This window comes from Halictus rubicundus, chromosome 18 (assembly GCF_050948215.1).
Source record: "Halictus rubicundus isolate RS-2024b chromosome 18, iyHalRubi1_principal, whole genome shotgun sequence".
In the NCBI taxonomy this organism is placed as follows: domain Eukaryota; kingdom Metazoa; phylum Arthropoda; class Insecta; order Hymenoptera; family Halictidae; genus Halictus; species Halictus rubicundus.
Window position 1 is genome coordinate 507,455 of NC_135166.1, and position 72,089 is coordinate 579,543.

Sequence of the window (72,089 nt, forward strand, 5' to 3'; positions counted from 1 at the left end):
TGAACACACATACCAGCAAGTGTTTTCTTTTTTCGTTTGGTTCGTAAAATAATGTTACTTTTTCTGTAACAATCATTTCAAACAAATAACATTTACACGGACATTTCACAGTTAAAAGCTCCGTTATATGTTTCTCTCGTCGGACCATTTTTAATACACGTTCTAAAACCAGTGGTAAAAAGATCTCAAGAACAAATATTTTCTTCGATGAAACGTACGTGCGAGTTTCGGCTCGCGGAATTGTTTTCGAAACGAGAGATAGCTATTTATTTCGATGCTTGACAAAAAGTGATTCCACCATAATACCCTGTCGGAGCAAAAACGACTCACTATAAAACATTACCGGGTCGTGCATTCCCCCAAGCTCAACAACAAAAAGATTAAACCTTAACACATTCAATTCCGTTTTACCTTGTGATTAGACTGCAGAAGTAACATCGCTCAAAAACAGAGAAAGTTCCTGGGTAAACTACGTAATATCTGTTTCGAAAGTAAAGTCGTGGGTCACGGCGGAACCGTAATGACAACCGAGGGTTAGAGTAATCCACTGGCGGGAAAGCGGCGTTGCGGATTTATCGCGTTACATCCTAATTCGGTTTTGCGACTCGGTGGTTGGCCAGCGCGAGACCGAACACCGGAGTTATGAAATCGTTCAGCATCGCGGGCCGGATTTCAATTTGGAGTTTTCTCGGAGAAACAAACTGCGCTCGGGTTCCGGGGTGTAGGGTGCAGGGATTCGGGCGGGCAACCCGGTAAGAATTCATGGCTGACGTGCTCGGCCCGGTTGGCCAGGACGTTTTTCAATTTCGTGCGGAAATGTTCGTGCGTGGCGCCGATAAAACAACACGGGAACAAGGAGCGCGCCGGACGACGGGGGCAGGCGCGAGAGCTTGTTATCGGCATCAATTTCGAAATATCGGGAATCTTAGCGTGTTGCAGCTGTGTTCGCCGCTAGGAAAGGAGGTCGACGCCTTCTCCGGTGGAGACAAACGTTTACCTGCCGGCCAGCCGGCCGGTGGCTGCTCTATACCCCTTTCCCCCAGCGGATTTCGTGTGCGCACATGCCGTTATCGTCGACTTTATCGCCTCGGTGCAGAGTTTACCCTGCTAGGCCGACAGTCCAATGCTGCTAATTGTTGGCTACCCTGTGTGCTCCCAGAAATCAGCATGTTGGCGACAGCTTATTTTCAGAGGAATTTACGAGAGGGTCGTACATCTAATATTCGGTTTTATCAATTAACGTATGGGCGGACAGTGGAAGATGAACGAAGGATGAAAAAGAAGAACGAATGGCGTAACTTTGCGAAATGCCACGAACTCGCCGAGTTAATACAACAGTTGCTGGCGGACCCTGTCAGTATGTTTGCACGCCCACGCCCACGCCGCGCGCCGTTGTCTCCTTCGCGAAAGTTGTGACCGGACAATCCGTTACTCGGGCAGAAGACACAATGCAGCGTCGCGAACGAAAATCGTGGCGCGTCATCGGCGTAAAAACCGTCCTTGAAGAGAAAGTCGATTCCGTCCCGACTTGTAACGGCCCATTTCGACCGAGACGAACCGGGCGAACGATTCGCGGTTCTTTCGACAGGCGGGCTTTCATCGAACCATCGAGTCTCCGGGCCAGGCGTCGTTATCGGCGCGGCGGGTTCACGTGCGAGGCGTAGCTGATGAATGGTCCCTCGTCTGCAAAGGCACGGCCGTCACGCGACACGTTATTTATAACATCGAGGCTGGGAAGCTGGTACGTCAGTCGGGACGACTTTTTCCCCTTCCTCCTTCTTCGTTTTTCCTTTTTCGAATGAACGCTCGGCCGTTCGCACCGTCAACCGACGTCGTCGCCGTCTCGCGAGCCAGGCGACGACGACAGCTTCGATGAATTCTGGATTGCTAGGTAGTCTTCCGTCCACCACCCTGTGATTGAAATGGAAATTCAAACTGGCTGGTCTGTCTGCTAATAATCTAGAAGGAACGAACCACAAAATCACGACCAATCAAAAATAAATGAATCTTTGTCGTATCACCGAGTCAGAGATATCGGAATAATACTTTTTCTTTCCCCCAAATTTACAGCTTTGTTAAAATAAAATAATATGGATTCTCAATCTACTGTTATCGTACCCCGTCCATGTACCATATTCCATGTTCATTCTGACAGAGAACATTCGACAGTAGGTGAAACAATTTTGTGCGCGATCCGCACTCCATACATCTTCCCGCAGGAAGAATAATAGAAAAAGTTCCGAACTACCTCGGAGAATATTTGTAAACCGGCGGCAGTGACAGCTATCCCCGAGTGGTTTAAACAGCATCGAATTGTTCCTTCGCAATGATCCTTGGAACACGGAGCCACATTTCTCCTGACCTGTTTTCTTTTTAGTCGCCAGCCCATTTTCAAGACCGTTCGAAAAGCGCAGGGCATTAGGAGTCACCGTGACGGTAAAACACCGCATAAAATCCGCTCGAAAGCTCTGCTTTGAATACCGCACCTCGATCGACAGTGAAATCGTTCCACGAGGAAGCGGCGATCTTTCCAAGTAAGGAATTGTAACGAGGGAAACCGAATGAATTTAGTCAGCCGAACAAGTATCGCTATCGTGTCTGACCATGGCGTACCGTATCTCCTTACGAACGTCGCGCGCGCGTCCTCATTGAATTAATACTGAAAATCCGTGTTCTCGAGAACGAAACTACACTGGAGAAATCTTCCATTTTTTCACGCGAAAATCTACAGCACCACAAAGGAACGCTCAGACGACAATTGCAAGACACTCTGCAGATTAAATATTTGATCAAAGCGAGAGCGAATTTCTCTATTGAAGCTGATGATTGTTTGTTTCGCACCGAGTCGTTGGTTTTATGGGTCCGAACACGATCTAACAAGCCGTTGGTTCAACACAATCTTGTAAGAACACACTTGCCAGTGGCCATCAACAGTAGGGGCAACCCTATTTCGATCAGACCCAATTGAAATACTTCGGAGCACCCCTCGAGTGGAGCTTCATGTGCAGTTCCATCTTCCCCTATGGCGTGTATTGTGTCTGCCGAGGGAGTGGGCACATAATCAGCCGTCTAATGATGGGATAGGGAACTCGCTACGTAGAAGCCGGAGAGACTCGAAATGGACTGGGGGAAAAACCCTTGAGCTACCACGCTGGAATTAGGCAATATACGTGTGAAATAATAGAACGACCTACAACAGTCTTCGCGGTTTACGACTCTCTCCGCTTATTGATTCTGATCTCGTATTGAACTACGGATTTATGGCAACGAACACGGTGGAACTGCGTTAGTTGCAACCTCGTTTGTTGCACGGAATTCTCGTTTGTTGCGTACTCGAGGTTCTGGAACGGGTGGTGGAGGATTGTGGTGTAGGTAGAAACAAACGAGTCAACTGTCTAAAATTGACGACTCCGAATGGGAACAGCCCTCCAAGACTCGTAGCCTACGGATTTCAAATTCCCGAGACTTGTGTAACAATCGTCCTATAAGTTGGGACTTCCGCGCCAACGAGAAGGGGGTTCGGATTTCGAAACTTGCGGGAACCCGTGAATGAATCACACCGACGCAACGCGACGCGACGCGACGCGACGCAGCCTCATTATTCGCGCACTCGATACCGTGGCGAAGTGCGCGCGAACGTGTATTCATTGCGCGAAAAGCAGAAGTTATTACGGGCAGGTGTGACACGTGCACGAAATTTCCTGGCAAATATTTCACAAAGGCGAGGGTTATAAAGTAGATTTCATCAAACTTTCCGAGATAGTTGTTAAGCTCGAGGCACGGGGGTAATACGAGAGTCGCGCGGGCAGGCGAGCGAACGTCATTTGTTTCCCCGGTGTCGTCAAAATATTATACCTTCTTTACATATTTCGCATGCAGGTCCGTCCCCGTGGAGCGCATACGGGGCCGAGGTTCGACCCCCGGCCTCGTCTAATGGTATCTGATCGCACGTGACGCGCGATGAAAATTAAAATTACGACCGGATTTTTCAACCTGTCGCCCATAATGGCCCTTCCCTCTTTTTATTCGTCGTGTTATGGAACCGCTCTCGTCGGCATACATCGGGCCACGATAATTCTTTCTGGAGTGGGTAATTTCGGCTTCGCTTAACTCTGCCCTACTCAGCCTGATAATGGCTTAAAACTGTTAACAGAGAGAGAGCTGCTCGCGTTTTTATTTCGGACTGGGTAATCGCAATCGGTGCCGTTGCCTCTTTTCGTCCTTACGTCACAACCCCGTTGCAACGCTCACCGCGACTTGCTTTCTTGTTCTAGATTTTCATGGAAAATAGAAATGTTCAAAAAATCAGTGGGCAGTGAAACGTCGTCGGAAAGTTTCGAATTCGTATCAACGGCTATGATCGTTCTGCCGTGGCAATTTTAAGCTTTGTGAATTTACGGCGCAACGCATTTAAGGTGGTGCTGAATATAGACGATGCATTTTTCTGCGGACATTAATTTTTCCTGCTCACGCGTGTACTCTGGAGATTTCACGTCTGCTCGGTAAAGATATATTATAACCGCGTATCCCAATAGCGTTTAGAATAGGTATTGCAAGCTATAATAGTAAAGGCGAGAAGAAAAATTACTTCTTATCTGATAGAGATAAGGGAACACCTTAAAATATTTAATGGTTAGAGTATTATTCTGTAATAATACTAAAGCGATAATGTTCTTTTTATTGTTCTTTCTGTTGTTTCTCCCTGCGTAGCTTTTTACTGCTATATTATTCTGTTATTTTCACTGATCCGCGTTCGGCAGAGTCGGTCATTGTTTTAATGTTGAGTAACATTAATCTCGAGGCAGTATAGATATCAAATGCGAGTCGCTGAAATTACTAAATCAACATCTGTAACACGATCAACAATTAATTTCTAAATCCTTCATTCAAACCAAATATTGCACGGGTACTCTGAGGACCCTGCGGAATTATTGTCTGCCATGAAACCGGAATACCTCACCCCTCCCTCACGCTGATTTCGTCGCTATCACATTTTGTGATAATTCCAGTTGAGTGTATTAATTGTATTCCGAAACATTAGAACAGCAATATAGGCAGGCTGCGATAACAAGTAACAGAATGAAATGATACAGCATGCGTATTCGAAAATTACAAATGACTATGTTTCTGAAATGTTAGTGTCAACATTTCATGTTCCCGCAATATCCGCAACAGTTTAGCCAGAAATAACGTTCGTTTGTACACGGTTAAGGGTGTGAAATCAATAAACGTTTCAAATCGATGGTTACTTTTGAGTTGAATTGTTTTCATGTGATTCGATGAATATACGAATATTTTTTACAGTTGATTGCAAATAATATTCGACGTTATTCCATTGCCACGTTTCAGAATTAATTTCCAATTAGTAATCCAAATTCTGCAATTACCGGAATTTTGTAGTGAAACATTTGTGGCAAATGTTCGTAGAGATGGAAGTTTTTCGGAAGCGATTTTTCGAAGTTTCAGTTCAGCTCCACCTTCGGCCAGAAATAAATCCATAAACGGGTGTGCGGCGAATAAGTTCGAAGTGTCAGTTTTTTCTTCGTCCAATCGACCCAAATTCGAGAGCTCGATAGGCTCGCTACCTCGTTATATTGTTACCATTCAGCGCGCCTTCATTTCACCCGTGGAAAACGTTTCGCAGGAGCCTCGAGTCTTGTTCAATATGCCTTCCGCGTCGAGCACATTTTCTTGTCGCCCCTATTGACAGCACGGCTTCCCCACCTGACTCCCCGCCGACACATTTTAATATCCATCGATCTTATGGCGATACAGCTCTCGACGCGACGCGACGCGACGCGAGAAATCACGCAACGAGCACTGCGTACGCTCTGGTCGAATTACGAGGATCGCGTTAGAACTAAGTTACACCCCCTTCTGATACCTGCCGCCTCGTACTCGCGTGTTCGTTTTCACCTGGTTTATCCAACAACAAGCATAAATAGCGTGCTCGACGATCATCGCAACAAATTTACGCGAGCGAAAACAAAAGCGATTGCGGTTACCGTGACCCATTGAGAGCCGACCCTTGGATAAGACAGCTCTTTCGAGCTTCCTTGACATGCTAATTGCGGGGGTCTTGACAGACAGTTGGGAACAAAATGGCGGAAGATGGATAACCGAGCATTTTATGATATACAACTCCCGTGGAACGAAGGAGCGAGCGGTTAGGCTTTGGGAATTCAATCTGTGAACCGTGCTGTCGGGAACGTTGCCGTTAAAAATCTATCATCCTGTGGCTTCGTGCGAATAATTAAACGTACGGTATGTTAAATTAACATTATCATAACCGGTTAGCTAATACAGCAATTTATAATTGCTTCTATAATTTATAATTAATGTTTCCGAGGATTAATTTATAACGGGGCGAGCTAAATTATTGTATAACTCATTATTTGTCTGATTTCGCTTAATTGGATAGATTCGTTTATAATGCGAGTGTTGAGCAATGCGGACGGTGGTGTGGAGGGCGTTCTAAAAGAAAGCACATAAATCTTTGTTCAGGGGTGCAGTCACCGCAGAAGGGGCACGCTCAGTCTCTGGGAAACGTTCCATCTTGCGAAGCGTACCATAAGACTGGCGACCTCTTGGAGGTTTGATATTAAAGTGGATATTGTTACCTTTTTATTTGTTCTTTTATCTAGAGCCGCATTCTGATGGGAAATGGTACTACTGACGCGAGGAGAACGATAGCGGGACTTGTCTCTATCTGTTACCTTGGTACGTTTACGAAACGCGTCATAAATTCCGGCGAAATACAGTTCCGAATTCTACGAACTCCATTTTGTGGATCGAATAAATTTTCGAATTTTCGCAGCCTCGGACGCGCTCCGAATACCGAACGAAAGAAGAAAAATACGTCGAAAGAAATGCTAACGAGCTATCTGGTTGTTGCTTACGTCCGAACTAAAAATCGAAGTACACTTATGTGCAGGAACTCTCGATGTTAAACAGCATTACGCCGGCCATTACCGTAAGTGTAACTCGTAACTAACAACGAAACGCAAATGAGAACTTGTCAAGAAAGGTATTACGGTTTATAATGGTCGGTTTAAACGATGTACAAAGTTGTTTTCCGCGCATGACCGTCGCTCAAAGATCACGCGACGAGAAAAGCTACGAAAATCCGCCTTATATTCTTCAAGATCCCTGTCAGGCGTGTTGCTAAGTCGCGGAAAAAGGAAAAAAAATCGCGAACAAGCGCATGAAAGTTGCACCTGTCCCCGCCTAGCGGACGATAACGAGCAACACCGTAATTACGTAGATTTTGTTATTATTGCGGTATTATCATACACAAAACTGATTAGCATACCGCGTATAAGGAACAGCGAACACGGATATGAGAAAGAAACCACGACGCTTGATTGATTTTCCTGCTGTATATTCGTTAGTTACTTTATTTAAGAGGAACAAAGTAACAGTGTTAAATAAAACGAGCCGAACAACGAGGTCATCTGTTCGTTAACGTTCTATTATTTCCTAAGCTTCATTTTGCATAACCACGCAGTGTGCTCTCTTAGAAAACTAGGTTGAATTTTCATTGTGTATGTTAATCGAAAACGAAACGCACTTTTGGGGCAACCTAATATTTATAGACAGGCTGGCCTTCGAAAATTGTTGTAAAAACGTCGGACAATTGGAAACGCAGGTTCGAGTTTTAGTATAGAAACGAGGGCAGCACTATTATGGTTAGTGTACGCAAGCGTAGTCCCTAGAACAAAAAATGAATTTCCATTTAATTTCCGTTTTTCTAACACTGCATCAGTTATAATTGAATTTGCATACGAGTCAGCAATCTTTTGATTGCAATCTGACCTCCTGCTGATACGCACACACACAATTCTCAATTATTATACGAACATTTCTCTCGAAATATGATCTTCTACAATTTTTCATTCAGTTTCAAAGAAACGGTTTTGAATCGCTTTAAAAAAAAATGAACGTTAGGTAAGTCCACCGAAGAAAGCATCGCACGAATGCGAGCTTACTGTTGGGTTATCGGAGAAGTTTGAAACCTTCTCAACTTCCTCTACCAAAAACTGCAGAAATTCTACTGGCGAAATAACGGGCACTACCTACCAAATGGTGGAAAACCATCCGTGAGTATACAGCTTACGTTGCATTTTCGTTCACGGTTACATTATGTAAAAACCATGAAACATGGTGCTGCCTGATCGACCTTTAAAAAGGCTTCAAAACTATCCAAACTACAAAAATAATTCAGCAAGATTCCCATACTCACTGCCATAAGAATCGGGCAGAAAGTCCTCTAAAATTATTATCTTTCCTACGCTCCAAAATCCTCCATTACAAAACCCCCGTATAGCGTATCGTTCACCGAAGCTAGAGATAACCTGCTAACCGGTACGATAAGGTCTGGTTAACCATCCGACAGCAGTAAAACGATTCAGGTGGGCAAAGGCGGCTGGTTGGAAAGACACTCTGTTACACGGGTTCCTCTATAACCAGCTATCAACGAACAGAAAACCGCGACGACGCGTCGGGCTGATCTCGTGGTGCTACCCGTTTGATTTCTCGCGGCGTTGTCCGATCGGTTGGATCGGTTCAGAACGCGTCGGAGCGATCACGCGACTGAATCTCGATTCTCCCGTTGCAAAGGGTATATCGTAGATCCCATAGCTCGATTCGGTACTCCTTGCACGGGCTGCCACACTTTCTGCCCGTGACACACAGTGCCGTACGTCGCGGCGAACGCGGGCTACCCCGAGGACTATACACGAAGCCCCGGTCCGTCTGCGTGTTGGCGAGCCCTGTGCCGTAGGTGTGATCGTGGGTGCGCCTCGGTGTCGGTGTGTCGGGAGGACCTTACGTGTGCGCGGACCCTGTTCGTGGACCCTCTGCGCGTTTCCACCATCAGCAGGAGGTGGATCGGAAGCGCGCATGCTCCCACGGCCGAGAATCTCCCCAGTCAGGGTAAATCTGCCACCGAATCAAGACGTGGTGCGTGTCGCGGTCGTCCTATGTAACGATGTCGCGGGCACAGTCGCGAAATTTCCGTTGAAAAAAAAAACCCCCCGCCGGAAAGAGCCGCGGACGACACTCGGATGAGACTCGGATGGGAGAGAAGAGGAGCCGAGCGCCGATCCTCGGAACGTTCTCCCCCAGGCCTGGACCCCAGGGTGAACAGTGCGAACGGTTGCTCGGTGTGCGCGTAGAACAAGTTCCAGTGTGGTGGATCGCAGGGTTCGAGGTTCCAGCGAAGAGGGGATTGTTCCGAGACGCGCACGTGAGATCATGCCTGTAAAAACGACCGCCGCGGGCTGACGTCGGGCTGACCGAGGCTGGCTGCTTGATCCGTCTCCGCGGAAACGTTCCAACGATCTGTTGACACCGAGAACGCTGACTAAGTCTCGACAGAGAGGCGGACGAGAGACCCGAAGAGATCCCTCTTCCAGCCCGTGGATAGCGGACCTTGATCCCGTTTCGAAGTCGCTCGAATCCTCTCCAGATTTTCAGGACTGTATCTCCGCGCGGTTGCCTCCAAGTAGTCACGGTTTCTGCAAGGACGTTCGTGCTTCTAGTGGTCTCTGTGGGGATCCATAGATCGCGACGAGTGGCGCCGGGAAGCAAACGACCAGCGGCGGATCGAGACTCCTCCTCCTCCTCGGGGTACCGATCGAAGAGTTCAACGAATCCGGTTCAAACGATCCGACGGTCGCGACAATGTAAACTCGACTTGGACCCGCGATACAGGCAACAGATACGCGGCGACGTTTCCGACGCTCGCCGTTCGAGAAGCGGCTGGTACCCCCGGTACAGTTGCCGAACTCTGCGATAGATCCGCGAGTGTGTGCGTCTTCTCTGCGTGTGGATTACGGCTGGCGGCACACGACCGAGCTCCAATGAATGACCCGCTAGAGGTGATCAAAGGTTCGATTGATGCTCGGCCGAGCCTCGGGACTTCGGTGAACAGTGTTTTCCGGCCTGGCGCGATGGCAACGTGCTCGAGATAAGGATTCACCGAGCGTTGTGCTTGCTCTGGTACATGTCAGTGTGTGGACGGTGCGTCGTCATCCAGTGAAGAGGATGTGAATCGCTTCGGTACCAAAGTGAACGCGCCATCAAACAATTGCGGACATGGCTTTGAGGTGGCAGGCGAGGCTCTCCATTGCTGCCATACTCTTCATGTGCACCGAAGGTAATTATACGAGCGAGCGTTTTCACGATTTACCGCGTGCCAACGGGCAGGGGTACGTACGGGCTACCATGTGGAAAAGGTACGCTTGGAAAGCCTGATCGAAGCTTACCGAAATCTCCGCTGAGGAAGCTGGTAAAGGTTTCTTGAAGTCTTGTCATTTTGATTGGGCAACACCTTCCGATCAATTTTAGTACTCGCTAGTGCAAAGAAATTGTAAAACACTTGGCAATGACGAAACAAATTAATTTTCCTTGCGTGACGCAGAAACTCGGTTTCGTCGCATACGTATGACGCTGTCAGCGAACGTGTTAATCAATTGCTGTTTAATTTAAGGGTTTCGGGGGTACGTTGTACGGAATTTGTTCACACAACCTAATTATTCAACCAAGCTCGTGCCAACAGGAAGAAATTCATCAACGAAATAAGGCCACTGCGTAGTATGAGAACGGAATCAGAGCGATGAATGACGAGTGGGATTGTACGCGATTTTTTACAGGACTAAGAATACTTTCCTCGGAAAACTAGATTAGATTGTTTGCAACTTTGGATGTATAATCCCGATCTGATCGGTGAGAGAGGGAAAATATTATTCTCGACTTATTCAAATTATCAGAAGAGCAAAAAGCACTTTCGTTTAACTTCTGTTTCTTACAATGGACAATACGTATTTTGCATAAAGATCCGCAGTCTAGTTATAATAATTAGCGAGGCTCGACCGGTGTAGATGTCGGCGATTCACACGGACTGGCGACAGCAAACGAATTCACGAAAACAACGAAGCGTTCGAGGGAAAGTCCATGGCATTGGTCGCACGCGGAATGGCCGGCTCTGCGCTGGGTGAACGTCTCGAGTCTTGAACTCAAGGTGTACCGTCAAGCAGAGGGAATGACCGATTAGGTTGGCGGTCGCACCGAGTCTGGCCCCGAATCCTCGGTTGACGCGACAGACGGGCCCCGCTCGGAGTTATTCGATCGAAAACGTAGCAGCTATCGAGCGGCAAAATGGTACAGCTAATGGAATTACCGGCGTGCATGCGTGCGTGCGACGCGAATTTATCGTATGCATTATTCATAAGTCGGTCGCCTGTGGCCCCTACCTCGGGAATGATACACGGGTGTGCGGGCGGAGGCGATTGATGCAGAGAAAGAGAGAAAGAGAGAAAGAGAGCGAGAGAGCGGCAGGAGAGAGGAAATGGTTTTTCTTTCCGCCGTGAAAATCGACACGGTGCTAGTCCGCTACACGAAGGCCTGTTACCTGTTAACTGTTTTCAATGATATCAGGTTGCGTGTCCTATCGTTTTACCTCCGACTGTCCAAATTTCTCCGTGCCGTCTTCTTGTGGGCATTTCGAGACATTTCGTCCGTCGAAGCGGTTAGTACCGACGTCGTAAACTAATTACCGAGCTCTCGCGCGTTAGAACGCCGCGAAAATGAAACGCGCCCGCCCGTCTCCGACGCCGATGCTTGTCGTCGTCGTCGTCCTCGTCGTCGTCGTCGTCGTCGGGGGACGATGCTACGTACACCGCGACTTTACACCTCGTTTACGCCATTGTCGTTCTGGGCGAACAACTTTGGCAATTTCGTTCGACACTACACACGCCGGGGGCCGACTTTGTTCGCGGCCTCCAAGTTTGCTCCGGTAAATTAAACGCTTGTCTCGGGACCGCGCGGAACTTCCGCCGGATCCGAAGATCGCAGATACTTGTTCACCGACCGGGGAAAACTCGATCGTTTCGGCCAGCGTTAATCTATCGGCCGATACCGTTCGTTTCTCGCAGCGACGCGCCGGATATTTCAACTCGCGAATGAACGCGGGTTCACTGTGTCGGGTGTTTGCAATCTTCTGGTGCAGTTGGAAAGGGGATGACAATTTGTTCCAGCAAGAAGTTCTTCGTTTTCGTGAAACAGCGGCTTTCTAGAAGTCCGAGACGACGATGAAAAATATCGAAAAGTCTGAATCACCGATAAATCAAGATAACGCCAGTGACATCGTCAGTCATCGTCCCTGAATATTTAACGAGTAATCTTCGCGGAAACCCGAGCGCGTGAAGCGCCAGTATAACTATTGCAGGGTAATTAGAAATGATCGAACGATCCCAATGAATTTTAGCGTAATTGAGGCTCAGCCATGAACATTTCGCACGAGTTCCAAGGAGCCTCGATGAAGCGAGAAAACTGCGAAGTTATTTGTAACGCGTCGGCTTTTAATGTGTCCAAAATGGTGGGAATTAAGCCGCGCACATAGTCCAGGTATGGAACGACTCCTCGGAGAATACCAAGTTTTCTCGAACGTACTCGAGTTTGCCCGCTTCTCCCGTTCCGCTATGTCGGACGATTCCTACCGTTCCAGAGTACTATCGTCGCGTCGTCGCTCTGTCTTTTCAGCGCGGAACCGATTTTTCTAATCGGTCTCTAAAGGGGTGATTATCGCGGTGCGTTTATTCAAAGGATACGCGCTCGAACGTTGAAAGTAATGACCTCTGTTGCGGCTGCCACCGAAACTGCGACCCACTGACACAATTGCTATTTTTATCGGCGAAAATTACTCGGACCGATCGCGACGACTCTTCCGTTTGATTAATCCCGCCGTTTTATGGAGGACGGATCGTCAGAACCGGCGGCGATTAGGCCGTTCCCGCGGCGCCATTAAATTCAAAACCCGTCGGATACGGGTCAAACGGCCGACCCGACTTACAATTAATTACGAAATATTATTTCACCGGGGGCTCGCGTGTTAATTACGGCCGCTTGTCTCATTTACATTCGCAGGCGGCCGAGCTCGGCCCGCGAACCTGCCAGCGATACCCGACGGACGTCATCGGGGTCACTTCGTTGAATCGTAGACACCGCGATATTATGTTGCCACGACGACACGCCGGTTAAATTTATGCTAATGGCCGTTGTAAAATCCGCGCGTTTTATGCATGTCGTTGCATCCGCAAGCGCCACGCTAACCGATTCGAAACATTCCCGGTGGACACCTACGGGGATCGCGATAGTATCGAGCCAACTTTCGGACCGTTTTTGAACTTGGTTCGACATACGATCATTCGTGACAGAATTCGAACAGCAAAACGAACGTTTTGCAAAAAGACGACGACGCGCAAAACTATATCCGTGAATTGGTCGGAAGCGTCCAATTTCCCCCGTGTCCGGAGAACAGGCTGGTGTCTTTTTTCAATTCGGATGGAAATTACAGTCGGCGCAATTCTCAAATTTCCCCGGCGCTTGGTAGCAACATACAAGTGCAAATTGGAAGGTTCGACCAGTAGGATTCGTTGATAGTTTCGTGTTACCGAAACGATTGAAATTCTGCCAACGACCGGCTGTGGGCATTTGCGGGATCGTTAATGCCGCGATTATTCATCCTTAACGATCGCGGGAAAATTTAAATATTCGCTCGATACGAGGATTCGCCACTTTTTCCTGCCCATGCCACCCGAGCGGTAAGGTTAACCCTTGGCGCGCCAAAACAAGTTTCATGAAAAAAAATAATCAATAACGAACAAGTTCTGTTATCGGATTAGTATTGTCTCACCGACACGAACCTAGGCAAATGTTTGCCCAAATGTCGTACACATGTCGCACATGTCGAGACGTTGTTGTACAAACAAATTTAACCCTTTGCGGTCGAGAATTGTAAAGGGTTTTCCAATAAGAGCCACCGAATGTTTTTAGGATGTGTTTGTCGTGTGGTAACATATTTCCGATATTGGTAGCGACATGTGTCATCTGTAGGTCATGACAATTTCAGTCATGGAAGCAGAACAGACAGCAGAACATTTCATTATTTCGATTTTTTTTTTTTTGTACACCAAGAATCCGCAAAGCAACCACCGAGAAGCTGAAAATGTCAAAATTATTTCTTTCGGTGTGGCGATTTTCAGCGTCGGTTTGGAGTCGTTATTCGAGTGCCAAGGGTTGAAACCGACTAATGTTGTTTGCGTGAGAACCGTGGAGTTTCGTAGGGTGACCTCCTCGCTGTTTCTTTCCGTCCGTGAGCCACTGCCATCCCCGAGCGAGCGCGGAACTTTTGGGAATCTTATCTTATTGCCTCGCTTCGTCGCCGCCGAGTTTCGTAGGTTTCGGTGCACGCTATCGAACTCGGCCGACGGAGGCGGAACCACCGTGATTCCTTTATCTGGATGATAAATTGGACTATCCCTTTCCCGTCCCTCGGATTCCCAGGATGGGAGGAGAAGGACGATCGCGGCTTTCCTCTCGCATCAGATCGAACTGTTATAATTCCCTCCGTTATGTAGTTAGTTTGCTCGACGCTCTACAAGATTGTAAAGCAAATGCGATTAACCGGTTAGTCTTTGCAGGCACGTGTTAACTAGAAGAGGATTAATCGGTAGACGATGCGTTCGTTGCTAGTTCCGATGTGCACCCGGGCTTGCTTGCCCTCTATGTACGCTAACAAATGGCTGTGCCTCGGGTACGTAACTTCAAGTTGCGTTCACAACTTCGGTTGCCGCGAAAAGCTTGACATTCTTAATCCTTTTCAAGGAATACTTAAAGAGAATGTAAGAAAATGGATTTTTTCAAAGTTGAAGACCAGAACGCTCACTTCAACCGTGTACGACAGGAGTTTTCGCAGCCGTAGATCTGCCATCGCATAAAATATTCCTTGTCTGACCTGGCCGTTCCGAAAGACCCAGTTCTTTCTGTAATCGCGGCGATACGGTCGCGAGTCCTGACAACTAACAGAGGCAATGATAAAAGTGCGCATTCTTTCGCCAGCGTAATTCCCGTTCAAAATAACGGTCCGCTCGTTTCGCCGGGGGGACTCCGAGCGCGCATTGTCCACGGAGGAGGTAAATCTACGGTGAGGAATGATTTTCATTCGTCCGCTTGAGCGTGGAGCTAAGAGGGGAAAAAAGGTCATTACGGGGATTAGCGAAATGGAAACGGGCCGGGGCTTCGTTTCACTTTCCCGACTCGTCGGGACAAAAACGTCGAAACCCGTTACCACCGGTATCATCCTCCTCCTTCCCCCGCCGAATTGTATTATTTTGTCTCCCCCTTTCCCCCGCGGACCATGAGGTTTCCCGTTTCTTTCGTCGAGAACGACGCTCGCTATCGGACAACAAAATCGACTGTGAGAAAAAAAAACGCGGAGAAGCGAGGAGGAGACAGCCGCGAAATGGTAATCACCTGAACGGAATAAAACGATCCCGTTCCGGTCGTAACGAGCGCGGTAACTCGCGCGCCGCACAGCGACTTAATTATGTCGTAAGTCCATTGCGAGAGGAAAGTTCGGGGACGAAAAACGTGCGCCGCGACTCGGCGACTCGGCGACTCGGCACGGCTCGGCTCGGCGCGGCTCGGCTCGGCGGGGCGCCGGAAACTTTCTCGTCGCGAGTCCGGCCCCATTATCGTCGTTAATTTCCTACTTGTCGTCGGCTCGTCGGGAAATTTCACGTGTTCGACAGCCGGATCCCTTGCGACTATATTATTTTAAAATAAACTTTAGATGGCGGCGAGCGCGCCCGCTCCAGCTGCTCCCCGTCGATCCCGGAAAGTTCGCCGGGGCAGAAACTGGGTTTCCCGCAGAACCGCTTTATCCCGCCCCCTGCGCCCTCTCTCTCTCTCTCTCTCTCTCTCTCTCTCTCTCTCTCTCTCTGTCTCACCCTCTCACCTTGCTCTCCTCTCCCGAAACGAAACCCGGAAAGTATGACGAACCTTGAAATAACTTTTAGCAATAATAAAACGACGCTTCCCTAGCCGGAGAGAGTTTGTCCCGAGTTGCAGCACTCCGTAGCCTCGGGCGCGGCTCGTTATCGGGCCGGATCTCTCCTTTCGGTCCTCTCCCGTCTTACAGCCCGGAGCTAGCGGGACAGGCGAATGAGAATAAAGTGCCCGGTAATTATTTTCACGCCCCGCGAGTTTCCCGAGATGCCGTTTATCGTTTTCGACCTCCGGGCAACGGCCGGGCTTTCGATACCCGGGAGCACTGCTCTTCCCGACGCGGGAACGCGCGCTGGTCCCGCGCTACGTGCACCAGGCCCGAGAGAACCAACCATAATTTCACAGAAATCGTGTCGAGACTTTTGCAATGAATTACGTAGCAATTGGAATAGAAACGCTATACTGAATTTGTTTTCTCCGGATCCCAAACTTTGGAAATTGAAAACTATGTCTCGTTGGCGTGCAACACATCGAACATTTAAAAGCTTGCAGCGTGCACAGGCGGCTGGAGATGCAAGCCCATTCGAGGCCGAGGCGGCAAATCACTTGGAACTCCAGCATCATGACCCGTGCGCGCGTGGTACAGCCACGCGGGATCCACGAGGCCTGTTACTTGAAAACCCTCGTCGAGAGTAGGAAACATTAAGTTCCGGCGTGTTTTAATTACGAGCCTAAGCGCGAGTACCCTCGACCCGTTTACACGCGGAAGAGAGAGAGAGAGAGCCTGCGCCAGAGCCTCGTGCCTGCATTTCCGTGTCACGTGACGAGTAACGATAAACTCTCCAAATCATGGCCGTGCCATTATTTCGTGACGAGGCCCACTTGTCCCATAATGGATACGGAAGTGTCGTCGGCGCATTTTCACGGCAGACACGGGAGGATCGACCTTTGCCGACTGGATTTACGCGAGATGGAGAGCGACGGATGAAAAGAAAAAGAGGGAGAGAGAGGGAGAGGCTGGAAAGGGAAAGAGAGAGAGAGAGAGAAAAATAGAGGAGCTGACACGGTCGGTCGACGGTGGAAGGGGGTAAATAGGGTGTACGCGCGGGAAAGAAAGATGGAGGTAGGTTTCGAGCCTTAATTAATTGCTATTATCTCCTGCTACTACCCTCGGCAGCCTCTCCCCTTTTGCTCCCTTTTGACCCCAGCTGCCGTGTCTTCGGCTCCTTTGCTTTTCTTTTTGCCGTCGAGCCGAGGAAAGAGGGACTCGACGCCGCGCCGCGCCGCGCCGCGCCGGTCAACTCGCTTCGAAGAAACGGAGCAATGAAATCTGATCCGTGATCGTTAACTGGTCTAATAGGGGTCGATACGGTGCAGCTTATGCGCCGATAAATTGCAAGGACGTGCTGCATCCGCATCCTCTCCCTCCCCGAAATCGGTCTCTCTCACTCTGACGCGTTCGGTTCTGCCAGCACAGAGCCCCAACGATACGGCGATTTATCGTTCGCAGGGATTTTTCACACGACGCATATTAGCCTCCTCGCTGGCCGTGATTACGATCCGAGCCATTCATTACCACGGCACCCCCATTAGCCCCGTTATTGTCCGCGTATTTTCAATAATGACTCACTCCGATGGAATTCGACGCGGCGCGCCGCCGTGTTCGACGAATCCCGACCTCGGTGACCGGGTCGATTTTTTTTTTGTCCGGGAACTCGGCCGACAGTTATCGAACTGCTATGCCCCGACGAGTATTGCACGTCGCTTGTTAACAAATCAATCGACGGCGTTCAATTTCCGCCGGCGAGAACAAATGTCTCTCTTCCTCTCCGCTCCGTCGCATCGCGCCAGTCCCGTAATTCTGTCATTAGTCTGAGCGGAAGAATTGTAACGACGATTCGCTCGAAATGATCGATAACGCCGTGCTTTTTTAAATCAGTCGTGGCCCATGCCGACCCGGCCCGGCCTGGCTCGGCCCGACTTGTTTATTCGTTGTCGCTATAATTGCCCCGGCGAGCGGAACTTTCGGCCGCGCAACGAGACAAATATCGCGGCTAGAACGCCGCGCGCGCGCGCGCCGACACAATTGTTCGGCCAAATAAATTACAAAAGCCGGGCCGGCTCGTTGTTATTCAAATGTTCCAGTTGATTTTTCGCTTTTCACCCCTGCGAAACCGACGGATTTAATTTACCTTTCCTGCGAACTATTCGGGCTTTTATTATTGTGTAAATGTAATCCGAAAACGGTCTCGCGCTTGCGTTCGCGCAATGTTTTGTTTGGACTATTTGAAAGTGACATAAATCGCATAGATATCAATTTACTGTCTTTCTTGGACCCGGACCACCGTGCCGCAGTTCTCCGACGGTTCGCAAAATTGAAATGAGGTTAGCGTTTATCTGAAATTTCTCGGGTGCGCGCTTTCGTTCAGCGGGACAGTCGTTTAGTGGGAGCGTAGCTCGTTGACTTTCATTGAACGCATAACCGTTTTAGAGACGCGAGCGGCCCAGTTATGATAACTCCGACTAACGCTATCCCGGCTACACGCATCCACCATCTCGCGGATTCTTCGCTTTTTCTCCGCGGAGATGCTTTCCTTTGTGCGTGCATGCCCCGGTCGTAATTAGCATAAATTGTTAGCGAGGAGAAAATCCTTCCCGATCTCCTGCGGTGTGAAACCCTAGCTACCGCGGCACGTACCTGAACCCCATGGGTTTAGAAAAATTGCCGGAACCTCGGCCCGAAGACGTGCGAACTGGGAGTTTAATGGGGTGGAATTGTTTCACTTAGATTTAATAGGTGCTTTCGGAACGCTATTTTGCAAATAATTTCATTCCGAGGGGATCGTGGCGGCACTTTATTATGTTGCAGCGTAGTTTCCCAAACCTCGTATGTTCCTCGAATAAAAGTTCATTTTCTCGTTACCATTGTCAGTTACTTTCCCCATTTACTCCTGTCTATTACTCTGTGCTGGAATCAATTCTTGGAACAGAAACACCTGGGATCGCAAACTTTGAAAATTTGAGGGAGCATCGCCGCATAGCGTTTCTTTGAGCCAGGAAATCCAGGCCGAAACGAATTTGAACGAAACCATTATCGCGGGTCTAACGAGCGCGCGGTCGGTCGGAGGCTCGATCGTATCGCGGCCTCGTTTAAAAATTGAAACAAGCGAGCGGAAGTTATCGCGGCGGCGCGTATATCAATATTCCCGTCGTTTTGCTTGCGTCTTGTTCCCATCCACAAATCATCCGTGGGGCGGCGGAGCTTGAAAGTTATGCGGGCAGGCCACGTACGCGTACGCGCCGGCTATTTATTTCCCGCAATCTGCGAGTCGACGCGAAAAAATATCGCACAGTTTCGTCCAGCTCGGAGACAAATCTCTGACGCGGTCACGCGACCGCCCCCGCGCGATTAAATTACATTGCCTATTTGAAAGATAAGGAGCCAGCCGCTTTATCGAACTTATTTATCGAACCGCGCCGGGGGCTTTAGCCGCTCGAGACTCGAAACTCGATTCTGCTTTCTACCGCGCGCTCCGCTGCCGTCCATTTAATTCTCTGATTTACACTAAATACGCACGTGAGCCCCGGATAGTTAACTGCCGCTCTGAAAAGAACAGCTTGTATTCATTTCTCTTTATCTTTCTCTTTCTCGCCGCGCCAGCTCGTTCCCGATTAGCTCCGCGAATTCCTTTATTACTCGGATTAATTCGCCACTTCCTGGGAAAATTTCTCGCCGGGAAGTCGGACAGACCTTATTCGAGTCCGCGTAACTGTAGTGGCGAGGGGCGAGAGGGGAGCAGAGATTAATCGACCTCCGACTTTTTCTTCGCGACCCTATAACAATGTAGTTTCGGCCGGTTTCATTCAGCTCCGCGTCATGTACTTCGCGTGTACCGCCATGGATCAGATTTTACGTCGACTGCAAATGAGCTCTGCATGCTGAGCTCATTGCTATCACTCGATCTTCCGCGAAATGGTAATACACTGTTACAGATAGCGCCAGTCGTCGGATTTACCGGCGCCCGTTGGGCACGAACGTTGTCGATGAATTGTTACGTTTTATTTCACGCGCCTCCGCCGCCATTGTTCATTTCCTGAACAATCTGGGTGCAAGTGACGATAAAATACTTACCAACGTTCAAGTGAAAATCAACGTTCTTTTCGCCATGTTCAGTTATTCGGTTCTCGTTCAGTTATTTATTTACACGGGATCCAGCGCGGCCGTGTTAAACAAGTACACGGGATTACTGGCAGAGAGGATTCGAGCACTTAACGGTGTCCAGAAACAGCCAACGTGTGGGTATTCGCCCGAGGATCGCAGGAGGGTTAACTCAATTTAGCATTACCCGGAAGACCCAAGGTGCGAGTGCTCGAAATAAGATCATAACTCTCAGGTAAATGATCTTTCAACGCTCGGCCAGAGGTCGTTCTCCCGGAGGTCCAGAGTGATCTAAATATTCAGATCACCGACCGAAGCCGGAAACTTCTCTCCTCCTCGGTCTCTCCCTCTCTCCCTCTCTCTCTCTCTCTCTCTCTCTCTCTCTCTCTCTCTCTCTCTCTCTCTCTCTCTTTCACTCACTCCATTCCCCTCCGCAGGGTCTTTCTGTTTAGAAATTGCGGCGAGATACATAGGGGTAGGAACACGGTGGCACAGCCCGGAGTCCCTTAAATACCTTAATCTGAAACGCCAATGCGATCCTCGTGCAAATCCCCTGGGCCAAGGTGCGGCAATAACGTCGTCGGATCGGGGATTCCACTTGAAAGTAATTCCGACCTCTGACACGCGCTGCCGGGGAGCCAGACACCGCGAAGATTATTCCAGGATCGCTGTCGAAGGCGGGGAAAGAATGTGTCTGCGCGCGGCTGACTGAATTAATTATCGTAACCGCTGATCGTTCTTTTAGCTGCTCGCGAAAATCACCAGGTCGTTTTCCTGCAATTTTCAGGATAAATTCGACGAGCGATACAAAGTTCGAGGAGACGCTGATTAGAATCGGAAAACGGCCGGATGGCTGGCGCATTTCTCTCAACTACATAGAACTCGCTGTCGCGGTGGCAGCAAAAGTTTAAACAGCAGGCGCAAGACACAAGAACGGAACACGGTGGGCGGTTAACCAACACACGAGACTCGTCTGCTCGTCGGTGTACTCTCGAGCAAGATGCGCCCGAATCTGAGACGGAATCGCGCCAAGTTAATTCAGCAAACTTAAGATTCGAGCAAATAGATCCACGTTCGCGTCGATCGGGTGCACGTTCTCGACCGCCGTTGCAACATGGAGCAACCGCGACGCAAAGAAACTCCCGTATCGGCGAGAACGTACCGGCAACGACCGTCTTCGTGTTCCGTACCGTCTCTATCGGCGTCGCACTTCATGATACTGCCATAACCGCAGCCGTTGCAATATCTATCCGCGCTCCGCGTCGACAGTTCCCCGGGGCGCGGCTTTCTTTTCGGCTAACGACCGGATCCGGCTTCCTGCGAATTCCCAGACATCCCGCGAAATTGAATGGAATATTCTACCGCCCCACGTTCGTTCAAGTAGTCGTCGTTAACGTAATTTCGCATTCGCGGATTTTATTTAGAGATTGGCTGCAGATGGAAAAAGGAAAGTCGGGGCGAATGGGAAGACCATTTTTCCTGCTAGTTTACTCCTTTGCGAATTCCACGGCGCACAGTACAAACACGATTCTCTAAATGAAAGTTGGTTCTTTCGAATATTCAAAAGTAATGTTCAAAAAGGGAAACTTGAATTGCACGAAAAATCCCATTTTCTGGTTAGTTTGCTCGTTTAAAAACGTAATGGCACACCTAAATTTATGCAAGAAATGTGTGATTAAACCGCGCCCCTTTGCTTTGAAAAGTAATGGTAAAACATTGACAGAAGCATTCTTTGTCAAAAAAATGAATAAAAACGTCCGAAAGAGTAGTGAAAAAGAATTGATTAAAGAGCGTAAGAAACATCTAATTAAGTCCCGTATCTCGTCGTCTGCTTTTTGCAAAGTAAACAGAAAAAAGAAAAAATGTTTGCATTGTCGGGCAGAAATTGCAAAAAGGTGACGGGTCCGAGCGAGCATTTTCGCATAGTTTTTCTCGGCGTTTAGCCCCGTCAGTTGCAAAACACAAAACGTGTCGCGGCGATGTAGGAAATTTACAAGTAAGATGTGACACAGATTGGCCGGTTGACTCTATCAAGTCCGTTGTCCGGCCAAGCGCTGATAACATCCCTTCCCCCGAGTCCCGTGTGATGAATAGGGGAATTTCTTCTCCGTCGGTGTCCTCTCCAGCATCCCAGCTCGACTTTTTCCTCTAATTAAACTGCTCGAATGCCCAGCCAGCCCTGCGAAAGAGGGCACGCGTCTTTTGTCCAATGTTTGCGACACAATAAAATACAATTGCGTCGGGACACTGGAAAAATGGAACGCTTGGAAACCCCGCACAACCCAAATACCGCCGAGCGACAATTAGCGTCTGTTTAAATTAACATTTTATCCGGCGATCACGAGTTAATGCGTTATACGTGTACGCCATCGCGCGTCAACGATTTCTCTTATACCTTCTTCTAAATCATATCCGCGTGAAAATCATGCAGCTCGGAATGCGACACAGAATATCGTCGAGCATATTCACATCTAACCACATGGAAACAGAGATTATTTTGCGTTCCTGTTTCGTTGATAGCGTTAAAACAATGCCAATCAATAGCGGAATAGTAATAGGATCACAGAGAAATCCCCAAAGCATTGTCACAAAGACAAAGCGTCTCTGTTACGTCAGTTTCTATTGGCCCTCCGCGGTTTTAATTCTAAAATTACCGTGTACGCGTTGAAATAATGCTCGACACTGATCACTGCAATCGCGGAACTTCATCATAAAAGGAAGAAGCTAATACCCTCGAGGAATACGTGCTCTATCTCACCTGACCGAGAACGGATGGGGTGTAATTTTTCGCACGGTTGCTCGCGCATAAGTCATTGAAAATTGTCATCGGAATTTATCACGGTAGGCCGCCGGAGTAATTTTATTTCCGCAGGGATTCGTCGTTACTTTCCATTATCCACGATTTACTGGCGATAAGGAATGCTAACCGCGTTCAATCATCCCGCAATTACGACGACCGTTCTGCGACGCTGGCGTCCCGACGCCGTTCTCTCCGATTCCGAACTCCTTTTTTTTCTCATGCCAAGTGTAACACGAAAAGTTCAAAACGCACATTTCTATAAAAATTCGCAACCTATTCCAAATTTGATATCGTTCGAATTGCGTATTAAGAACACGGAACAGGATCACTTTGCTCATTATAAATATTATTTCTCGGATCTCCCTCGCCGATACACGTATCCGCTCTTGTATTCGCCGAACCGAGTTCCCTGCTTAGATATTCGAAGCGGATCACAAACACCAGCCATTTGAATAAACGAATATCTATTCAGACTGTGCCGCCCGCGGTGAGATTCTTCGATACCCCGAAAGGAGGATTCCCGAAAACGTTCGAAAACAATTTCACGAGATCAGCAAGCCCCTTTTGCCAGTCGCCGATAATCCGACCAGTTATCCTCCCTTGAATCCATGATCGCGAGAGGTGGGATTTTGGTTTTCAAGGCTGTTTCCTATACGAATTTTGTAGGAATTTTTTTCTGAGATAATGTTAGACCTTTTGCGTTGAAAGTTACGTTATCAAGAAATTACAATTTATTCCTACTTAAACACGGACACGATGGCTCTTCTATGTAAAAGCTGCGTACAATTTACGTGGGTCTTAACAGGATTCTATAAGTTACCTCGCTCGGGTAGGCCAGAACATTATATAGCTATCACATGTCTATAAATATTGATGAACTTCTAAAGTAAGGTCAGCTTACCACGAGTCTTCAGAGATAAATGGAAATGCGGTGGGTAAATTGTGCGTGCCTTGAGGAGAGTCTGCGTTCTTTGTCGTGACCCCGATTTTATCAAATGGGATTCTGCGGCCACGTTGCTTCTCCAGACAGTCATTTAAGATGTCGACTTACGTTGTTGAAATCTATAGTTTATGTTTCGAAGCACCGGTTTCAAAATTGTTGCGGAAGGCGAATTGCAGCAGGTAAAGATCGACGAAGAATTTAATTGCGCTCGGAACGCCGCGCGCTTTCCGCGTTTCGCAAGATGATCAAATGGCAGGGTTTAAAGGTCGAGACGCGAGATCCGCCGTCTATCGGACAAGGCTGTGGCAAGGTTGGGCGACGCAATATGTTGCCGAGGTGGTTGCCGGGAAGTCGATACAAGCGAACCAAGAGTAGACAGACGGTGGAGTTCCGGAGGAACCAAAGAGCACTCGCCGGAATGCGGGGAAAAGCTCGTTATAAGCTCTCGGGGCTTAGTCGCAGCTACAGAATTAATTAAACCGTGCCCCGTGGTAAAGCCCATAAAATATCTGGAGGTGTCACCCTACTAGGCGCGCGACGGATTTATTATATTGCTATTCTCCTGATCGCTAGCCCTGTTTAAATAACGCAGTCGCCGCGGCGGTAATGGCGCTCAGGCAGAGAAAAGCAATTAACGGCGCGAACTTCTTGCTGCTTATAATCCCCGGCTCCTTGTACGGAGTTTCTACAGTCGAGCAGACGCAAATTAAGACTCCCGTCTTTGCGGGATGCGTATGGATCTGTACAGCAGATCTTTTGTCCTTACACTTGCTTTTTTGATTAACCTGTCATTTGATTTTGAACGAATAGACATTGATTTTTCCGCGAGAACGCCGAGAATTACTTGCTACGGGCAATAATTCCCCGTGCGATTTCGCGACAGCCATTCCTCTTATCCGCGTAGCAGGATAACGTTTTCTCGACGCTTGCAGCGCGATTGAAAAAGTAGCTAGCGCGGCGGTGCACGCCGGGAAATTACCATAGTTGTAACATCGAGCGGAGGAGTGGGGGTCATGTATATTTATAACGGTCTCGCGACTGCATACGCATATCCAGGGGACACGAGTGTATCGGAGTTTCTTTCATGCCGGTGATGGATTACGAGAAAAACAACGGAGGACGATACACACGGATAGGCCCCCACGGCGCAGCGCGACACAGCGCGACGCGTCGTCGTCGTAGTCGTCGAGGGCTTTCCCATGGCGCTCGGAGCAGCTCTCAGCTTCGCCATTCTCTACCTAATTCACTCTTAAGCCGAAGTGTAATGAGCTCTGATCTAATCTAATTCCGTCCAATCTCCTTCTGGCTATAGTTACGGCCCCGCGGCTATTATGGTTCTCCTGCGGAGAGAGCAGTGAGCTATAGGCACTTTGTATGCGCTTTCCTATTGAGAACGGTCCGGCCTCTATTCTTGCCGTCCGCGTCCTCCAACAACTTATTTAACTAGATACGCTTAAGGGTCCTCTTTACCTTCACCCGTTCTTTCAAGAATTCTTCTTCCTCCCTCTTGCACGGTAACCCGGGAACCGAGAGATCAACGACGCGACACTATCTGCCTAGGGAGACATCAAAGGAGAAGCACGCTTTTATGCGAACCCGTCGCGTGTAATTGGCTATTCACGGTGTAACACGGTAAATTCGTTCGCCGTTTAATAAAGGAGAGGCGCCACGGTTACTTTTCCGCGATGATTAATGCCGCGCGTATCGCCTCTGAATTTTTAGTCGACCTCTATTGGCCGAGCCAACACCCGCGACCGCGGTGCTCGATACAGAGAACGGCCCCGGCCATAACGATTACCATGCAAATAGCGAAATAAAGGAACATTAATATTCGCCGGCTGTGATAATGTAAGGGTTACAATTCACCCGATCGGACCTCTGCGGCCGTTTCGCATGGCGCTCCTGTGTTTTCATGAACACACCAGCCGCAACGCAGGAACAGAACCGCGAAATTTAGTGACTAATTCGGACTCGAAATTCTGCTCGCGTCGTGCTCGTCTCATTGCTAAATATTATCAGCGAATATGCATTGCCGATATTGCTCGTCGCGGTTAATCGGTACTCGAACCCTTCACGCGCCTCTTGCAGCCGGTGAGATTTTAATATGTGCTTTACTTTTACGTTTAGAGTACGATGAAACCTCCATTGTCCGAAGTAAACGGGAAAACATCGAGAACGTTAGAACAGTTATTCTTTCATAATGGTAGAGATAATTTTGTCACTGATTCAGATGTCAGAGATCGATAGTTAATCGGGAACCGAGCAGAGCGCACAGCGCATTAAAAGAGTTTCATTAGGGGCGCAAATACTTGGCAGCAGCTCTCTCGAGTAGTCGGCAAATATTTAAAAGGATCGTTCGACGAGTGTTTAGCCGCGCCGCGTTCGCGAAACGCATCATTGCACGTCGGCCCGCGGAGAATCGAGGTTTCCACGCACGAGGAATTACGCCGTGTCGCTGCGTTCCATTTTTCCAACGTGCACTGTTAAGACGGTCGTGTTCCGATGTCCGTGGGAAAGAGAGATAAAGCAGAGCACAGCCGTGGCTAGAGCGATTTCATGCGCGAAGAAGAAAAAAGAAGTCAACAGGCGAGCAAGAAGAAAAAAGAAAGGGAAAACGGAGAAGAACGAGAGTGTAAAAGATAGCGGAGGGAGAACAAATGGAGCAAGACAGATACAGGGTGCGATAAGCCGAGAGAAATGGGGGAGGGAGACCGAGGGAAAGAGAGAGAGATTGGTGGCCGATAGGTACATAGAGATCAATAGATAGTCTTGCGACACAGAATCGCGATCCGGTACACTCTGCTAAAACAATATTGTGAATTCGGTTCAAATAGAACCGTCGCGATTTAAAACATTTCAATGGAATAGAACGCTATGTTGCATTTAGCTTCGGGATTCAGCCGCGCAAAATCAACACTCGCGGACAGCCGAAACTGTTAGTCTCATCTGGGCAAATTCGTGTTGACGGATATCCAATTAGTTCTACAGAAGTTAATGAACTTTACCCTTACTATACCACTGAAAAATTCTGTAGAACACTAGAACGAAAAATAGAATAGAATATCTAAGATACGAATAAAATAGTACATGTTATTTATCTTTTGGACTTTCCGTAATCTGTCAGAACGGCGGCTCAACTCCTTGTAAGTATCATAATGGCGTTTCCGGGGGAACAATCGAGATCCTTCCCTTTCGTCTACAGATAGGACAAACTTTTTGACATGTGGGGCCGGAGATTAAAAAACTTTCTTGAATGCAGCGGAAAGAGGTCAAAACGCTTCGACTTCGGGCTCGAAAACCAGCTCCTTAGCCAGATGGCTAGACAAACAGAAACGGGAATGAGGATCCAATGCGCCCAGGGTCGTTACCAAAGAACCACTGTCCCGAATTCCCCGGTGGCCTCGGCATTTATACACCAGACGGAACAGAGTCAAAGTGATTCGCTTGCTTAGGAGTACGAACGGACGTCGTATATACCCTTAGCTTCTCGCGTAGCGTCTTCAGGAATCGATACCCGTAGGAGAAAATCTCGGAAAGAGAGGGAAAGAGGGGAGGGTTGAATAGAATGGAAAAACTGAGAAAGAAAGAAGGGGGAAGTTTTAGCGAATAGTCGAGGGAATACTTTGAAAAACAACTACTTCGATCTCTGATCGGTGAACTCGTTTGAAATGTTACAGACACGCTGAGCTTAGGGGATCGAGCGATGGACAACATGGATCGACACCAGAGCCAGAGTCGGCCGCGGAATCAGCTGTTGGTCGACGCGACGGGGCTCAAGTCGAAGGCAGAGCCGACGTTCGACTACACACAGAACACGAACGTGACGGCGCTGATCGGGAAGGCAGCCTATCTCACGTGTAGAGTTCGGAATCTGGGCGACAAGACTGTAAGATTATTTCGCCGTCGTCGTTCCCCCGGTTGATCGAGTCGCGCGAGAAAAGAATTTCCACGTCATCTCGATCGAACGTTCGGGAGCTACCGTCGAACCTTTCCCGTCATGTCAGAATTCGTTCGCGAGCTATTCGCCCCGCGAGATTGCACATGACGGTTGAATGCCTCGGCGAAATGCTACCGGGATGCCCTCCCCCTTCTCCGAAACTTTCTGTTACTCCTCCATGGGATTCCCGACGAATTTGCGGCGGTAAGGTAATTACGCGAAGGAACGCGGTATACTCTTGGCCCCGACTCGAGAGGAAATCCGGGCCTCGTAAAGACCTTAGGAAAAGCGATTTGCAGGAAATAATCGAGTTGCCTGGTCTCGATTGGACGTTAATCGACCTTCAAGGCAACTGGAAACTCAATTTTATGGTAGCTCGCGGTCCCGACGTTACAGCTATTGGTCGATCGAAAGTAATCGGGTATGGCGGTGTACACGCGGTACTCGAATTATGACTTCGTGACCACCGTTTCGGATTATTGCATCGCTGTCCCGCGAATCCCGGCTGCATTGGAGTTCGATTTTTGGAGCGAAAACACCTCGTGCCTTCCCTGTGGACCCTCCTGCCCTACAAATGCCCTCGACTCGCGGAGGTGTTACTTCATTCGGAAACACCGTCCCCATAATTAAATTTTGTCATTTTTTTATTTCAAAATCTTTGGTCGATAATAAAAATACCGGTGGTTCCCGACGGGACGCTGGTGATCTCGATTCGTTGGAAAAAGTAGTCCACAGCGTCCCGAGCGAAACCATGTCAGATAATTAGCTCGTTTCTCCGCGACGTCGATTCGATTCCGGTGGAATAAAGTTTCCGGAAATCTTCACCTTACAGCATCCAAACACGCGAGCCCCAGTCGATTCGCAGACAAATTTCCGTTCGAGAAGCTTCGGCCCTTCCTTCTAGAGACTTCTCGAACTGGAAGAACTTCTTCCCGAAGTTGGTAATTACAGACTAGAATGGGGAAGACATTGTCGTTCGACGGTAATCGACCAAAGGTCGGAATTTCTCGTGATAACGGTTCGCGTTGCAGAAAATCCCGAAATTACGTTGACCTCGATTACATACAATACTTTCTCGATTCTCGATCGCATTGTCGTCGATGCGCAAAGTTCTTTCGAAAATCTTCCATATTTTAAATTGCACGAAAATTACCGCATTCGTTCTGGGATAAAATTTTACACACCGACTAAGATCGTGTAGCTCCGTTCAGATCAAGACTTTACTGTAATAATCGAACCAAGAAATATCTTCTTCGTTCGACCAGAAACATCTGAATGCGTGTCGCTTAAACTAGGACAAGTAAGAAATAACGAAACGCGGCAACCAGAAATCGAGGTTGGTATAAAAGGTAGAGTTTCGATGTCTGTAAAAAATACTGCAAGTAGTAGCTACTGCCCCAGTCGTCATTCGTACGAAAATAAGGCAATTCCAGAAGCAGTCTCTGGAGTTCGAAATAAATCGAATGATTGGCTTCCGATGTTAAAAGTTTCGAGCGCTGTGAAATATATAAGAGGTTATAAAATATACGAGAGAATCTGCGTTCGGAACTTTATGATGATGATAACTCCACGAATAGCGCTCTGTAAAATGGTGGAATAAATCTGTCGAAGACGTTAAAATAGAGGGAGGAGCGGAGGGGGGGGGGGCTCCGTTCAATTATCAGGTCGGTAAACGTGTCCATAAGTATCGGAGCAACGCTTACGAGCCACCCAGTAGATTCGTGGAGCTTTTCCGCGGGAAGCTCGTAGGCAAACAGGATTACGGGGGAAAAGGAAGCTGGAGATCACGGCGGAGTACAGGGGATCGGGCTTAGAGTACAGTAGGGGCGACGGGGCTGTTCAATTTCGGCATTTCTCGGTGTGTAAACCGTATTAAGTGAATTCATTATACAGTCGGGGGCAGACGCGCCTTTAATTTCATTCGTTGTCCCCGCGACGGCCGTGGAATTCCATTTGCGCGCGCGTCTGAATTCGCCAGACTCTGCGCGGATTTCCTCGATAGTCCTTATTTTTTAACTTGCAATTTTCTCTTGTCCTACATCCCCTCTCTCCCCAAATTGTATCGCTTTGCATGCCGACCCGACGTTTTTGGCGTTTCATTGCGCCGCGTCTGGAATTACCGATACCCGCCCGGTATTCGCATGCTCCGTGCGACCAAGATTCGCGATCGTGGATCTAGGACAGTTGACCGTTACGAGACAGTCGCCGATTCCATTCCGCAGCGATAAGACTCGTGGACCACGCACACCGAGAGGATATCACAGATTCGAGGATTTCCCTATATCATACACCGCGTTGCACCCAAGAAACACCATGAAGCTATCACGTTCGCGGCGCGGCGCATTGTGTTCCGTGGATCTATATACCCTTCATCCGACAGGCTATACCAAAGCCAATATTTACGCTTGTATCAATGAAATCGAGCTTTCTCTCGGACCCATACCTGCCGGGTTTTGAGTTTCTGCCAGTAATCCTGATATCTTGACTCAGCCAAATCGACATGTTGTCCGCTGTACCCTGGCGCGTATGCTGAAACTGACGTCCGTCGAATCTGCTGGCTAAGCTGCGGATTCAAAAATTGGTAGTTTACGTATAACCACGGAAAAATATTAAGAAAGAAGGTTTCGAAGTTTCTACGAATAGCAAAAGTAACATCATGCTTTACGTGAAAAATGTGTGAAATTGACAAACCGTTTCCATCTCTGTTACTTACAAGTTTCAAGATGAATCGATGGAACTGCAATTGAAGAAGACGATCGATGAAGCGTGTAATCATTTGTGGCACAATGCGGCGGAGAAGGGGATCCTGCCGATCTGTCAAAAACGTTATGTACGTACAAAGTTGCTGGCGAGTTCGCGCGGCAGACAATATGCGAATCCATTCGCAGTTTCCCTAGCAGCAGTTTTGCTTAACGTTTGGCATTCATCATCTTGGACGTCTTCCCGTAGTTTCCGCCTACTACCGGTGCCTCGGCGTCTCGATGGTTCACTTTGGGAGCGTTAAACTGCATCCGTTCCGTTGCAGCGGCGCAGCGCGTTGCAACCGCTCGCCAGACGTAAACTTTCTCGGGTAAATACGCTAAGTGGTTCCAGCATAGCGCGCTCCTCCTCGTAGTCGCCGGAGACAGCTGCCTTTTCCAATTTATGCACGTTCGGGGGATTAATTGCCGTGGATCGCCGGGATGGATCCATAAATTTCGACGTTCTGCTACTGACGGATCGCATTCCGGCTCCAACTTCGATTGTTAACCCTTTGGCATGTAAATTACGCTCAGTGTTTCCTATCAGAACTTCGATCAATATCTTGTCCACTTCGGGCTAAGCGTTTCACGTAATTGGCCAGTCCTGTGGAAAATCTGTATTATTAACGAATGATTGATTTCTCCTGCACGCGTTAGGTTCTAATGTCGGGCGTACAAATGTTTTTAAATCTATTTATGCGCTTCGTTTTGTAATGGTTGATCAACTATACAGGGTGCAATACATTTTCTGACCGTGTAAATATTCACTGAAATTGATTCACATTTGACAGTTGAATTTGCTTCATTGAGATACGTGAACTCGTTATCATCGCTAATGCAGTTAACAGCGTAAACCACTTCATTATTACGAACGACTGTTCGGTTGATTGTTTGAATCGCAATCATTAATAAATTGTAATAATTAGCATTAAATACAACAATTAATTTCCTTCAACCCTCGAACGACCAGAGGAATCCATCGGACCCACTGCAGTGATAAAGCTGATGTAAAAGTGAAATATGGAGCATGTATTAAGTGTACTAATAAATAGTTTTAATAAAAATGTTGTAACCAAAAAATTTATTACTTCTTTTTCTCCAACCATTTTTCATGCGTGGGTCTGTTGGAGTCTTCCGATCTTTCACGTTGCTTTTGTGTGGTTGTTCGAGCAGTTTCAATATCAAACAGCAAATAGATTAACAGGATCTGTGTAAGACTATTGACTTCTTCATTATCTCAAACTATGGCAAACGCGCCCCAACCGGCGAGTAAATAAAATTTCATTGTTTGCCCGTTTGCTTGTCACTCTGCACGTGAGCCAAGTTTCCCTTCGTGCGGCAGCCTCCGAAGGACAGACAAAGTCGTAACGAGGGAAGTTTTCAGGGCAGGGTCACGTGACGCCTATCGTCTTTGTCGTGCACGTGTCACAACCCCACGTGACTAATCCGGTAACGGCAGAGAGAGGGTAACTATACTCCCCTGAATTTCCCCGGTCTGGCTTCGTTGGGTCAAACACGTTCAAAGTTAATAAAAAACTTCATTCCCCCCAGCCGAGTAACTTCCGAACTTGGCGGGATGAGCGAATAAAAAGAGACACCCTTTGCCGCGACTTCTAAGCGGTCGCCGCCACGGAGCCTAATTAAAAAAGCCCCTCCGCCTGGATCCAAGTATTAGAGTGGTTCGCGGATAGAGGACCTTTATCAATGTCCGATCGAACACGAACACCGGGCCGGTTCTTCCGACTTGCGCATCTCGAGCGATTCCAGATTACGCGAGCGAATGAACCGATCATCCAATTAGCCACTTACTTTGTCCCTGGCGAATAGTTCTTCCGTGGAAAAGTTCGTTTCTCGCGCCAATAGGCAACCGAATAATTTCTTCGCGGAGCAGATTACGCGGTAAAATTCTCGCGAGCAAGACACGTCTTCGTATTGAGGAATAGCGTCCCAGAAGAGGAAGGTGGAGGTACACCGCTCCTGAGCAGAGTCGCCAGATTAAGACTTGTCTCCCACTCAACCCTTCCCCCTGTACAACGCCATTCATCCATTCCCCGACGGCGAGCATCCCCACGCTTCCGTCACATACCAGTCACGTGACTCGATGCGCGCACCCAATTCGCGTTGCGTCTGCGTCTGCGTCGTGACTAACCCGGTAATGGCAGGGAGAGGGTAACTGTACTCCCCCCAATTTCCCTTGGTTTCCCTTCGCTACTGCTGTCGGAGAACCTTGAAAAGGGTGGGTCCTAAGGTCAAAAATTGCCAAGGAAGAAGTTACTTCAAACGATCTCAGGATCCACCGCTTTCAAGGTTTTCCGACATTTTTTGGGAAACCCTGTACAATATACGTTGCGTGTATCGCGTGCGACGGGGATCGTGCCTCTCGATCATCCTCGCAATCAGTCACTGACTCGCTCGCAACTGCTCGCCGAAACGTTATTATCCTCTGGGAAACGAGAACGGGTCACGGGTGAAAAGATATTGGTCGATATAGGTTTCGTTTCGGAGGAACTCGTCCGTGCTTACCCTCTCCATCGTGTCCCAGAAAATTGATGTATCTCCTAGCCAGAATCTCGTCGTCACGTAAACAGAGGACTCGGTCACGAGTCTGCGGGATTTTCGGTTTAATATGGATTAGCATGGGAATATAGGAATACCTCGTTACGTGCACGCTGCTCGGAATTGTCCGTGACACTGTAACGAGAGTACCTCCGGCGAACACGCTAAAACGAAACGAGATTCTCTAGAATTTTATTAAAAAATTGTATTAAAAAACCATTTTTTCTTGTTTTTCACTGATTCGCGGGCTTTACGTTTGAGGGATGAAACCATCCTCCAAAAATGCATCATGCTACCTACACACGTTGTTAAATAGGAACATTATTTTTCTGGAAGCTGTGTTTTTCGGATTGGCTGACATACACAATGAATAAACATTAATTTTTCCGCGGAAAGGCAAAGAATTTGTACAGCCAATACTTTAGGGTGGCGAGAGCACACACACGCGCACGGCCGATGAAATTACCGTGGTCCCAGGTGACGTCAAAGTTCACCGTGGCCGAAGTTTAAATGTCTCCTTCGTCGAAACAAATTATGTATTACACGGACGAGCGCGGCAGGCGTTTGCGGGTGACGGAAGTGTGTTCGTGCCGGAACTTCTGACCCCGTGTCTCGGCCCGGTGAAATATTTAGGCGGTACAGAATGACGAGACAGTGCTGAAATATTAACTCTCGTCGAGATGCCTGTGCCTCCGCCTCGAACCCCTTCAAGAAGCGTTCAGAGATTCTCCGTTGCTCGCCTAGTGGGGATACACCTGTATGCCTGAGAGCAAATTTTTCGGAGCACCCCGCATAGTTTCGAATCTCTTCGCAACCATCCGGAGACCAATGCAGCCTCGGATATCCTCAGAGTCTTGAATACTACATGCCCTGCTTTGTCCTTGGTTAACAGCTACCTCCTTAAGGGTGTATTCCGGTTCAGAACTTTTAAACAATCGATATCGTTCCTCCCGAAACTGCTACATTCGTCGATAAAGTCGAGTATTAAAACGTAATTCCCGATGCAGTGGCGCTCGAAAAAATTAGCACAACGTCAAAGGCGACGCCCACTCCGTAAATCGTTTCGAGACATCTCGAGTGCCGTTAACTCAACCGAACACGCTCTCCCAGACTGTTTCAATCTGATCGGCAAGCGCGAGGCTTGTTTTTACGGAAATATTTACGAGGTTAGGTCATTCGCCGTCGGAATTCGTTATTCTTACGCGTCGAAGAGCTCGTTAAGCTGGCCGGCGGAGTAACGGGGGCATCGTTAGAATACTAATCGCGTCCGTCGACTGTCGAACAACGAAAAATAAGGGAGGCAAAAAGAATCTTCCCGTTTGAAGTTGAAACGCGAACGTACACTCTATCTCGTTATCGGGGAACTCGCTTAGCAATCGCGGGTGTGGGGTTATATTCAAAAGAAGCCGCGCGTCCGTATCGACGTCCACCTAGAAACCGTCATTGACTCTGCTTTTGAAATTCCGTTTGTGATAGGTATCCTGGGTGAGGGCGAGGGACATTCACATTTTAACGGCGGGAGCGTACACCTACACGAGCGATCAGCGATTCCAAGCGCTCCACGGGCAAAACAAGGGCCAAAATAACGAGTGGTCGGAATGGACGCTTTACATAAAGTGGGCGCAGGAGAGAGACCAGGGACTATACGAATGCCAGATATCGACCATCCCCGTCAAGTCGCATCAATTTCGCTTGAACGTCGTCGGTAAGTTAACAGCCCGTTGCAAATTTCCTTTGATATTATCATCCGTTGCACGAGAGACCCGTAACAATCGCGATACCAACAAGTTTATTGCAAGAAACACAATGACGTACACCCAAGATTCAGCATTATCTCTGTTCTAATACTTACTCGAGAATGTGGCATAAAGCTGTCTTATTCTCGATTGTTCTCGAAACGATACCTCGGCGATTCGGATGCGTCGTCATGCTGGTTCAAACATCTGGTTCCATTAACGTCTGCACAAAAGTAGAAACATTTCTAATTATGATCGAAGGGATGTTTTGTTTCAGTGCCGACAGCGACGATACTGGGCGGTCCAGATCTGTACGTGGGCGCAGGTAGCACGATAAACCTGACGTGCGCTATACACTTCAGCTCGGAACCACCAGCCTTCATCTTTTGGTATTACAACGAGAACGTCTTGAGCTATGACAGTCCCAGGGGCGGCGTCTCAGTGATAACCGAAAAGGGTGGTGACACCACCACCTCCTGGCTCCTTATCCAGACAGCGCAACCCTCGGACTCTGGGGAGTACAGATGCAAACCCAGCAATGCCAATACGGCGTCCATCAAAGTTCATGTACTGAATGGTGAGTGTTTGCACGCGCGATTACACCCAACTTCTGTCGACACGCCATAGTAGTTTACAGTTATTGTAATTTCAACGAGAAATATAGATAAAAAGACTCCGTGTCCGCGTCTGTCAGCAAGTTCGAACATCATTAACTCCGCGTTATTGATTATTTAAATGCTTCAACAATTAGTTCTCGATTGTGTCGTCACGCTCAGTCAGACAGCCGAGTGTTTTCAACGAGAGTTCTATAGCCATTCACAGTTAACAGTCTCCCATCCTCTTATCAACAAAATCGCGATATTTATTAACCGGAATGAGCGGGGAACAATGGAATAATAGGTAAAGATAATATCGAGCTCGGCGCGGGTATCTTCGAGTTTCTACGCGTTCGAAGCGCGCAACGCAGCGACCAGAGCTTATTAAAACTCGGCAATTATGGAGTCCGAAAGTTTTCTCCGTTTATTGAATAACGCGGGGGGAGAGTGGGGACCCGTACAGGAAACGAGTTTCAAAGCGGCAAGAATGTTTACCGTTCCGTTGGTCGTTCTCCCCGATACGAAACGCCCCGCCGGAATAGTTTCGTTAACGCGCATTTCAAACGTAATTCCCTGTGATTTTCATTATTACGTTCGCGGGTGTAACAGTTCCCGTTCCGGGGCATTTTTCATCAGCATTTTTCTACTGAAACTTTCGCAATGTCCGCCGTAATCACAGAATTCCCCGAGCATACTTTCGCGAGGTCCGCCGCCGGCGATTGCGCCAAGAGTTGCTCGCTCCGTTGCGCTGTTACCCTCTTAGCTGCATAGATTTTTAAAGTCTCCACGGTAGAACCTCGCTCGTTTCAATCTCGACTAACGCACGGAATTCCCGTTCGTTGAAAACGCTATACACGCAGCGTCGCCGGATGAGGGGAAAACGTTACCCCCTCTCTATCGGTACCGGGGTATGCAAGACGAAGAAGAAACGCGTCACGTGACCAGGCCGCGGGGAGTAAAACGGGAAAGCTGGAGTGGGGACACGAGTGCTGTTTCCACTCGGACCAATCAGGCCCGCATTCCTTTCGCGGAATGTCTTGCGAGTCACGAACAGTATATCTTCTTTATAGCACTGCCCGAAAAATTCCGGATTTATCTCGACAACCGTGTACACTCGCCATGACCCGGGCACGAGGTCGAGAGCCAGGATTCTTCGCTTAGCGGCGCATCGTTGCTCCACCGAGGCTCGAAGCGCATCGTCGTGCATTTCCGAAGCAAACAATAAGAGGGGTCGTCGATCTTCGCCGACAAATTTGTCCATGTAAATCACGGGGTTCTCGGGTCACGGAATTCTTACGAACTTCCCGGCAGCCTGGTCTCGCCGGTCCGAAATCGAGCGGAAATAGCGTTTCGATCGGTCGCATAAAATACTTGGCCGCCGCGCCGCGGGCGACGTTTAACGAAGAAAGAACAGGCGAACGGAACACCGATACGGTTCTTTCAATCCTCGCCGGTCCGAGCCACGGGAAAATATCACGGGAACCATCGAATGATATTTTTACGGCGCCCTGACCCGCACAAAGCTGGCCTCTGTTCGCCCAAACCTCGAATATTCGAAATAAAGATCCAAAGCTATTGGATGTTTCGAGCCGCCATTCCGATTTTTCATATTCACAAAATCGAATTTTGCGCATTCTCTTTAGGCACGCGTGTGGTGGAATCGGCGTGGAAAAGGATTTATTTGTACTCGTTTTTTAACATTTTTAAATTTGTCAGATAGAATGAAACAGATTGTTACAATGAATTGTAAATAATCTGTAACCATCGACAATATTATCTTCATTACGAAATTATTATTATTGTAATGACGTTATTATTATTTCATTACATTATTACGTCAACGCTTTACAGAAACATCACAATCCCTGTGTTCACGAAGCTTTCCACATTTTGACGTGTTCGCGACAACGTAATTTCATATATTTTCTTTGATTAAATACGGTACTATTATGATTCTCGCGTCGAGTTGCATTAAAATTACCTTCAAGTTTGTTTCATTAACGAATCTGTCATTATTGGAACATTGGAACGTTTTATCAAGAAACAGCATGACATTACAGTACAGGTTTGTCTTGGATTGATATTTCGAATATATCTGAACAAGTATGCAAATCAGTGTGCAAGGGTACAGTCTCATACTGCTAGAAACTCGAGGGAAGACGAGTTTCAAGAAAAGTGGGACGAAGATTATTAAATAGAGATTTCCTGAACGTGGAAGATGTAAAAGTGCAGTAAACGTAAAAAAGGATAAAAGGTGGAAATGTTTCTTGTGTTTGACGGAACTAACACCAGCGACGGGAGTCGGCACGTTTTCTTTAAAAAGAAACTCATAGTATCATGGTTAGGAGGTAAAGCAAGGAAATATATTATTTAATGGAAACCTGAGCTGTGATTTAAGCAATTCACGGAGCCCCGGCAGCAGCGTAAACAAATTCGCAAGCTACCCCCGGCTTACATCTTCCGTGAAAAACCCCTGTTTTCCCGCAGTTGGCAGCTGCTCGATTCGTTAAAGTCGGACGACCGAGTTGCTCGGCCGTGTTAAAAACTTCCGAGAGACGGCCAATGCGCGGAAAAATACGAGGCTTTAATTAATTTTCGTATCTCGTGCAATTAATAACGAGTTCCAGCCTGACGAGCAACGCTAATCGTCGTTAAACTTGTCCACGGGAATATGCTCGGTGACAGTTTCTACCTGCTAAAAGACTCTAATCACGTTTTCAGCTGCGCCATTCTCCGACGAATGAACGCCAGTTTGTCTCGAGTATCGATTTTGCGGACGAAAATAAAACAGCTTTTACCAGCTTGTTTTGACGCGAAAGCTGTTCAGCTTTCTTGTTCCTCGATGCGTTCAAATGTTTGTTCTCCGAAAATCAGTTTTGCATACGAAAAGGCAATGGTGATCCGTTCGAATCAAAGTAGAACTCCAATTATACGGAAACTGACAGAGATTACGCAAGTTCTAATAACTGAGTCGATCGTGTAATAATAGAAGTTCGTATAGTTTCCACGTTGTCTAGTAAATACCGCGCGATGCAAATGCAAAAGTTGTCTATGGTCGCGTAATTGGAAAGTGTCTCCCGGATGTTGGTGTAGTCACTAACTTATTTGTACATACATATACATAACGATTTTTCAAGACTTCTGATAATGTGAGAAAAATAGAAAAATACAATTTTTTAACTGACACTGTATAACTTCTACTACGCAGTATTGTAGACGACATTCAGACAAATTCAATCATGAACAATATCGGTACATAGTTTCGACAACTTGCTCAGAAAACATTTTCAATGTAATAAGGGTCCTTACGCGGCCCTTTTTATTAAGAGTCTCTAAGAGACTTACGCGTTCATATCTAAGTCCTTAACTCTCCTTAAGTATTCTAAAGTCTCTTAAAGGCTCTTAATAAAAAGGACGCGTAAGAACTCTTATTACGTTGAAAATGTTTTTCCGAACAAGTTGTTGAACGAACGTACCGATATTGTAATGGTGTATAAAAAGTAATGGTTATCCTGGGGGTGAATCTACACCCCTGGATCGGTGGACATTTGTTAAAAAAACTTGCCGCAAAATTGTTCATGACAAAGAAAATTTCATTTACATCGACTAACGTAAAGTGCAACTAAGTAAAGTGTACTTACAAATTTTTAAAAATCATCTGCTCCTCCGTCGGATCCACAGCACGCTATTATTTACTCCCGTTAAAAAAAAAAACACTACGCGACACATTTCACGAAATCGTGACAGCGAACGAGACTATGTTACTCCGACCGCGATCAAAATAATACTGCGACTTTAACCGCTGCGCTCCCGCGAACGTGTTACGGTCAGGTCACAAGAAGCAGGTAAGACGCGAGGGTCTGTAAACGGTAAATACAAAAACAGGGTACCTAAACAAATTCTTTTTTTCGAATCGAGCGTTTATAGACCCTCGCGTCTGACCCCGCGTCTAACCCTATTGCAACTTTACCTAACACGTGCGCGAGCGCGCAGGCGGTTAAGATCGCAGTATTATTTTGACCGTGGTCGGAGTAACATCGTCTCGTTCGCTGTCACGCGAAGTGGTATAAACTTTTCTTTCGAATTTTGCAACTGCGAATGTACGATCCGAACGGGCACCCACGCTACAACGCAGTAAAAGTTGTACAGTGTCAGATGAAAAAGAAAAAAGGAAGTGACGTTTCAAGGATTTATTTCTCACATTACTCGCCTGAAAAATCGTGGCGGCCGTTACGCTGACCACTTTGTGTAGCATGTAAGTACTTAGAACAAATTGAAACTAAGCAGAAAGTAGAAGGTGTCGCACTGATTTGGAACAGGATTCGGCAAGCCCTGACGATACCCGATAAATAAAAAGGACGGTGTCTTTGTTCCAGGCGAACGACCGGAGGCGATGCAGACCGGAACGGCGGGACCCATTTTATCCTCGAGCTGTCTTGTGGTGTCTCTGATCATTTTGTACATATCGTCGGTGTAAAAGGAACGTCGGAACGTCATGGAACGAGCGTCGCCGCACCGTTACGGCCGAGTTCGATTCTGTCGGAGTACGTTCTCGTTGAATTCATCCCACTGTCCACCTGGATCCGCCTGTGTCAGGATCGGTAACGGGTAAAACCTATAAACACACGCTGAAACTCAGCTCCTCGCGCTTCGACTCGGTCGGTTCCCACGACCACGAGGATGCTGGCCGGGCGAGGTATACCAAAAGAAAAATCGCGATCGTCGGCGAACGAACCGGCGACCCCGGAAGCGTGGGTGTCGCGCGTTTCCGGTCGCGAGCTACGAGTCTTTCGAATCCCCCAGAGCGACGAGGGGACTGAAACCGAAGTTTCGGGATCAAGGGGAGATAGCATGTCCCGGGGCTGCTGCGGCGGCAATCGTATATCGGTCGATTGGCGTTTAGTTAAGATGACACGTCGACGCTAATGCAGGGAAGGATGGTGCGAGGCGGTGGATCGAGAGGGCCCCCTCCGGTCCGCTTCGGCCCGCGATTCGTTCCACTCGGAGAGAAACCGCTTTACGGCGAGGCGTAACAGCGCGGAACAAGCATCTCGCGGTTCGCTTTTACGATTGGTCGAATCTCGAACGACGCGGGAGCGGTTCGCGCGGGACACCAGCTCCTCGGGGAATAAAACGTGACTCGACTGCGCGATTCCGGGAGCCAAGGTTGTTCGCTTAGTCGTGATGAAAGTTTCCGCGAAAGAATCCGGGCGGAGCCGTTGATTAATCGCTCGTGTTTTGCGCCTCCGCGCCGCCTTGGCGCGCCGGAAGCGAGGACGGCGACTCACCAATGCTCGAATTCTCTTTCCGCAATTCCCCGTACGGAGAACGAACGCGAACACACGGCAAAAATCGAGCTGAATGCCCGCGCGAGCGCTCGCCGATGTTAATGCTCGGAGGCGGGATTAACGTCCGCGCGTCGTTATCGGCCCGCACGAAAAACCCGCGCGATCACTTCCAGCCGATTAATGCTTGGAATCGCGGGCATCGCGCGATTCAAAACAATTAAGGGGAAATTATTATTCCCCCCGTCCCCCCCGGCCGAAATAATCGGCGCGTTTTCAGCACGCGGCATTCGAGCGCGGGATCGGTCCAAATGTGTCCTAATTTCGCGGATCGGCCTGCTGCTCGTTGGTCCGGCTTATCGATTCGCGTCGTCGGGAGAAGCCGAATAAATTTAGCTAATTATTTGTAACGGAAAATTTGTTTAAATTATTCGAGACTCCGACGACCCAAATCTTTTTCGGAGCGATAACCACCGGCCGCGAACCATTATTGATCTGCTCGAAGGCTGTTCTTTTTGCAGAAATATTATTGACCCCTTTGCTTTGGGATTTGGCACACATGGTTGTTGGTATTTTTAAAGTAAAAGTTGCAAAAATTACAGTGATGTGAAACGAACAAACGACGTAGTTTCAAAAGGAATGAAAAATATTGATTATTTACAAAATTTTCCGTGCTTCGTCGCGTTTTATCAGTTCGGCCGATACATCGGCGCATCGTTGCTTCGGAGTTAGATTTATGACGGGTCGAGGTGTCCGCGATCTTCTTTATACTGTTTTAATGCATCGACTGCCACGCGATCCATACACCAGCGACGATATCGTTCATCCAGAACCGGGCCATCTATCTTTAGGGGCGGATATTAAATAAAATAAATTGGACAAAGGTTTATGCTACTTCATAAAACTCCACTGATAAAGCGGGGATCGTTCGGAGCATGGAAATTTTTATCAGCGTGCTAACTATGTCTCCGCGCGCGGTCGTTTCGTACGGAACGAATGAAACGGTTAACAGGCTGATAAGGGATTAGAACACCGTAGATCTCTCTATTCTTCCCGGAACCTGTTGAGGGGGGGGGGGATTAATTCGTTCGGACTCGAGGGATTTTGGTAAATCGTAGCTAGACGTCACTCGGCCTAAACGACTGGGTCGCCATTTTACTTGGAACTGAACTTCGAAATTCGGTCGATCTCGTTAAAACTTCTGTCAAATTTCGTTAAAACCGTCGCGTTGCGTTGAAATGACAGAAAAAAGAAAAGATGAAAGCTATTCACGGCGTCGCGATTACCAAAGACGACGCGTCATGTACACCAACGAATTCCAAAGGGCTCTTAAACTTTCGACGACACCGCGCCGCTAGAACGGAAAGTTCCGGACGGGAGAATAGTTTCCGGTTGACGGGAAATAATTTCTCAATCGACGGAAGAGTCTTCTAGCTAATTCCAGCGGAACCAAGAATTCCGAAGCGCTCGGATCGATCGATCGGTTCGAGTGTTCGTCTCGCGAGCGCTGCATGGTTTCGTCCAGGGCGTGTGAACGAACTCTAAAGAGCGCCGGCAAGATGAGCGGGAGGATGAGGATGAAGACGAGGAGGAAAATGTTGGGAACGAGGGCGAGAAAGAGAGAGAGAGACGCGGCGTTGCCACAGTGGAACGAAACGCCCATTTTCCTGGCCACACCGGGCAAAATATTTAAATGTCGAGGCTTTATACCATAGTCGAGTCTTTGTCGGGTGACCGTAGCCGCGGTCACTTAACTAGGACTGAAGCTAGAAAATTTCTGAAGTTAATTGGAGGAAATAATAATGCATATTGGCTGACAGAATGTCACGGGAAATTACTTGTCCAGTTATGTATTTTCCTCGGTGGTTCCACTGTGGCGTCGCCGCCCGGAAAATCGGCTGATTGGCCGAGCGGCGAGCGGACACAGAAACCTGTACATAGCGTCTGTATTATAAACTGTGGCCGGGTGATGGTAGTTACGTCGCGACAGCCCTTTCTCACCTGGAACCGGTGCGCTAGCCCTCTCTCACCTGGTCTAGTAATCGCGTTTGCCGCGTGAAGTTTCGCGGTCGAACTACCAACTATGCGCACCGAGGCACGCTGCGGAGGGATTCGAAGGCGAGGATCGCAGCTTGCGGAGACAATCCGCTTGCGAAAAGACTCGCTGAAAAATTCACCACTGCTCTCAGGCCCCTCGAGATCTAGGATCTCGCTCGGCTTCGGTGGAAACTGGGTTCGATTCGCGGGACGGCCAGTTTTTGCGAGATCTTGTCCTCCGGAATCGTCTTCCGATCGAGAAACAGAGTGATTCGAGAACATTTCGAAAGTTTTATAAAATGCTAGTGTCCGGCGTTAGGTGAACTCCCTCTAAGGTACATTTATCGTGTGTGCTATTCAGACATTGTTTTACGACCTCTTTATCGCTAGGAAGATTGCCAAGGAATGTATATATGTATGTACCTAGTTTTACTACGCTACTTGTCAATCTGACGGGTACTTGAGAACGCGTTTCATTTATTACTATCCTTTTTATAATTTTATAATAATTTGTAACAGTGACTATCGATTGATTATTTTAGTCTTCACCGACCGCTTCTCTCTCTTCTTTTCGCATCTGTCTTTCCTCCGTTGCAGGCTTCTGCGATCGTGTTTCGTCCAACTACCGAGGCTCTACCGTATCCGTGGTACAACGTCGCGATAAAATTTTGCTAACGCGAAACGGCATTCGGCAAGTTCGAGAATTAAAATTCGCGCGCGGCGAGTCGTCGCGTAATCCTCGAGTACGTTTTAAGCTGAAAGTCGACCCAGTTTCCACGAACTTTTTCCATTCGCCTCTTATTTCATCAAGATTAAATTAACCCAGTTATGTTAACGACGCGATAAGAAGGCCGGCGCATCCGATGAGGAGGGCCGCGAAGAATCCGCGCGAACGCGAACGCGAACGATCCCGGACTGCTCTGTTTTCCCGCGGGCCCGGTGGTCATCGCCGAGCCGAATTTCCCGAAGATTTCCCCGGGATCGCGGTGCCCCGGACGGACCTTTCTACTACTTTGTACATTACTCCTTCCTTTCAAAGGCTTCCCGAGTCGACTGCCTGCGCACACGACGCTTGTAAAAGGACCGCGTCGAGAAAGGGACACGCGTAATCGCGAGCCGAGATCGGCTCGGTGAGAAACCACCCGGTCCCCGGAACCGGAACCGGAACCGGAACCGGCTCGGCACGCGAACCTAAACACGACTGTTTTCACTTTCTATTTGTGTGTGTTTCGATGTGATATCCTCGCAGATAACCCGACACAAGAGTATCGTGCGCGCGCGGCTCGTTCACGCGCCGAACACGAATCGAGGTCCCCTCACTTTTGTGTTCCTAACCACGGTGCGGCGGTCGTTTCTCCGATTTGGATCAGGCGCGAGTCGATGGAGAGCTGGGAATAAAGAGAGAAAGAGAGAGAGAGAAAGGAGAGAGAGGGAAAGAAAAGAGGGTGCCAGCCTGGCGGAGTGACCCAGAGTTTCGCAAATTTCCCAGGGCGAAAGGCGATCCGACACACGTGGCTGCGAGTTGCTATGGAATTGCTACGGTATGCTTTTTCTGACAAAAAATTGGTAATAATGTCAATCTTTTAACTGGGTGACTTTAGTGTTTAGGTTTTTGCTTTTCTTTCTGTCCGTATCTCAGAAGTTGAAGTATGTTCGATTTTATTGGGTTATCGAACGTCAAAGTACGATTAGCTCGAGACAGGATTTTCCGAGGTTGAGCGTCACTTTCGGGTCGCAAACATGAGAGCCTGTCGCTGTCAGATGTCTAAGATTCGCGCATCCATTTGCGCGTGCGAGTGCCAGGTTCATTTTTGGATCCGCGAAACTTCAGTCGAGCTTCTAACAAGGGAAGTCAGGCGAGTGACACATGTGCTTTTAGCGTGATGTATGTAGTTGGTTGAAAAGCATGTTTCTCTCTATCCGCGAGCATCCACTTAAAAAAAAGGACAAGAAACTTGTTAGACTTGGGAATTTTAAATTACAGTTCAACTCCGAAAAATCTATTACGTTCGTAATTTGCTTGACGAATACGCTGTTGCACGACGAAACCTCGAATACTTTCGGTAGTATCGTATTAAACGCGATCCGAAATCGACTGGTCATTTGACTGACTTCTTCTATGCAAATCATTTGTACGTTAATCACGAGAAGCACGGAAGAATTGATTAATTCCGATTGCTCTTTCCTTTCGACAAAGCCCGCGCGGACGATAGCATACGCCGAACGTAATCGAGAATCCGATCTAGTCGCGCAGAATATCATTCCATTTGAAATTTATCCACCGAGCGATTGATAGTGGTGTTCGCTTTTAATCAACTTTCCGTGAAATTCTGTTACATTATCATCGAAGTGATCGATCGGCCGTGATGACGGATAAATATTCGAGGATGTGGAGCACCGGTGTACGCTATCTGTTTCGAGGGGCGCGTTAACAACAGGAATTCAACAGCGCGTAGCATATATTTCATGGGTTAACAGGACTTAACGCGTGGTTCGGTTTCTCTGGGCCGAGGGATTTTTATCGCAGCATCGTTGTGCTAACGAATATTTACGCGCCTAGAGTCATCTCCGAGTGTGACGCCTCGTTGCCACGCGAAGTATCACGTCGCTCGCGATCAAAACTGTCCCGCCACGGCGGGAAGATCGATTAGCCTTGCTCGGGAGACTCTCGAAAGAATCATTTTGTTCGCGGCACGAATCGAACGGAGCACGGAAACTTAGGGGCGCTCGAAACGTTCTTATAGACTTTCGGGATTGAGAGTTCTAAAATGTTTGCCGAGTCTGGCCGGTCTTGAGAGCGTAGAACGAGTTGGTAGCCCCGGATGAAAAGCTTGACAGCCTTGATCTTGAATCACTTAAACATCTTGAATATTTCACAGTTCCTTTCGAACCTCCTGAAACCCGCCAGGCACTTATGAACCCGAGGAACGTCTCGCGATATTTCGAAGCGACTTTCCGAAATGTGCAGAATCCGAAAATGTCCTCAACAGAATTATTTATTATCCTCGTTGTCCGTTAAATTGCGAAATTAATATTTAAAGTTTGAAATTAATCGGCCGAGTAGTTTCCGTTCGATGTAATTTTATTCATACCGAATTCCCCGAAATTAATTACCTCCTGAGCCGATAGTTAATCCGCGCGATATTACCGGTTTCAGAGATTAATTAAATTGCCATTGCGTGTGGATTGTATTTGCTAACATGTCATAGCGCCGGCTGAGGATTAAATTACTTTGCGTCCGAATAGCAGACATATGTTTCCAACGCAAGGGTTATTTTGATTCCTCCCGGGAAATTGCCAGGTGTTCGCGAGCGAAAAGAAATTCGGTTTGGTTTCCGGGTTCGAGCGAGCGATTCCCCGATTCGTGCGAGGGTGAAAAGTAATTGGTAATCGTACGCGTAGAATGCGGAAGGCGGGTCCGAAGTGGCGATCTTTTGAAAGGACTGACCGGACGCGGACGGGAAGAAAAAACCGGGCGGTTTTCAGCGTGGCTCGGTTCCGCGGGTTTTTCGAGGCTGGAATACCGCGTTTTACCGGGTTTATGAAACGCGAAACGAGGTAAATGTCGGCGGGATAGTCGAAGGGAGTGGAGGGGCAGGGGGTGGAGAGAGGTTCGAGGGTGGGTGGAGCTGCAGGAGGAAAGAAGGGCGCATTGAAACAAACTCTCTGGATTTCGTTCGTTCCGGCTGGCCGGGCTCGTCGCGAATTGAATTCCGGCCGCGAATCGAATTCGATTCGAGGGTTCGTCGTGCCGGGGGCTTCGATTTTGCTCCTCTGACCGTGCAGGAATCGCTTTGCCCTCTCGCTGCCCACTTTGTTCCGGTGTTCGCGGTATTTTCGCCTCTCCCCTGCGAAAGGAAAAGTGATACCGGGGTGGGAGGACTCTGGAAAAAGAACAAGCGGAAAAGGCTGGTCGGTCGACGCCAGCCGGAAAAAGCGAACGTCAGAGCCCTTTTCCCTCGTATTTTGTCTCTCCGTTCCACTCTTACCATCCGTTTATTCTCTCCCGCTCTCTCTCTCTCTCTCTCTCTCTCTCTCTCTCTCTCTCTCTCTCTCTCTCTCTCTCTCTCTCTCTCTCTCTCTTTGTCGACGCGACCGACAGGGAACGCGCGAGCGGCATTATTCGGCCGCTGAACTGACAATGAGCGGGACTGGTTATCGCAGCGTAACGAGACGGCCGTTTAACTGTGACTAAAAAAGGTAAAAAAAAAAAGAAAGGTACGAAGGAGAACGAGAGCGAAGACAACGGCGTCGACGCACGCTCGACACAGCCCGTAGTTCTTAATCGACGACGCTGAGAGGCGACGGACGAATCAAAGCAACAGAAAGAAAGAAGGATACATGAGCAGAATCTGTAATCGCAGTGATATCGTTAGACTAGATAGGTATATTATTGTACATACTATAACATTACGATGTTTACTAAATAAAAACGTTGAAAGGAGGGTGCCGGAGATGTCTGGCGTCTTTTTCAGGGGACTACTCTGTATCCCGACCACGACTTTCACCAACTCGCGCGCGCAGAAATGGGCGAAATACCGGTTTTGTAACTTTTCCGGGGATCACGTTTACGCATAATATATTTGAACATTCGCTGTCACGGCGAAATGTTTCGAGCGCCAAGGGTTATGGTAAAATTCTTATTTTCTGAAACCTTTGATGAAGTGTATTGCTTCAAAGAGTGTTTGCATCGTGTTCTTTTCAAGTTCTACCCATCTTTGCCGCGCGGCGTTACCTTTGTCACGTCTATCTTTGAGGTGTCTATCTTCCGGGGAAGAGGAGCAGATCCCGGAAGACAGGCGCAGCTTTTTTTACAGAGCATCCTTCAGAAGTCGGTGTTGTAACCGTGCCGTCGACGATCTTTCTTGCCGGGGACGAGCAGCTTTCGCCGCAGCGATAAGTATCTAACGAGAACGAGCGTCAAAGGACCTCGAGGACAGCTTTCAGCGGCGCGCGTTACTGCCGTGTCAATGCATTCCGGCCGTTGCTATCAGCGGCAGCCTAATCAGAATGGAACACCGTGCATCCCCGACGGGGTAAACTTCGCGGGCTTTTCCGGCCGCAGAGCCGCGAAGATCACCTAATTTATCCGGCGCGCGCGCACGATGCTAGGAGCTTGCGAGCTCTCGACTCGGCCCGACCGGAAACCGGAGAGTCCGCTGGTGAACTTCATCGATCGGCTCGTTAATGGAAACTTTTACAACCGGCCAGAAAAACTTGGTACTTTCATTAGCTCTCGTACAGCGGTGGTGGTTACGTGACCGAACGACGCCCGCGACCCGCCAATTAAGGGCGCGGACCGGGAACAGTACGTTGCGTTTATAATTATCCTGATTACAAGCCCGATCGGTGCACGCCATTTTTCGACAGGATTCCGAGGCAACCTAACGCACACACGATGCTCTTACCGTTTTCGATCTTTCCTCGGCTCCTAAAAAATGGCTGACGCTTTTCATTCGGAATTCCAAGCTCGCATCGAACTGCGAGAGCTTCCGTACACAGGAAACGTGTTTACACGATTACAAAAACGACCTGGGGGGGGGGGGGGATATTGGACGTTTATTGCCTCCGTGCAATACCTTACGGTTCTTTCGTGGAATGCTTTTTCCGTTCACGGGAGTATACACAGAGATATATAATCTTTAGCGTGGCATCGCGACCCCGTAAGACTATGGAAATTGAATCTTGAAGCGGCGCGATACGGTGCACCGGATCTTAATAACCGCGAACTGGCCGCGGTCCAAATTAAGGCTAACTGGCCGTGGACGCGGACATCTTTTTCCAAGTTTTTGCTCGAATTTACTGCTGCCCGGTTCGAGAAGAACCGTTGGAGATCAGTGGAAAACCATGCTCCCGAACCAGAGAGACCGGAAACCGTTCGACGCACGAAAGATCGGTAAGTATCGGATAAGTGTACCGGCAAGTGACCGAGCAGTGGCCGTTTACAATTAAATTCAGTTTTCTTTGATGTTATTTTGTAGCGTCAGCCGTTCCAATGATTTCCAGAGTGGAATTCATTGGATCGGTAAGTATCACGCGAATCGTTGGACGAGATTATCACCGGTTCGAAACCAGGCTCAAGAATATTTCACCGACTGCCGTTTCGCTCTCTCGGCTCGCGCGAAATCGTTTCACCCAATTTCACGATGGGTTCCCCGGGGAGAACGTAAAAACACTGTACCCGTGTAACTTCAAATTGTTCGTAAACCCCGGGTTATTAAAACCGATCGTAAAACCGGAGCTGGACGATCGAAGCTTAATCCGAAATACGCTGGCGCGAGCAGCGCCGTGGCAATCTAATTTCCTTACGGACTGCGTTACACTTTGAATCGAGAAAGTCATTTTTAGTCGCGCAAATCCGCCTTGAACGCAATCAACATGTTATTATTTAGATCGTTCGTAGAAATTTCCTTTCCGTGTAGATTCGTTAAAAAGGATGAGGAAGATTTCTGTTCATCATTTTTCAAAAGTCTAATCCCCAGGTATGAACAATTATCTACTTAGCGCTACTTCTTAAATGCTCTTAGTATTAAGTAATAGATGACCCCGTCGGGTGTGCTAATTTCTGCTTGGTAATCCCAGGATGTCGTTCAAAGCGAACCACTTTCATAAGTAGATGGCAGGTCTTTATGCAGGTTTCCGTTTTTATAGAAATCATCTCGGTTGTTTTACAAAATACGTTTCCTTTAGTTTCCGTTTAGTATTACCGGATAAAGATCGATGACTAGCACAAACATCGGCAACCGTTCGTGCGTGGCGCAGAAAAAAATGTAGCATCGAGCCGACCTCCATTGTCCTGCCGTTCACGTAATTCCACCTCCGCGGAATTTCTAATTATCCGCGAAATTAATTGCCGCTCGGCGAACGTTCCCGGCCGCTTTCAGCCGGCGCGGCGTTCCCGCAATCTCGAGTTCTACATTCGTAATGCGCATCTTTTTTCCTCTAAGTGGCGGCGGACGAAACGAAACGAAACGAAACGAAACGAAAGGAAAGGAAACAGCGGAGGCCAGCGAAACGAACTACAGCGTGGTGCATGCATTGACCGTGTCTAGGAGCCGGTATGCAAAACAGGGCACACGTAACGAATTCCCAAGGTAGGTTTAACGCGAGCCACCGCACCGCCGCGAATGTAGCTCTTGCACTCGTCGACTCCCAGCAAAAAGAGGGTGGCGACTCGTCGACTACGACCGTCGAGAAATATAAGGTGTACCAATTCGTTCTCAGCCTTTTTACGCAAAATATTAATGTCTATTTGCTCGAGATCAAACCGCAATTTAATCGGGAAAGTACTCTCAAAACGACGCTTCCTCGAACCTCGGCCACAATTTTTAAAAAATTAATAACTCTTTCTACTTTAGTGTTAGGGTCGAGACTGGTAGATCGTGCACCTAACGTATTAGACGGTATTAGGTTGTAATCCTCTTCGCTTACACCCTCGCACTCGAACCCCCTTCGCAGACCGACTGGAAACCAGGAGGTAAGCTGTAACACGATACGATACTCGACCGGCTCAGCATACTTTTCGCGGATGAGCGAACGAAAGACAACGCTGCCATCGAATCCCTGGCGGACAGTAAGATCTGCCTCTTGATTACGCCCCCATATCGATCGTCTCGGGTATCCTCGGCCCGATGGACTGCTTTCGGGGAATCTCGTAGAGCAATAGCAACCCTCGCAGACCTAGACTGTGAGCTACATCCGCTAGTTGTTCTAGAAAAAATTCTTAAAAATCACTTGTTCCCAGTATCGTTGGACGATAAAAATAAAAATAATGATAAAAATACCGTCCCCGCGCGATTCGACGACGTGTTCGTTCTCGTTGGCTCGTGAACTGTACAAATGGACCCGTAACTAGGAGTTTCAGTGCCATATCGTTGCCAAACTGAACGCTACGACCGAATGTCTCCCTATTTGCGCCTCGGACTTTACGGCTGCGGATCCGAGGCGGCGAAGAGTGAAGGAAACCGCCAAAGAGGAGCGAAGGGATGGTCGGGGCAAGTGGGGTGTGGAGGGACAACCGAGAAAAAGAACCGGACGGGCTAACGTCGCTGTAAAACGGCGCGTTTACGCTGGATGCAGGCTAAAGGGGAAAGATGCTGGCTGACCGATAGAGGGCGGAACGAGAAGGAGAAGAGACAGGGTAGAGGATACAGAAGGGGTGAAAGGAGCCAGGCGTTTTATAGCCCCGGCTAGATGGTCCGGAACGCGGTAGGGAAATAAAAAGAACGGCGCAACGTGCTAGGCGAGCGAGGAGGGAGCCGGCGGACATGTTACAGATACGCTTTTTCCATTAACTCTTTCTCTCTGTCTCCCGTGACAACGACGAATATACTGTTCGCCAGAAGTAACGTGGTCACGGACAGTTTAATGATACCCTTCGATAGGTGAATTATCGTGTACTTTAGAGCGGACCAAGCAGGAGAATCGTAACCGGTAATTGATGAAGAGTGGCAACGGCTCTTCGCGAAATAAATCTGCTTTTATATATCGGCACTGTGGACACCTTCGCGCAAAAGGAAAATTGTGTTGCAGAACACAGGATAATTTCGCGTATTACGATCAATAACGAATTCATTCGCGACTTAAGCGACTGGAACGCGTTCAGCAATTTCACCCCACACATTTCTTCATCCTTTACGGTCTCTGTAAAATTAAAATCTCTAGTCGTTACCGATTATTGCCATAACGGATCGCGAACGGACGCGAAACTAAACTCGTAAGGTTGCGGTTACTGTTGGTGCGATTCCTGACGAACTGAACGCGGGTGTAAAAAGGCTGTAAACGCTTGACATAACGTTAGGCTGTCATAACGTTCAACGTCGATCGTATCGACGACCTTTACTACTTGGAAAGTCTATTTTTGAGATTTTTACTGTTAAGTGAAACAGCTGAAACGAGTTTCGCAGCATATCTAGAGCGACAATCTTCCTATATACACAAATTTGTAATGAATTGTATAATTAAGGACGTCTGAAAACGTATCTCAGATAGCCTAAATCATCCGGTATATGCCGTCGGAGGTGAGCTAATCGAGGAAACTGGATAACGTACACACCAATAAATATCATCGTGGAGCGGGTTAACGCCGGAGTCTCCAGGTCTTAATCGATGATAAACCGCGTCTGAGAAGATCCCACTAATGACGAATCGGTTATTGCCGGTTACGCCGCGCCGCGCCGTGCCGGCTTGCTTCGCGGCCCCGATAAATCATCCTTTCGGGACCGATCGGCTCGCTTTCGAAACTCCAATTATCCTGCGAGGCTCCGAGAGCTTCCGGTGACATACGGCAGAAGCGACGTGCCGCGTCTACCCGGTTCATGCGGAAACTTTGTTTGGACGGGTTGCTTAAACCCCTCTAAGCTTGCCGGTAACGAGCAACGAGACCGGGAAAGCGAGATGCCATCAGGATCTAATAACCTTTCGACCGAGTCGAGCCTCGAAAGCTCCGCCGCGTCTTCGGGTTGGCTGCGAGCTGCGAGCTGCGAGCTGCGAGCGGCACGCGGCAGATGCAGCCCGCTATAAATAGATATCTGCCTGTTCTCCAGCTGACAGAGGCGAAATGTTCAATCGCGAGCAACTCGACAAGTTTACAGGTATCGAACCGGCACAGATACTTTCTTCCTCGGACGAGAAACTACGGAATCGTTGAGAAAAAGATCTCGCACAATTCGATCACAGATTAATATTTTTCTTCCTATTCGGTGAGATAAAGTACGCAAATGGAGTGGTTTATTTCCACAGAAAACAACGGAACAGCATTACGCTTACTTAGAGAATTTTAATTATTCCCTTCTCGGTATTCTCTGAAACACCTTTATTTTTCTCCGACAAATACCTCAGACAGAATTCGTTACAACCGTCGTCGACTACAACGGACGATAAAGAAAACATTTATTTTCCCCCCCGATAAAAATTTATCTTTCTCCGCGCGGCGGGGTGCAACCCTTTACAGCAACTGCGCCGGCGGTGCACAGGCTATTTATTTTATCGGTGCACTCACAAAATTTCCATATTACCGCGGTAAATTTTAAAAGTAACGCTGTTGACGTTATAGCAGTTGCGGTGCACCGCTCACTCAAGAAAATTGGCTATTTTTCCGGCAAGAGAGAAAGAACGAGAGAGAGAGAGAGAGAGAGAGAGAGAGAGAGAGAGAGAGAGAGAGGGAGAAAGAGAGGGGATGAGTGCGCGCGAGAGCAAGAGGAAAAAACGAGATTCATTCGTTCAGCTAATAATAATTCCAGTTCCATTTAGCCCGCGAGATAGCAGTCGGCGCGGCGGTGAAAAGAGGATGAACGAGATGGCGCAGGGACGAAGGGAATTATAACTCGACGCTGTTTCGATGCCCTTCGTGTGCTAGGGTCTCAGACTAATCGGCGAAGCAATTTCCCGGAGAAGGTGACAATTACGTGGACAGTAATTAACTGCGGATGATAGCGGGAGGAAAGGTAGCCACGGATGGCTTCGCGATTACGTAGCTCGTGTACAGTACCGACCACAAGTATCATCGCTAGACTGCGAACCTTGGCGCAAAATAAAATGTCACGCGTTCAGTGTGTTGGTCTCGGCTTATCAAAATTATTAGAGGAAGAAAGAAATTTCTGTTTAATTCCTGCTCGTTGTAATCGACGCAAACAATTTTTATTTTGCAGAAAAGTCCGCAATTTAGCGATAACCATGCTCATGTCAGGTTAGACAACAGATCCTTTTCACCCGTAGTATAATGGGATTAGTGCGTACTAATATAAAACCACCATCAAAATTCATTTCAAATGGGATTGGTCATTACTCGGGCATCCGTGCTGGACGTATTCAGTAGCACGGTTCGCAGTTTTTTTTTCAATTGAATTGCCTCGAAAAAAATTGCTTTGTACGAGTAACTTTCATTTTACGTTCTGGATCCATTTTTGCACGTAGAATCGCCGGATTTCGCATGGCTTCGCGGAGTACGGTCGACATTGAACAAATAGAACAAATCTGCCGTGAATTGGTTTCAATGTATCTGATATTTTTGGCAGAATTCCTGCAAAAACCAACAAATCTCATTTGTTTGGCCTGGCGTTTTAAATAATTCCTCGTAACGAAGTGCGTTTTGTATTCCATTAATTCTTTTCAAACAGGTCCGTTGCTCGCTTCTGGAATATTCGTATCGATATTAATAGAATCTTGGAGTAATAGTGATATTTCTGGTTCCAATCGTTCCAGCACTTATGGCAGACGTTGTACGCTGCGCTGGCGCGAACAGAGTCTGTCAGACGACGCGTCATGTCGATAAGCGCTTCCAATTAACGATTCAAATCAGCCGATGAGAAATGAAAACCGAGCTCGAAATTTCTACAGCGAACGCGGTCGAAAAAAGGAAGGAACGAACGAAGGAAAAAAGGAAGGAGCCCTGCGGAGACCGGGCTCGGGGTTGTTTGTTCGCAAGATTTGTCTCGAGTTTCGATCGTTAGGGGATGGTAACGCGACCGAGTTGACTGGAATCGATAAATCTGGGCTTCCGTGGCCAGGGCAACTTAATTTACGGATCAGACTCGAACACAAACGCAACGCAGCCGGCATAAACATTTTCTCTATTTTTATTCTATTTCGCACATACGTGACTTCTCAAAAACAAATTACTTGTCATCCTCCACGTTCTTTGTCTGGCCTGCATTTTCAGATGAATTTATTGCATATTCTATGGCCAGCCAGTTTTTCAGATGAATTTATTGCGAAATCTTTTTTGGTTTGGACGGGATCTCTATTTTTGATACATCAAAATCAATTGAAAGAGTGATTTCGTAACACGACAGACGTATCTACAGATGAGAAGAATTATTCATTTTTTTTTTTTGTAAACGCCTGTTTTTTACAGTTTGAAGTATTATTTTGAACAAAAATATTCGATGGTCTGGAAATTTCTAAAAATTGTTTTGCTTCACCTTATCTTACAATTAGCGTTTTAATATTTACACAACAGTTTGATATTTTATATAAAAATAATGAAATTGCTTTTACGTACGTTATTATTTCAAACCACAATGCTCGGTCCGATGTTCGGAGAGTCATTGATTTTTCATTTTTGTTGAAGCTTTCCCTTCATATTCCGTAAAAAGTGCGCGCGGCGCTTAATGAAACATTGTAATTATGAAAATTGTTGCCAATGTAAATGACGATAACGGTGCGAATCGATACCATGAATATTTAATAAATCGTTAATGAGCTCCGGGAAAAATTTAATGGATCCTTTTGAATCTCTATCGGCTTATATTCGCTCGTGTGTGAAAATGTTCATTTGAATAGTCGATTACAAATTGAGGCAGTGAATTACGTCCGAAGTAATCGTAATTGTCAAGAAGCTAAATCCTTTTCACAATTCTCCTGATAAATATTTGCATTTTAAACAATCGAGTACGGGCACACGCAGCAATCGAGTTTTATGAATTTTCGACGGCGTTAGAGTTCCTGTTTTATAGTGCTCGAACACGGATCTTGCATGGAATATACCGGGTGTCACAAGGTGAAGCTGGCGTGACTGTTGGGCGCAGTTTCCAGTTATTTTGTTGGTTTCATCTCCAGCCTAAATCTTTATATGACGTAGATTAGGAGATTAGGAAAGATTAGGATATATACGGAGGGTGTACATGGGTTAATGGCTATTAATTAGCCACTGTTGAACGAACGAAATCTTTCCAGGGCACCCGGTAGATTGTCCTCCACCAGCAGATCACGCGACAGCTGTGCTCGGTGTTTCGAAGCGGTCTTTCAGATGTCTGACACCCGAGTGAAATCATCATTAATTAGAAGCCTCGAAACAATACGTTGCGCTCGGCGCAGAAACGAGCCAATTGTCCGGTTAATAAAATCTCCAGACGCAAGTGTGCATCATTGAATTCAATTATCGTATTCTCTCGACGATCGTGCGTGTCCGAATAGTAATGATATAATTTGTCGGCAGGGGGATGAAAATGAATCCATTAATCGGCTAATGAAATCCCCTATCACTCCCTCCCGATCATTGTTCCGGATTTAATGGGATCATATTGTTCCCTGGGTCGACCCCGCGTGCTCGATATTTTTGCTTCGCTGGATCGGTCGCAACGAACGGCTCCCAGAAGCAAGCCGGTTCTTAATCACCATTACATAAACCGATTATTAAAAGTTTCGAGGCAGATTGCGGGCGTCGCTATCAACGTCACCATCGTCGCACTGCGGAAATTCCGGTTTATCGGCGTTATTATTCACACCCGCATTAATGGCCGCCGCGTTTCCGATGTTTCTAATTAAAACCCGGCGATACCGCCCCGAATAATGAACCAAGTAAAAACCGCCTATTAACGTTTTCGAAAGAAATTGAACGAGCGCCACGCCGTATTGCAATCAGCTTTCATTAGCCGGTACACGCCAGCCTCGAACTAAATATCCAAAAAATATGTTTGCTCCCTGCAGGATTTCCGATGCATCATCTTTCTCATCTCTGTTTGTCTGTAGCTTCTTTTATTGCGGCGCAGCGAGCGTGTGTCGTTCGACAGTTTTCGGAGCTGAAATTTTGTGCACCGTGTGTATACGCGCGCACACACACACTCATCGGTACACAAATATTTGATAGCCGTGTCCCTAGGGTCCGACAAATATTCAATCAATATTCGATAGCCGGAAATCGCATCGCGTTTCACGCTACATCTTCGCCTTATTCAGTTTAGCACAATAGTCGGAAAGTACTTGACGGCATTGTCGCGCGTTTCCGCTCCGCCGGAAGATGCGACTTGACAAGAACCAGTTTCAACTATAGTGTTCGATATTGAACGAACACCGAGCGGCGTGAATTTGAAAGAGCTCTCGCTATGATCCCGGAAGCGATATGTTACCGATAACGGGTTGATAAAACGTTCCACGCAGATTTTATGCTTGTGTCATTTAACGTACGACCTAATCGATTCCTCGAGAAAGACTCGATTGATTCAACAAGGCCATCCCATTAATAGTTCCTAAAAGTTTCCCACTCGATCGGAGATCGAGTTCCTCCGATGACAGATAATCACTTGCTCGTCGAGGCAAGTCACCGCGCGGGGAGTCGATCGCGTTGAATTCTAATGACAGTCAACATTGACTCAGCTAATACGGATCAGCCGGGCTCGCGTGAATTCTATGATCGAATCGGCCGAGGTTGCCGAGATAAAGGCCGCGCGTTACAGGAGCGAAACGGAACGAAGCGAAACGCGGGGGCGGGGGCGGGGGCGGGGGGCGGAAACACGTCTACGTGTTGGCGTGGCCTCTTAAATGGGTCGCGCATAACGCCGTGAGAAATGGCATTGTTTTGACAGCCGACCGGCCGTTACAGCGTTCAGACGACTGCGCTGCGAAACTCGCCGACTGCCAGCGCTTAGGTTCGCCCGTAATTCTGCGACATCGCGTGCAAACACCCGCCCACGTTCTCCCGTCGTCGTCGTCAGCCAGACGACACAAGGCATTGTTGCATCGCCGTCGACCGACGACAGAAAGCCTCTTACGCGAACGCATCGAAGAATTAGGGAACTTCCGGGTGCCGACAGCCCCGTGTATTTATGGAGCTTGAGGAAGGATAAGCGCCACGGGACTGCGGGGATGCTGTTTGGCAAAATAAACTCGGACCCGCGGAAACTGGAACACTCTGCGGAGAACGCCCGGAAAAAATGTTAACGACGCAAACACGTAAACTGCGGATTCTCTTCTGTTTCAAAAATGTTAAATGCATGCAGATTCCGCGGTCTACGAATAAATCATTATCCGCTTTTCAATCTGAAAATTTGCAAATAGAAGTAGAGAAAATCCCTTTCATCGAGAGCAAGGGAACCGGTCCGAATTCGAATTTCAAATTGCAGTTCTAAAATTGAAGCAGCAAGTTCATCTTTAGACGGCCCGGTTGCCCGTGTAAAAAGGGCGCGGGATGACAGAGGACCAGGGCAAACATTCCCGAATCCACATAGGGCTTGAAATTCTCTGAAACCAAATACAGCTTCTGCCAATAGAGAACTGAATTAAACATCGGCGGATCCAAGAATGGCCTGCGGGCGGAAGTTCTGATCGTTAAGCTACGGGGTCCGGGGCATCAAGGGCCAAGAAATTCGACCGAGCGGAGTGTGACATCGGCGCGAGGGCGGCGCGACGGTTCGAGTTTTAAAACGAGCGCATGCTTTAACGCGTAAACAGGACGACGAAGCAAGGGAATGTGGGTCTAGCTATCGACGTTGGAACGAAGTTCGACGGTAAATGGAGCAGGAGCGGTGTGCATATGCCAACGACTTTAGCAGAAAAGTTTGCACACCGGCTGGGAACACCAGGGCGACATTCCATCGCGTTCGCTGTTTACAGGCCGTGTACGTGGGTCCCGTGTAAATGCACAGTTTACGAGCCACTCGGCGCAATTACAGTCGCTGCTGTGTCAGCGGGTTTTATCGTACGGGTTTCAGATTTATGGGACTCTGGTGCACCAGGCTTCGCCCTGGCTATTTCTGGATCCCTTCAGACTTAACGCCCTCCTATTTCGAATTCCTTCCTGGTCGGTTATTTCGTCGGACAACAGACGCCACGACGCGGCGTTTTGAGTTTCGAGACAGAAGGAAATCAAGAGCGTATCCGGTGGCAACTACAGTCGACCAGATCCTCGACCCTTCAACGAGAACGCTTTTCCTGCTGTAGGTCGCAACCGGTCCTTTCCGCTGACCTACTCTAGCGGATAACCTCGTAAAACCCTTTCAAAATTGCCCGGATTAGTGGCCAACACTGTAGTCAATTTCAAACCGAAATTCAAATTTTAGTAAAGCTAATTAAACGAGCTCGATCGTCGAAACATGTATCGGCACTAGGCGATATCGACCTTTTGTAAAACACCGTCGTGTAAACTAGAGTAGAGGAAGAGAAAGAAAGGTATGACATATTCTACTATGTCGCGAACGCGGAACTTAATTAAGCATAAATTCCAATATCACGCTCTGCTTTCAATATCGCGGAGTTCAAAACGAGCGTGGACGACACGTGGAAATCTATAGAGCAGAAAACAATAAAAAATTTATACAAATCACTCTCGGAAGGGATGCTGATGGTCGCACAAAATAAAGTAAAATATAAGGTAAAATACAAGCTTTACCAAAGTGTTACTACACGATGTAAACAATAACATTAGAAATAAGTGAAGAAAGAATTCTTACCAGAATAGATTTTCTACTCGTTTCGTTGTATGTCTTATGTAGTTTTGCCTGGTGTAGAATAGTTCTCCCGTTAGGCGAGCGTTCCTCCATTTGCGCGCGTGCCGTCGGCCGCGAAATTTACGGGGGCGTCAAATTTAAATTGTTACCGGGGCCGCGCGATTTAAATCGAGACCGAAATTTGAGTAAACACCGATAAATCGATCGGCCGGATTTATCGCGCACACAAAGCGGCTGTAATCAGCGCCGAACGGCACAGGGGCGCGCGGCGCGCGGCGTGCACACGCTTAGCGGTTCACGCGGCTCGACGGCCGGCATGCAAATCATTTTTCCAGCGATGGTTATCGATAACGATCTCGACGGGGTCGGATCCGCGACGGCAATCCCATGAGAGCGAAATTTCACGCGGGCCTCCTATCCCCGTGCGTCGAATTCCGTTTACCGGTGACCAACCCCACGAGAGTCATTCCGTTTTCAGCCTGTTAATCGCGTAATTGGACGCGCATGACTTTCGACCGATGATCGAATTGCTTCCCGGGCATAATTTATGAAGCCTATTCCGCAACACGCGCGTGTCTTCCCGCGGACCGGCCCGAATGCAACCCGAAAGCCAGGAAATCAACGCTCGCCTAATGCGATGCATTAGCTCGATCGAACTGTAAGAAAATTCAGCCGGCAAAATAACCTCCTCGATCGCACCGTTCTTCTCGCGAAATCCACTCGCATTTCCTTGGTTGCACCGTACACGGTTCAGAGCGGAACACTATTGTTTTCTAATACGTCAAACATCAACAACAGAAAGTATGTTTTGCAACAAATTTTTGCCACAAAGCACGCACGTGGTTTAGACACGATTAGGCAAGTCTCTTAGCGACGGAGTGGGGGGAGCGACAGAAGATGGCGCTGCGATTCCTCAGGCAATCTCGAACGCGTGTTTACTCATGGTCGCGTCTAATTAGCCGGGAGTTTGTGACAAAGCGAAGCGTATCAAAATTCGAGTGCCAAGTAATATTTTTATGTTTGCGCTCCGCTACGGTAACAGAGAATTGAGTGTTCGAAGATTGGGATCGGTGACGAGCGTTTAACGAATCGTTGGCCAGCTTCCATTTCCGAAACGAGTTACTGCGTTCACCGTGCGAGCTTTTAGGATTCGCCTACCCGAGTCGAGTCTAAAAAGCAATTTCTTGGCAGACGTATGATATCGGAGGAATGGAATTTTCTCGCAATATTTATTCCTCGCACGAACTGTTTCTTCAAAGAAGCTTCATACATTCCGGATGACCAGAGTGTATCGGTGAACGCTCGTGGTACGTATACATACATCACGACCCCTTCTTCTCCACAGCTTTCGGTATTGTCCATAAACATTGGACGAAGGGCAGCAGCGGATTTTCCAATCAGCCGGTAGGAATTTTCAGAGAAAAAAGAAACGGCTAGAACCGCGTTCGAAAATTTACTACGAGCCGCGAGGATGGCCTGGGGAATAGCAATTGACGTAACTTTGAAGCGGATATGAAGTTCGTGATAATACGCTGTTATCCGGCGGTAACGCGCGAAGAGAACATCGAGCTCTGGCGAAATCTCCGTCGATATAAAACAAAGTCTCGAGAGCCCGGAGCTGTGGGCAGTAATAGATTATTTCGTGATCGCTTTTGTAATAACGATTATTGGATCACCAGTCGTAATCGTGAATCGTCAACCGGATTACTTTTTGCCGTACGCTCTGGTCTCGACCTACATTCCCAGGATTTTATTGCTGGAAAATTAGGATCGTGTTTTAAGAGCCGTGGCACCGTACGAATTAAAACTGGAGACACTTAATTGAGATACAGAGCGCGGGGTCATTTTAATCTGCGAATGCTAATGTCTTCGGATGTGCGCGGAAGTGGATCAGGATACATTTAGTGGAACGGGGTTGAAGACGACACTCGTACTTGGAAAAAAGTTTTACCGCCGCCGGGGGGGGGGGGGCGATAAGGCGACTTAAAACGCAGTTACATATTTCTTTTTTGCGTAATTAATTGAAATTCTAGTTGCCTCCGGAAATTTAGTTGTTCCTGTAAAGAAATCGAGTTGGATCGAGTAGTCGAGGAAGGCATCAACCAGCCCGGATAGCCCGAGAGGCAAAATGGCGTCGCGCGGTTCCCATATTTTCATGGTAATCAAACTAATAGCCCAGCACGCATAAAGGCTGCTTTATACCCAACTTTAATTAAACCACAAGTTGTATTCCACACGTTGTTCCGCGTGAGCCCCGATTAAACAGACGGCTTACCATTTAATCAAGCACCCGGGATAATGCGAGATGAGTTAACCGCGTTTAGAACGTTGGAACATGAAAAATAAGCCTCTCGCGATCCATATGATATCCCCCGATATTAGTCCCATGCTGAAACCCGAGGGACAACGTTGCGCGCGATCTCGATCCTTCGGGAATCGTTGGTAGCCGAAATTTCCCAAAACGATTGAATCGGAACGTTTGACAGATTGAATATTTCAATGCTATAATCGCTGATGTTCCGCTAATTGTAATGCTTATTGCGGGAATTTACTAGAACCCAAATTTAGCTAGCATTTATGAAAATAATGAGCGGCCGCAATTTGAAACGGTAGGAAGCGTGAAAGAATTAACGAAACCCCTCATTCTGCATAAATATCCGCAGCGTAATCGCGACCCAACTTTATCGAACACATCAAACGGCGCAAACGGTTGTTCACAATTGCATATATTCAACGATAATACCGCCACGCTAATACAGAACACGTATATTGCTCGGGTTGCCAGTCCCGAGGCAGTTTTTTTTCCCCCGCGGATGCAAATGCGTCTCCTAAATATTTTGAGTAGCACACCTCTAGACATTCAGGAGTCTTGCATTCGAGCGGCGTGTATTGCTCATGTTTATGCAAATAAATGTAAATGCCGCGAGGCCGCGAATACGTAAGCGTCGGGACCTGATTCCGCAGAGGATCGATTTAATTATCAGAAAATGTTATTTCGTTCTTGCCCGGTGTCTGAAATCCCACCAGCCGTGCGGGGGAGTCTCCGACAACTCGATTTCCCGGTTCTCTCTCTCTCTCTCTCTGTCTTTCTCTTCGTTATTTTTCTCTTTTTTTTTTCGTTTCTCCGTTGCGAGCACAGGGCCAGCGTGCATCGTTACCACCGAAGAAATCATGAAGATACACACTCGTTTGATCGGCCGATCAGCCGTGACCTCTGCATTATTGGCTCGCTCTGCCAGTGGCTCTTCACGGCTCCCGGCGAAATTCAATTTCTTCGAGCGCAATCAGCCACCCCTATCCGACACCTCGTATTATTTCGACGGAAAACTACGACGGCCGGTGGGCTGCCTCCGTTCCCCTCCCCGCCCCGCTACCCCTTTTTGTGCAGCCGGTGTCGGCCCAATGAACGGTGTATCCTGTTCCGATTGTTGCGAACGCCGGCTCTCTATAGAGATACACGGAGGAAGAAGCGGCGTGTTCCGATCTCGGTCCGGAAATTCTATCACGTTCCTAAGCGGGTTCCACTCGAACGGGCGAGGTGATGCGGCACCGACACGTTCAAAATCTGTTTCGCAGGCTAATTTTCTCATCCTGCGACGCGCCATTCGATAGGCTTTCCAGCTGGTGAAAAGTTCGTCTTGACCCTTTGACGCGCAAAGTGGCTGCAAGTGCAGCAACTTCATTCATTTTATTTTACCGTTCACGACGATCGAGCAACGCGATTTTCGTCAGATTTCTTGCGCACTTCGGTTTTGCGAAAGGATGATCGACGTCGAAATAGCGTTTGCGCCCCAGTAAACACCGACAACCGTGTTAATGAGTCACGGTAGCAGAGCCGAGCGTGAAACTCGTTTACAAAAAAAAAAATCCTAAGGTTGAAATGTTGCTGGACGATCCGATAAATCGATTTCGCGAACGAACAACAGTGTTAGATATTTTATTGCGAGCTCCACCTATCCGTGAAATGTTTTACGCAACGTAATTGCTATCTACGACGGAAGAAAAAAAAAAGCAAACAAACAAACAAGCATGATCGCTGTCGGTGACCGTCACGGATCGTGCTGAATTACTGACAGCCCTTTCAGCCTTTTTGTTGTTGAACGTTGAATAATGCAGCAAAGAATTTGCATTGTGTGAATATTGTATAATTTTCGTACGCTGTAAATTTGTGAATTGAAGTTATATGTAAATCGCGGAAGCATTATTTTAAGTTTTGGCAGCGTACGCGTTAAATCAGTCGTCGGATAAATAAAATCGAATTAAAACCGCGGTATTGAATGAAATATGCAGAGGATTATCTGCATATTATATTTCACCATGAGCACGATGGTAATTGGGTTATGTGGCGCGGCGGTGACCAAAGGGTGGCTAAGGGTAATGGCCGAATGTAACCAATTATGATTGGGGGTTGAATGCGATTTCGCTAATCGCTGTCCGACCAAAATGCGAAAGAGAAATTGAAAAATTTACATTTACAATATCCACAGAAGATTCGAGCCAACGTAAAATTCACGGCAAAATCATTTTGAAGACAATGCACCGTTCGTGATAGCGTTTCACCGTCTACTTGGATATATTGATTAATAAAATAATTATCTGATGACGATATTAGCTTCGCTGTCGAAACAATTCTGTGTGGTTATCATAAACCATTGTGCATACGTGAAAGAAAATCCCCATGTTCAATTATACTTTGATCAGCCAATTTCATAAAAGATCTGCATACGAATGTATTCAAAGCGAACGACATACCACAAAATCCTGAAAACAGTTAGCAGAGACACTGATTCCAAGTCGTTCCAGTGGCAATATCCGCATTACGTCTTTCGCAATCAAACAATGCTAATCTGACTTGTAAATTGCTTCCCTTTCGCGTTAAATATTAATTTCACATCACAGGCCATCGCGTGAACAGGACGGTCTGTTCCGTTCCGCGCGCGGATCGTTCATATAAAAACATCGAGTCGAATGTCTCCTTTCTCATATCGCGAAACTGGGGCGCCCCGGTCATTTTTCACAAACCATGTGAGATCACGTGGAAACTGTCGCTATTAACCACGCGAGATTCCGAGGAAATTACATTTCTCCGAAGTTTGATTGCGAGGAAAATAAACGAAGGAAAAAAAAAGAAAGAAAGAACGGAAAAGTGGAAGACGCGATCTCGTCCGTACCTCCGCGATCCTGATCTCTCGATCTCTCTTTACTTCCCCCTTCTTATTACTGGTCGCTAAGTTTCAATGGCTGTTGCCCGGAGTTAAAACGATCACGCGTTGACTGCGCTGGAAAGCGGCGCCACGAGACCAAACATCCTCGCACGGATATTCTAAGGGAAGAAAGGGAAACATCAACCTAAAGATCTCGAGATTATACGTCAGAAGCACGCGGTTAGGCGAGCACTAGACAAAAGAGACGGATAAACTTCTGTTGTAAGAAATAACGTCTCGATTGTCCGGTGCCCGACATCCTCCGAACACGACAAATTAGTTTCGAGAGCACGAACGCTGCAGTGCCAGTAACACACCTGCAGTTTCAAACTGAAATGAATTTCGAAAAATTTCCGATAATTCGACTAGACTACGGATCGTTATATCTGCTTATTGAAATTGTTACAGACAATTCTAAAAGGAAGTTGATCTTTCACGGAGAATGTCAGGTGATTACATTACAAGTTGGACAACCAATTACATTATTGAACTTGCGCCGTTTCGTCCATCGTTTTTAATTACTGTCGGGAATGGAAAGGCAAGCCGGTTTAGCGTTCATTGAATTTGGTAGCCGGGACGCCACTCGCTCGGCATTCAGCGAGCAGCAATTAAAACGTTCCTTGGCTGAGACGGTGCGGAACTATGACAGAAAAATGGCCGCTTTAAAGAAATCCTGTCGGTTTTGAAACGCTCCTCGTTCAGGGGTATAGACATTTAATGGTCAGCCTTGCGCTTTTGAAGTCGAGCCACCGCGCGCATTCAGCCGCAATCCTCGAAGAAAAGAAGCTGCGTTGCGTGCATCGTAAACGAAGAATAGCTCATCCCCGCGGTTTCGAGAGCGAGGATATTTCGAGTTGAAATAGTCGCGTGTAACGGAGAAAAATTCGGCCGATCGAAATATGCCAAACGTATATTACATTTTGAGGTTATCGGGTTTTAAAACTCGCCGAAGCGGAGCGGCGCCGAGCGTACATTTTGGAATCCGATATAATGGAGGGTGCGCTGCTAGCGGAAAAATAAAATGTTCCGAAAATTTCACCGTGAAAATTGCCAGTTTCTTTGGCGCTGGAAGTTGGGAGTGTCCAGGCAAAATTGAAAATTCCTGTCCTCTGCGGTGTCCCGATCGGTCGTCTTCAATCTTGCTCCCCTCTAACAGACCTGAATTTTCTGTCTTTCCCCGCTCTTTATTTCCGATCTTTTGTCATTTCATAAATATCTCCAGGCAAGAACAGGTACGGTGACCCTTCGACGCTGCCCGATATCCGAGGTTAAACTCGATTCGAAGAAAATTGCAAGATATATAGACGCGAAGGTCCGTGGGTTTCTTTCAAGTCGATAGATAGTCAAATGCAGTTTTTCCCTGAATTCGATTCTCCGAAAATGGAATCGCCCTTTCACGCGATTCTCACTGCTATCGTGCAGTACAGACATTAAAGTAACAAATATCTGCAGCTCACCTGGAAAATATTCGAAATCTATAATTTTGCAAATTTCAATATGGAACAAGTGGCGTTCCGGTATGAAATATCGTATTTTGCGCAATCTGTTTTTCTTAAGATACGAATCGTCGATCTTCGCGACAGCATATGGTAGTAACCAGGTGCGCGTGCATTCCCATCTGCATCGATTGTCCTGAAGCTTGTCAGGCTGTTCCCGGCCACCTCGAAAACGTTAAATTCCACTTGGTTTCGTCCATTTGCAGCACTCCATCTGCTTAGTGGCAAGTTTTACTAGCGGGCAGCGTTCGACGAGCAACCTCGCAGCAATTCGATAAGCGATGCTCCACTTTTTCCTCCTCTCAATATCCGCACGATAGTCAGTTCGGCCATAAATTTCATGCATTATTTTCATCAAAACGCCGTTCCGTAGGAAATACGACAACGACTGAGCACGGTTTGAAAGATATTCGATTTACTCGTTACTATAAAAAGTTTATTATCATGGAGAACGCATTAGCCTTCAATTCCTCCGAGCACTCACCTAATGGAACATCATTCCCTTTTTCAACGCACAAATTTCGCTGTACTTTCATTTCGAATATTTCCTGCCCGCAGTTTTGTCCACAAAATGATAACTAGACGTTATGCGCTTCTCACAAAATCTGAACTACGATTTTTCAACTGTTCAGATAAGAAGAGAAACGCTGCCCAGCCAATATAATTAGAAAGACCAATGAAGCAAATGCAAACGCGTGCTCGTTTGTTCAAAACACGTACCGCTTCGGTGAAATGAAATTTTCAGTACGGCCAGTGTGCCTTTTTCGAACACACGACAAAATTCCAATGATAAAGCGTGGAACATGTTCAATATTCGATCGGTTATTTCGATGTTCACGATAAAGTGACCGTAACGGCAGCCTGAGAATGAATTTCACTGGTTTTCGGATATCAACGGTTTTTGCTGACCCGTCTCCGCTCTCTGGCCCGTCGAAATTGGAAATTTTTCATGCAGATTGGCCTGACAGGAGGCACACGTTCTCCCCGGTTCGCGTTCTTACATCTCCCACCTCTGCTATATCTCCTCCTGCTCTCGAATATTACTCCTGCGATTGACACCGCTTCGCCTTTGTTAAGAGCGTCGCAGAGTCGTGAATGGCGAATTGGGAATTTCCTTTTCCGCTGTCGAATTTCACCCTCCCAGCTTGCCGAGCAGAAACGAACCATAAATCAGTCTTGTTTCACGGAGACGTTATGCCAAAAAGACAGAATTCTTTGAAGTCAGTTTGCAATTTGTTTCAATTCCAACTGCGCGATATATCGTTAAAAATCCTTTTTAAGAAAATTCAATTGCAGAGGGTCGACGAGATAAAACTTTCCCCCGGCCATTAAAACTCTTCGGATAAATATTAACAGTAAGCATTACCTTAGTATTCGAATACTTTTCGATAAATATTTATGTCGAACGAGAGAAATTTAGACGATGGAAGAAATATTCCTTTTACTATTTGATTCCTTTTAATGGCGGCGCCGTGAGCCCCGTTTGATTCGCCAACGATAAGATTTTTAAATCGTGTCCCCTTCATTAGCGACTTCCCGAGATTCCGAAGGGTGCATCTACAAAGGGAGAGTACTTTCTGCCGAAGAAAGTGGAAAATTAAAGGGAGAAGCTTTTGCTTTGCCAATATTTAGCAACATATTGCGCCTTTGCCGGGAATAATCTCCGCCCGACGGAAAAATGCGACGTCGCATAAACTTGTAAAAACGTATCAAGTCCTATTGTGTTGGGTTTAGCCGGTGCCATCCAACTTTCCTTACGATAAGCATATTTTATTGCGTCCGTGAGACCTGTAGTTATATTTCTCAGCGTGAAGTGACACACACACAGACCGCCTCCCACACACGCACACACTGGAACAGAGAGAGAGAGAGAGAGAGAGAGAGAGAGAACTCCTCTTTCCACATTTTCTGGGAATACGCTAGGCACGAGTACGCGGTCGTAATATTAGATAAAAGCTCGCAAAATTGCATTTTCGGCCGCCCTTGTTCCGGGCTACCTGCCGCAGTAAATCGGATTTTCGGATTTGCTAGATGCATGCACTCAAAGAGTTCAGTTAAATCATACTCAGACTCGAAAAAGCCGGCCGGCCGCCTGTTACTGAATATTTAATGTGGATATTCCGCGTGTACGTGTCCGCCTCTGCCGCTGCTAAATATACGACTTAATAAATGGCCGGAGAAATTTGTACAACGAAAATTCAGCTAGCAACGACAACGTTGCGTCGGTCCATACGGTATTGCGCTTGAGAAGAATTATGCTCAAGACGCAAACTTCCTGTAACGTCTGTAAAAGTATTTTGAACGACAAAAATGTTTTTCTTTCGAAAGACCATATAGAGAATTTACAATAACATGTATCAACTATCGTTTTTGTTTGCAAGCTGCGCAACTGTACGACATCACTGTCAAACAAAGGTTTATTTTTACAGAGTTTTGCAACTTCCACAGAGTTCGACTGTTTAAAGTAGTACCCAGCAACGTGGAAAGAAAAAGCTCGAGATTTACGTCGCAAAGTCCGAACCAGGCGCGCTACTTTTATAAAAGCATTTTGATCCGTCCTGTTTCAACATTCTCCCCTGTTCGTCAAGAGGGTAAAAATTTCCAGTAGCAGAAAATAATCCAACCAACCTCGAACCAGTATGCAGCTGCTTTCGCGAACCCGTAATTTTTCATCGCAACGAATTCCGCGGAGAAACTTTTTCTCGAACGGATGAAATTTTGATTCGTTGGTACGGCTGCCAGGCGTCTCGCTGTTAATATTTCGGGAACGTGTAATTGACGACGCGGCGTACCTAAAAATCCTACGGTACGAAAAGGGGTTTTAGATTTGCTCGTTGAGTCGTATCCTCTCCGGTGCGCGGCGCGGCACGACGCGGCACGACGCCCACGTGATACCGCAGTTGACATTGCACGAGGGAGCCCGAGTTAAAATTTTTTCCCTCTCGCCGAACCGAAAATTTGATGGAATGTATCGGGTTCGGGAGTTCTTTCAGAAAACGAAGAACCCGTCACGCGGAAGCATGCCTCGGCTCGCAATCAGTTTTCCCATCGACGCGAAGGAGCTGCAGGATTGCTGTCTGCATTGACCCGGTATCCGGTAATTCGCAATTTTCTTTTATTTCCGTTCCTCCGTTACCCAGCTCCTTGCCGTGCGAAACAAAAAATCTTCCTATTCGATCGAGAGATCCCGGCGCGCCGCATCCGAGAAACGTGAATAACTTTGTTCGGAAATGCAAGGAAATACGGGAGCTGCGCTCGAAAGTGCGCGGTGGGGAAATTTGGCCGGAGTATTTCAGAAGCAATTAACTCCTCGCAGGTGTTTATGAAAAGAGTCGGCGAGCAGGGAGGTAGGTGGGAGGTGAGTGGGGGTGTCTTGGCGGAGCGAGGGAGGAAATAATTTGCCGAGAATAATTCGTAAGGAACGAAGAAGGACGTTGCGGTGGCGCTCGAGCCTCGCGGATAGTATACGGGTTCGTTTATTCCCGGCGCTTTCAATCGCGAAAAGCGAGGCGCAAAAGTGTGCAGCGCTGTGCAACCGCTGGGTGATCAGCGAAACGAGATGAAGGCGGTCGATTCATAATGCAGCCGCCCCGGCTTCTATGAAAATGGTATGCACGTATTTCCGAGCTTTACAGGCTACGAAAGTGCTTCTGTGTCCATTCCATTGCGAGACTGAAAAGCAGATAGGAAGCTGCACTCTCGAGTTCATTTCCGTTCCACTCGTGGCCCCGTACTGTCGCATCAAAAAACATCATAAAGTCGGAGCACACTCGTCCCGTAGCTGGCAGCTCCCTGCATCGGCTCGAGGCCGACCTTTCCCAACGCCACCGGCCACCCTCCAACCTCCAACCTCCAACCTCCAACCTACCTATCTACCTACCTACCTACCTACCTACCTACCTACCTAGCCGCCTATCCAACGAATCTCCATTCCTCTCTTTACCTACTCCGTAACCGCGACCGCGATCCTTTAACGTCTGCGTCTACCACGCCGCTGCTGATGAGAAAGCTTAACGACACTGAGCACACCCACCACACCACACCACACCGCGCCGCGCCGCGCCGCTCCGGGCCACTTTATTTTACACATTTACGTTTAATAAATTGCGAACAGGCTCCTCGCGCGGAAGTTTTATTCGCTCGCGACAGTTTTTACATCCCACTTGACGCGACGAGCCCTGAAACTCGATCTCCCTCTACGGTCATGTCGTTTGCCTCGCAGAAACACGTGCAAAGTTTCACTCATTCGGTTATAACACTGCGGAACGGTGCGCCGCGACGTGCAAATTGTCCTTCGGCTGTCGATCATTCGAGATTTAATTTGAAATTTGGAATATTTCCAGCGAGGCAAATCCCACAGACGAAAATCTCTCGTAACAATTCTAAGATTTTACCGTTTTGTATTTCACCTCCGTAGTATTGTCGGAAGTGAATAAGATTGGAAGTCCAGATACAAGTGAATGTTCTAAATTGGCAGCAAACTTTCAAATTGAAAGACTTTTCCCTCGAAACTTTAAATTCCCTTCCGCAGGAGTTATTACGAAAAAAATCACTAAGTTCTGACATTTTATTGCTGCGATCGGATTGGTTCACTTCTGTGGGTCATAATTTAATTTGTTAGTTGTACAGCGGTATATTTTTACGACAGCTATATGTCTACACGGTATACGCATAGATTGGAATTGTTTCGTGAATATTTTCATTAACTTTGGAATTAAATATAGAATGTGAAACTCTCTTTGAACAATGGTATGCCGGTTGTATAGCATTATCAAACCCAGTAGCGTAACATACAGGATGTCCCGGATCACCGAAATAGAGTAAATTAAATATTTGAATAAATGAATATACGCGGCATGCTGTTCGTAGATCAATATACCGCCGGATGCCGAAATACGTGCTCGGCGTGGATGTATTAAAATATGGAAAAATTATTTAGCGCAGTTCTCACGTGCTCAATTTACGGGAGAAAAGGTATCGGACGCGCGGATCTTTCATTTTTAGTCGTGTGCTCCTGAATTTTTAGACTCGCTTTAAAAATTTTGATTGTTCCGCACGAACGAAAAACATTCTCGTTCACGATACAACACACAAAAGAAATACTCTTCGATTTACCTTCGTAAATTGATTTTTGTAGTTCAGACAGTTTTGCACAGCACGAAAACGAAAAACATACATCCAGGTTAAACCCTACTAACCCGCACGTTAAAAAAAGATCTCCAAGTTTATAATGCAAAATGCTGCTCCAGATATTCGGGACTTAGATCTACCGTTCGAGTCGAGAAGGAGGAAGGGGACAGCAAAGAGAGGAGGAGAGAGAAAGGGAGATCATTAAAAAGATAGGAACGTGATGTTTCGTCTAATGTTTCTCGCTTATCGTCGCCGTAATGGAGCGAAGCTCTGGAAGAAAAAATAATATCGTTCGAAAGCGATTGCGCGCTTTCTATCCCGGCCGTTTCGTCCCCCGCAACGTTTCGAATTGCCTCGCGGTTCAAGGAATACGATACCGTTGCGAGAAATTCCGCGCGATTCCACCGCGACGATGTTCCTGCCGAATGGTTCACGGGAGGAGGGAGGAATTTCGGCTTTCCTTTTCATTAAACTTCTTCGAAATCTCTCCGCGCTATCGTTTATGCGCGCCCATTGCAGAGAGGATCCTACACGCCGACAAGGGTATACGGAACCTGCGAATACGATTCAGTTAGGGGCTGCGTTATGATCTATAATTTCGCAGGGGCAAACAGTCGAGCTTATTCGAATCCTCTATAAGCTTTTGGGAGCCGATAGTCTGTATGTTTTTTCGCATGACCGAAGTAGCTCCGAAGTAGGTGGATCTCGAACTTACTGCTCCGAAGGCTGCTCCACTTTGCTCCACTTAAATAGGACAGCACTCTGTTTAATTTTGGGGTAGTGGGTTTTTCGAAGATGTTATTTAAGGTTCTTTTAGTTTTCCATCCTTGGAAATGGAACAGACTATGGTTCGAATTCGGGCGACGACTGTATCTTTGCTCGTTGCGTTGTCTCTCCGTGTGTGGCTAACAAATTTATAGCTGCAGACAATCGATGGCGTTCCCACCCTGGTGATGTGGCTCTTGCATAACGTGTGCGTGTGCTGCAGGAATTTCTGAAAGACGGTAGAGAAACAGGAGAACGTAGCCGGACCTAACAATAAAGCGGGTGCTTGCTTTTGTTCTGGAATTCGGCCTTTTGAAAAACTTCAATTCCTTGCTACCCTGCTTTGGATCTTAAAACTGCTTTGTTCCAGCTCCCTGCACATATTTCCGCAGTCTATGGAAACTTTAAACACGATCACGTTGAAGGTAGCAACGAGAAGACCATTTTATTCGGTGAATTATGATTGTCCGAGGTTGCGGGTATAGTTTGTTTTTAAGCAAGAGATGGTACGAATATTCTACGATTTTTCGGTAACAATTCGGTGTTCTTTTAATTTGTCGGAGCGTGCGCCAATGAAATTTCGCATGTGCGCTGGGACAGCGTGGGTCAGAGGAAAAAAAAAAGTCTGAAATAAACGAAGGGAACAGCGGTGTCAGCCATTTCTCCTTTCAATCCCGTGAAGCGCAATCACGCGCATGACCGCGAGAATACGCGATAAAATTATTATACAGTAGTTGACGGGTTTGCCGGGG

General features: G+C 47.5%; 1 protein-coding gene across 1 annotated transcript; it reads left to right on the top strand.

Annotated features, from left to right (window-relative positions):
- The first annotated feature begins 9,534 nt into the window (after positions 1-9,534).
- LOC143362844 (zwei Ig domain protein zig-8) lies at positions 9,535-41,072 on the top strand. The gene is made up of 5 exons (XM_076803325.1): positions 9,535-10,159; positions 27,369-27,577; positions 34,402-34,630; positions 34,939-35,238; positions 39,634-41,072. Exons 1-5 carry the CDS (start codon positions 10,099-10,101, stop codon positions 39,732-39,734), a joined length of 900 nt encoding a protein of 299 aa, XP_076659440.1. The 5' UTR covers positions 9,535-10,098; the 3' UTR covers positions 39,735-41,072.
- Positions 41,073-72,089: the final 31,017 nt, after the last annotated feature.

What these genes read in the sequence shown, in the direction of transcription:
- LOC143362844 (XM_076803325.1), top strand. Translation starts at nt 10,099, where the DNA reads ATGGCTTTGAGGTGGCAGGCGAGGCTCTCCATTGCTGCCATACTCTTC. An exon ending in ATTTCGCTTGAACGTCGTCG is followed by an intron (nt 34,631 to 34,938) that starts GTAAGTTAACAG and finishes GTTTTGTTTCAG; the next exon opens with TGCCGACAGCGACGATACTG. An exon ending in CAAAGTTCATGTACTGAATG is followed by an intron (nt 35,239 to 39,633) that starts GTGAGTGTTTGC and finishes TCTTTGTTCCAG; the next exon opens with GCGAACGACCGGAGGCGATG.